The sequence below is a fragment of the Adiantum capillus-veneris genome, chromosome 25 (genome assembly GCF_014529385.1).
Source record: "Adiantum capillus-veneris isolate H3 chromosome 25, ASM1452938v2, whole genome shotgun sequence".
Classification (NCBI taxonomy): Eukaryota; Viridiplantae; Streptophyta; class Polypodiopsida; order Polypodiales; family Pteridaceae; genus Adiantum; species Adiantum capillus-veneris.
This window is the reverse complement of record NC_140955.1, coordinates 100,157,371-100,220,086: the sequence shown is the minus strand read 5'-3', so window position 1 is coordinate 100,220,086 and position 62,716 is coordinate 100,157,371. Positions and strand designations below refer to the sequence as shown.

General features: G+C 42.0%; 2 protein-coding genes across 5 annotated transcripts; both read left to right on the top strand.

The window, feature by feature from the left end:
• The first annotated feature begins 20,034 nt into the window (after nucleotides 1-20,034).
• LOC147425372 (uncharacterized) lies at nucleotides 20,035-22,145 on the top strand. 4 transcript variants are annotated; one of them, XM_086500543.1, is made up of 7 exons: nucleotides 20,035-20,476; nucleotides 20,571-20,900; nucleotides 21,083-21,325; nucleotides 21,411-21,527; nucleotides 21,694-21,837; nucleotides 21,941-22,009; nucleotides 22,102-22,145. In XM_086500543.1, the coding sequence occupies exons 1-7, from the start codon at nucleotides 20,410-20,412 to the stop codon at nucleotides 22,143-22,145; spliced, it is 1,014 nt and encodes a 337-aa protein (XP_086356669.1). In that variant the 5' UTR covers nucleotides 20,035-20,409. The 4 variants fall into 4 exon arrangements, with proteins under 4 accessions (XP_086356669.1, XP_086356667.1, XP_086356668.1 ...); XM_086500541.1 differs by lacking the exon at nucleotides 22,102-22,145 and having other exon boundaries at nucleotides 21,071-21,325; nucleotides 21,694-22,005; XM_086500542.1 differs by lacking the exon at nucleotides 22,102-22,145 and having other exon boundaries at nucleotides 20,568-20,900; nucleotides 21,694-22,005.
• Nucleotides 22,146-22,235: 90 nt separating this feature from the next.
• On the top strand, nucleotides 22,236-24,038 carry LOC147425371 (uncharacterized). Its single transcript, XM_086500545.1, has 5 exons — nucleotides 22,236-22,319; nucleotides 22,407-22,476; nucleotides 22,568-22,678; nucleotides 22,766-23,188; nucleotides 23,319-24,038. Exons 1-5 carry the CDS (start codon nucleotides 22,236-22,238, stop codon nucleotides 23,579-23,581), a joined length of 951 nt encoding a protein of 316 aa, XP_086356671.1. The 3' UTR covers nucleotides 23,582-24,038.
• The last annotated feature ends 38,678 nt before the right edge of the window (nucleotides 24,039-62,716 follow it).

Genomic DNA, 62,716 nt, shown 5'->3' with positions numbered 1-62,716 from the left:
GTCCCCACGGTGCGCGAGTGCGTGGAGTGAGGCTACAGTGTCTAGGTGGGGGGTCCCCTCCCGTGGCCGTTCTCGGGAGGCTCATACCCCTTATATACACCCCCGTTTGAAGAGAGTTCGACGACCGCGTCGAATGTGGGAAAAGAGTGCTCGGCTATGCATGAGGCCGTGGGGACAAAGGGGTGCATATAAGTGCAAGTGACAAAACTGTTCCCAAAATGCAAGTAAGTCGGCATGCTTTGTTTTTGTCATTTTTGAAAATGAGTGTGTGTGTATTTTTGGGGTTTTGGCAGAAGGCTGAAAAGATATGCTTTGAACACCCAAGTAGAATTCCCCGTACTTGAGCATTCCCCGAATAGGTAACCCGATGTGCGCGGAGCCACCTGCTGCGTTGGCCCGCGCGGAGGCTTCTTGAAAGCCGAATCTGAAAGAGCGTTCCATCGCAATGCAGCACTTGCGAGTTGGTCCCTGTTTGGACGTCATTTGGAGGGCATAGCTCGGGGCCCTGTGGTCTCTTTGTAGACTTGAATGGGTCTTCAGCTCAGCATGGGCCACAAAAGTGGCCGGGGCGCGACGAACACCGTTGGCTTGGTTCGTCGCGTTTTTGGAGTTTCTCTGTTTTTGTTATAAAGAGCCCTGTCTGGCTCGCATCTGCCTTTTCTTCATGTGGGGAGCCCTGTCTGGCTCGCATCTTTGCTTTTTGTGTTTGGGGGTGCCCGGCTCGGATCGGGGCCGGCGCGGGTCACGGGTGATGGCCCGTTGTTTGGACGCGTCACGAAGAGCCCTGTCTGGCTCGCATCTTTCCTTTTTCTCATGGAGGTGCCCGGCTCGGATCGGGGCCGGTGCGGGTCACGGGTGACGGCCCGGTGTTCAGGGAACGCGTCACGGGGCGGAGGGCATGTGGTTGCTTTCTGGAGCTCTCTTCACCAAGATTTTGACGACCCGGGCCATTGCGGTTGGAGTCGTCGTGAGGATCGTGCGCGTCGGGCACGTCGGTCTTCGGCTCGTCTTCCAGGAGCTCGTTTCTGGAGCTCTGATACCAAGTGTGACGCCCCAGAATCTGGGCGCGTCGGGGAGGGGACCTTCAAGGGCCCGGCGGGGATTTATACCCACGCGCGGCGGAGGGGACTTCTGTCTCCAAGGGCCCGGCGGGGATTTATACCCGCGCGCGGCGGAGGGGACTTCTGTCTTCAAGGGGTCCTGGCGCGGACGGCACCGGCTCAGGAGGGCCCGGCTCGGGTCGAGTTGCCTTCACGGGGGCCCGGCTCGGACGGGACCGGCTCGGGCATGGTTGCGTTCCATGGGTCGATGGCCGTTTGCGTTTCGCGGGTCTTCGCGGGTCTTGCGTTCCGGGTCCCTAGCCCCACGTAGCCTCAGGCTCCGCCGCACCGCCGGCGGGTCATAGCGTGCCCCGGGGAACCTTGCGTGGAGTCCCCACGGTGCGCGAGTGCGTGGAGTGAGGCTACAGTGTCTAGGTGGGGGGTCCCCTCCCGTGGCCGTTCTCGGGAGGCTCATACCCCTTATATACAAGTGTGACGCCCCAGAATCTGGGCGCGTCGGGGAGGGGACCTTCAAGGACCCGGCGGGGATTTATACCTGCGCGCGGCGGAGGGGACTTCTGTCTTCAAGGGGTCCTGGCGCGGACGGCACCGGCTCAGGAGGGCCCGGCTCGGACGGGACCGGCTCGGGTCGAGTTGCCTTCATGGGGGCTCGGCTCGGACGGGACCGGCTCGGGCGTGGTTGCGTTCCATGGGTCGACGGCCGTTTGCGTTTCGCGGGTCTTCGCGGGTCTTGCGTTCCGGGTCCCTAGCCCCACGTAGCCTCAGGCTCCGCCGCACCGCCGGCGGGTCATAGCGTGCCCCGGGGAACCTTGCGTGGAGTCCCCACGGTGCGCGAGTGCGTGGAGTGAGGCTACAGTGTCTAGGTGGGGGGTCCCCTCCCGTGGCCGTTCTCGGGAGGCTCATACCCCTTATAGTGGTTAAGGTGGGAAGATGGTTAACGATGAAGACAAGTGAGGCGGAGGCTTGTGAAGATTGCCCCGATGCGAGTTTTCCCTTCCTCGCTATGGTCGGGCGCCATGAACGTGACTTCGAACCTTCGCCAATTTGGAGGTAAACTAAAACATTTGTAGTTAGGATCACACTAAAGTTGGGTTTTTTCGAGGATACACAATCCTCTTTACCACAACCTTGGAAAATTTGTGTAAGGACATGGGTCCTACGGGCAAGGCCACCGGCACGGCCGAACAGTGTGTACGCTAGGGAGAGGCTATAAGATAGGACGGTTGGGTGGAGACTAGCACACGCATTACCACCACCCTTTCACTGGTATCCAAGCTAATTTTGGGAATGGAGAAACACGGGTTGCATGTGCATGCAAGACGCAGCTTCTCTCTCACGTTCCGCAGATAGCGACGTCCCCGCTGTGCAGCAAAAAAGAAGACATGCATAGTGTTTTGTGTGTAGCATGTGAAGACATACAATGGGAGCCGGTCTCGCAACCGCCCACCTACGTCCTCCACAATGCATGACTTAAGGCGGGCGACCAATGCCGTATAGAGGCTACAAAGGCTCCGTTGGTTGCACGCATAGAAAGACCCTCTTAACCCTTGAAGAAAGGAGTATTGAACCCACCCCATGAGGATAAGAGGCCAACATTTTACCATCAAGCTATTGAGCCTTGTTGTGTATAAAAAGGAAAGATAGCATACTTGTGTTGACAAGAAAGCTACAAGGAAAGGGAAAGCTTTAAACTTCAAAGAAGTAGTTTCACTCTTCCTTTTCACTTCTTGGAGGAAGGCAAGTTTTCCTCCAAAAATTCTTTTTTCCTCAGGGAGGTAACTTCAAAGTGAACAAAAGTCTTCACAAAAACAATGAGTTTTTGTGAAGAATCCACGAAAGTGTTCTTACGACGAACAATACGTGAAGCGCTATAAGTTTTGCAAGGCGAGGTTCGCATGTGACGCAAATTGTCGACCATAAAAAACACAAAGACTTCAAGCTTTACAAGGTACAAGTTAACGTTTTTTTTTTCTCTCTTTACATTAGTGTGTGTTTACCATGGCCAGTGAGGATCTCTCACCTGCGCACACTTTTGATTTTGAGCACGTAGATCAAAATCAGGGAACCACAAGTGCTGCTAACACCAATATGCATGACGATGATGATCTAGGAGATCATGGACTTGTAGATATGACTGCTTTTGGAAATCACCAAAGCGTACTTGAACGCAGTCTTTCTGCACTCAATGCAAATGTTACAAATCTTACTGAGCTACTTGTGAAATTTATGAATTCACAGACGGCTCAAGGAGCCACAAGTGGCACGATTCAAGGAAACCAAGCTCGCACGACTCAAGGAGTCCAAGAGACAAGTGCTTCAGAAGATGCAAAAGGTAGCAATGCATTGCTTAAGAATATCATCATTCTTGAGTTTCACGGAGAAGAGCGTGATCACAACAAGGATGCGATCAATACGTTCTTACACAAATGGAGTGATATTCATAGATTAAGACACACCCCGGATTAAAAGACGGTTGTGGAAACAAAACTATCTCTTAAAGGCAAGGTCTATAAGTGGTGGATAACGTTTCCAATAGATGCTCGTCCTCCGTCTTGGGCTGTGTTTCAAGCTTCTTTCTCCAAAGAGTTTTTGGACTCCAATGAAGAAGATAAGAATTGGTTAGCATGGGATGCATACCGCATGTCTCGCCTCTCTCTCACACGGTACCTTTTGAAGTATCGGGAAATCATATTAAAACTAGAAGGTCTAGATGAATTCCAAAAGATACGGGGTTTTAATAAGGGTCCTGACAAAGACTATCGTCTTCATATCAAGACCCAACATCCAATAACTTTGGAAGAAGCCATCAGTCATGCCCAAAGATATGATGATGACCAAGAGAGGAAGGGAAATATTCCCTACTCTAAGAATAATTTTGCTAAGAGCAATGTGGCTAAGAGCCAATGGCAAGGTAGATCTCCCACACGTTCCAAGAGCAATAAGAGACAATCTACCTCTCCATGCCCACAAGAGGCTAAGAAGTGTTGGGGTATAAAGCCCAATGTGGTCGCCCAGGTAAGTGGGCGGGCCGCCAGGTATGTACACATATTCTCTTGTTAAAACCTAATAAGAACTCACTATGCTCTACACATGACAGTAGAGCAAGTTCACCATATCGTCGTGCTCTTCTTCTCGCACTCTCTCTCGCGTCGCACTTCCGCTCGTACTCCTTCAACTGGTATCAGAGCTCAGATCGAGGCTCGGGGCAGCATTTGCAGGTAGCCAGAGTCACTTGCTTAGATTGGAGTGAGATTCGACAGGTGAAGACACGGTCATCTCGGCCACCGTTCGGCTTCGACAAAGCTCTGCGTGGGACATTTTCGACTACGTGGTCTTGGCGGGTGCAGATCCGACTCTGCAAATTTGGGGTTTCGGCCTACGACTGCAAGTGCTGAGGATATCTACACTTCCAGAGTGCTGATTTATGGCTGTCTACACAACGAAGGACGGCTCACAGTTCTTGAAGGCGTGTCACATACAGACTGTAGGCGACATCCACTAGTTCATCAGGTAGCTTGTGTTTGCTGCTTGATATTCCAGATTTCATCCTGACATTGCAGGTACTTCCACATGGGATGTATTGTCAGAGATGACGTATGTCTGTTGAGGGTTTGCTGGCTGTGAGTCACGCAGCAAACAACCGCCGCAGCGGTTACAGCATACAGTGGAAAATTTGTGGATGTATGACTTTGTGGGAAGTCTATGTACTGTCATATTTGCTGCAGCCTTTGTTGAGGGTCGAGTGAGGTTTTATTGAGCTGGGGGATTCTCGAATGTTGAGATTCTTTCGGTGATACAAGTCTTGGAGCGATCCCTCGAGCACCCTTAGATAGGTAGCTAGGATGTATTGACTGTGAGTTAGACAATTGGGATTGCATCTTTGCTTTACTGCCGTTCAGGCATTGTTGCAGTCTATGCTTACAGGACAGTGAGAGCCAGTACAGGTGCAGGACAGGTTTACCTGCAGCTTACAGTGTTAGAGAGACAGTGTTTTTTGAGCTGTTTCTGGTTTGGATTTGAGTACACCAGAGCCATTTTACAAAGGAGACTCTGCCGAAATTTCTGCAGAATCTGAAGCTTTCTTGGTTCATTTGACAGGTTGATATTGGTTCAGAGGTCAGTTTACAGGGGAAACACTGCCGAATTTTTCCCAGGAAAGTAAACTACAGTGAAGCGTAGCTATGGATGGATCACAGGACACTGCTCTTTACAATATCAAGAAGCTGGATGGAACCGATTTCCCATTGTGGAAGAAGCAGATTTGGCACGTGTTGGTACAAAAGAAGCAGATAAAACCTATAAAGCTCAAGGGGATAAAACCAAAAGATATGGACGAAGATGAATGGAGCGAAATGGATAAATTGGCACTTTCTACCATTATGCTGACTTTGGCAGAAAGCGTTTACTTCAATGTAGCAGACAAGATGTCGGCTTATGAAGCATGGACAAAGTTGAGTGATCTTTATGAGAAGCAGAGTGCAGCTTCACAGGTATACTGGCTTAAGAAGCTTATTGACTTGAAGATGAAAGAAGGGACACCTATGTCCAATCATCTGAATGAATTCAACACCATCTATAGTCAGTTGTCAGCTCAAGGTGTCAAGTTTGATGAACCTGTTAGAGCTATGTTCCTGTTGATCACATTGCCAGAAAGTTGGGACACTTTTCGCACAGCTTTGAGTAATTCTGCACCTCTAGATGGTTTGACCATAGCAGGTGTAGAAGGCAGTCTGCTTACTGAAGAAACCAAAAGAAAGACAATGGACAAAGGCAAAGGAACAGCCTTAGTTGTCAGGGGAAGGACCAAAGAAAAGGACAAAGGTGGAAAGAGGAATCAGTCTCGTAGCAAGTCCCGCAGTGCTAAAGGCAAGAGTGACATAGAATGCTACCATTGTGGCAAGAAGGGTCACATGAAAAGAGACTGCAGAGAATGGAAAGCAGAAAAAGGCAAAGAGAAAGCTAAAGACCATGGTGAGAAGAACAAGTCCTCAGTGAAGATTCAGAAATAAATGTGACAAACACTGTTGCAAAGGATGACAGTCTAGTGTCAGGAGACATCTACTTCTTGAAGAATACAATGGACTCAGCTCTTCTTACAGCATCTGATGGAAATGCACTGAGTGACTGGATTATAGACTCAGGGGCATCACTTCATGTGTCTCCAAACAAGGAGTGGTTTACCTCTTATGTGACAACTAAAGATCATGTTCGGCTAGGCAATGGGCAGACATGTGAGATCTTAAGTGTTGGAGATGTTCAATTGATGTTTCAGAATGGCTCTTCTTTCATCCTGAAAAATGTGAGACATGTTCTCGCAATTACAAAGAGCTTGATCAGCACAGGTTTACTTGATGATGCTGGCTACGTCACCACTTTTGGACAAAACATGTGGAAGCTATCCAAGGGTTCTATGACATTAGCACATGGAGTAAAGCCTAGGAATTCACATGATTTATGTATCAAATGTCTCTAAAAATGTAATCAATGTAACCGAGCAGCCGAACGTTTCTTTGTGGCATAGCCGGTTAGGACATATGTCCAAAAAGGGAATGGAAATCTTGTCTCCTTCTGGTTATTTGCCTGGCTTTTCATTTAATGATTTTGAATTATGTGAACATTGTCTATATGGTAAGCCAACACAGCAGCCACATAAGCATAGAAGCAGTAGAAGAGATACACAGTTGGCACTTGTTCACAGTGATTTGTGTGGACCTATGCCTAACTTATCTCTAGGGGGAGCTTCTTACTGTATGACATTTATAGATGATTACTCGAGGAAAGTATGGGTTTACTTTCTCAAGCACAAGGATGAAGCGTTTACTGTTTTCAAAACATTTGTGACACTTGTGGAGAATCAGAGTGGCAAGAAGCTTAAATGATTACGCACTGACAATGGTGGAGAGTATGTTTCAAAGGCCTTTCAGGACTTTTGTTAGTCAAAAGGTATAAAACGTGAACTTACTGCTCCTTACAATCCTCCTCAAAATGGTGTTGCTGAGAGGATGAATAGGACCATACAAGAGAAGGTCAGAAGTATGTTGTCTAATGCACAACTGCCAAATGGGTTTTGGGCTGAAGCTATATCAACAGCTGTTCATCTTATAAATAGATCTCCTAGCAAGGTTTTGCAGAAGGATTCAGTGGCAGAGATGGTATGGTCAGGCAAAATGCCCTCATACAAGCATCTCAGAGTCTTTGGCTGTGAGGCATATACTCATGTTCCAAAGGAATTTAGGAACAAATTTGAGCCAAAGAGTAGAAAGTGCATCTTTCTAAGCTATGGTAATTCTAGTGAGATGGGGTACAGACTTTGGGATCCCGAATCCAGAAAGGTTATCCGCAGCAATGATGTTCACTTTAATGAAGCCAAATATCATTCTAAACCAGAGAGGGTTGAGTATATTAGAAGAGTTGTCTTCCAAGAAGATGGACCTGCATGTGCAAGACAAAATGTCAGGGCTCAAGAGGAGCAAGGACAGGATAGACTGGAACCATAGGTTGTGGTTGAGCCTCAGCCACATATTTTGCGTAAATCGGGACGTATCTCACGACCTCCTGATCGGTTTGTTCCATCTATGAACTATGTCATGTTGACTGATTGCAATGAGCCTTCATGTTACAAGGAAGAAGTGCAAATGAAGGACTCCGAGAATTGGCAATTGGCCATGCAATCAGAGATGACAGCTCTGCATAAAAACCAAACATGGAAGCTAGTTAAATTATCACAGGGCAAAAAGGCTCTACCTTGTAAATGGGTTTATAGGTATAAGATCACCACTCATGATAGTCAGCCAAAGTACAAAGCAAGGCTTGTTGCCAAGGGCTTTAAGCAAGAACAAGGCATTGACTTTGATGAAGTGTTCTCTCCGGTTTTCAAGATGACTACATTGAGATGCTTTCTTGCATTGGTTGCCATATTAGATTTGGTGTTGCACCAAATGGATGTCAAGATAGCGTTCTTGCATGGTGATTTAGATGTGGAAATTTACATGCAGCAGCCAGAAGGGTTTGTTGAGAAAGGCAAGGAAGATTTGGTATGCCAGTTGTTAAAGAGTCTTTATGGCTTAAAACAATCACCGAGGGCATGGTACTATAAGTTCCACGAGTTTATGCTTTCTCAGGGCTACAAACGTAGTGAGTTCGATCACTGTCTATATACAAAGAAGGCTAAGGATGGCAGTTGGTTGATCCTTATTTTGTATGTGGATGACATGTTGATTGCTGGCAAGCACTTGGACGATTTCAACTTTGAAGTCAAAGATGGAAAAATTGCTTGACATGAAAGACATGGGTGACTCGGCAAGTCATATTCTTGGTATGCACATTGAGAGAGACATATCAAAAAAGTTGTTTGACATGAAAGACATGGGTGACTCGGCAAGTCATATTCTTGGTATGCGCATTGAGAGAGACATATCAAAAAAGTTGATTTGGTTATCTCAAACAGAGTATATTGACAAGGTTTTGCAACGTTTCAATATGGAGAAGGGAAAGGCATTGAGTGTTCCACTGCCACCATATGTGAAACTTAGCAAACAAGATTGTCCTGTGTCTGAGGAAGAACAGGCTGAAATGGATAAGATTCCATATGCGTCTACAGTGGGTAGTTTGATGTATGCAATGATTGCTACTCGCCTAGACATTGCATTTGCAGTGGGAGTAGTAAGTCGATACATGTCAAACCCAGGCAAGAAACATTGGGAGGCAGTGAAAGGAATATTGAGATACCTGAAAGCTACAAAGAGTATGCGTATATGCTAAGGGAGTCAGGAGCTAAGTGTAAAGGGTTTTACAGACTCAGATTATGCACGTGACTTAGACAATCGAAGGTCTATGTCAGGGTATGTCTTTACATTGGTTGGTGGAGCAGTATCACGGCGTTCTAGATTACAAGATTGTGTTACTCAGTCTACTACAGAGGCTGAATATATTGCAGCATCAGAGGCATGCAAAAAATCAATTTGGCTTAATCGACTAGTAACAGATTTGGGAATCAAAGAAGAGATGCCTGTGTTATATTGTGATAGTCAGAGTGCTACACAATTAGCTCGCAATCCAGTTTATCACTCAAAGACAAAGCATGTGGATGTGAAATATCATTTCATCAGGGAAATGATCGAGGATAAGCAAATTCAACTTGTCAAAGTTCACACCACATAAAATCCTGCTGATCTACTTACAAAAGGACTTCCCTCAGAGAGCTTTGCGCATTTTCGCAAGCGGTTAGGTGTAGGGTAGTACATCACTTCTCTACATCTCTTGTATATTAGCTTGTATAGTAGCTTCTCTCACACTTAAAGTGCCACATTGGACTTTAAGTGGGAGGTTGTTGGGGTATAAAACCCAATGTGGTCGCCCAGCTAAGTGGGCGGGCCTCCAGGTATGTACACATATTCGTTTGTTAAAACCTAATAAGAACTCACTATGCTCTACACATTACAGTAGAGCAAGTTCACCATATCGTCGTGCTCTTCTTCTCGCACTCTCTCTCGCGTCGCACTTCCACTCGTACTCCTTCAAGAAGCCTAAGAAATCACGAGATACTCCACGTGGATCTCTTGGCACTGCTGATTTTGAGCATACAAACAAACCCAATTTGTGTTTTAGATTTCTTTTGGACCAACATAACAAGAAATATTGTCCTCTTCTACAAGGCAAGAAAAGGCCATGCACATGGTGCAACGCCTCACATTAGATTTATCTCCTAAATATTGTGTTGTAGAGGTTCTTCATATGGAAGAAAATCACAAGTGTTGTGTACTTGCTTCAATGTGGCAGCCCACCTTAGGCCCACATGATTTTATTTGCATGCATGGAACTATTAACGGACAACGTGTTCGTATTTTAGTGGATGATGGTGCAACTCATAACTTCCTGAATTATAAGCTAGTCAAGAAATTGAAGCTTACACAGACTCCCCGCTCTCACAAGTATGTGGTAGAGCAGATGTCTGGGAATGATAAAGAAGTATGGGACACGGTAGTGCAAGGGGTTAAGCTTATTGTTCAAGATTATACGATGACCCTTGATTTTCAAGTTATGAACATGGACCGTGTTGATGTAGTTTTAGGACGGGAGTGACTGCATGGTTTAGGAAACACATTGCACATTAGTTAATAACACAAGTCCTTATCCTTTATGGCCAATGGTAGACATGTGCTTTTGCTTGGTGAGAAAAATATACCATCTGCACCTCTTATATGTACAACCAAGATTTCTATTTTGCAGAAAGCAGATTTAATAGATGAAGTCTTTTTGTGTTATTGCTTGTCTCCAAGTCTTGTGAATTCTCAAGAGCAAAGTACTGTGAATTCTAGTAATGGTATGCAAAGTGCAATGAATCCTAATGATAAGCAAAGTGTTCACAAATCCAATGAGCAAAGTGCTCTCAATTTTAATTCTATTGAGCAACATGCAACTGTTGTAAAACAAACATTACAAGAATTACAAGATTCTCCATCCCAGCGTAACTCTAGTTTACTTTCTCCTTTTGCACGGCAAAAGATGACTCACTTACTCACGGAGTATAGTGATGTACTATCAAGTGATTTACCATCGGGTTTATCCCCTACACATGATGTGTAGCATGGCATATATGTCTTGCCAGGCACTAAACCGGTGAGTAAACCACCTTCTCGTATGAGTGCTAAAGAAGCCAAGGAGGTTGAGAGTCAATTGGATGACTACCTCACCCATGGTTTCATTAGCCCTAGCACTTCGCCTTGGGCATCACCAATTCTATTGGTAGAATAGAAAGATGGTACTATATGCATGTGCATAGATTATCGCGCATTAAATGCCATAACCATCAAGAACAAGTATCCTCTACCTCAAGTGGATGAGTTGTTTGATCAACTCCATGGGACAAGATACTATAGAAAGATAGACCTTCGTTCAGAATACCACCAGTTGCGTATCCTTTTGCAAGATATCTCCAAAATTGCCTTTAGAACACGGTTTGAGCATTTTGAATTTTTAGTTATGCCTTTTGGTTTAACCAAAGCTCCATCTATATTTATGACACTCATAGATAGTGTCTCACGTCCCTATCTTGAAAAATTTGTTGTGGTTTTCCTTGATGACATTCTCATTTACAGTAAGATTGAAGATGAACACATAGAACACTTACGATCAGTGTTCAAACAGCTACGAGCTCACACTCTGTATGCGAAGCAAAGCAAGTGCAATTTCTTTAAAATGGAGATACATTACGTCGGTCATGTGATTTCTTATTCTAGCATCAAGATGGACACCGACAAGGTCGCTGCCATTCTTCAATGGCCACATCCCCACACGGTTGAGGAGCTTCAAATATTCTTAATCATGGCTGGATATTATTGACAGTACATCTGTGATTATGCCAAAATCAATGTTCCTATGATGGATAAACTTAAAGCAAAAGGTAAGACCTTTTCTTGGGAGGAAGCCCAAAAACATAGTTTTGAACAGCTCAAGGTAGCTATAGCCAGTGCTCCCATCCTAGCAATCGTTGACCCACTTATGCCATAATTCATGCTTTACGGAAGTGGCGACACTATTTATATGGTGCTGAGTTTGAAGTAGTTTTTTACCATGAGAGTATCAAATGGTTTACTACTCAAACGGACTTGAAGGGATGTAAAGCTAGATGGGCAGAAATCTTTCAGGATTATGATTGTAAGCTACGATATCGCAAGGGGCGATATAATGTAGTAGCATATGCACTAAGCCGGATGCCTCATATTAATTCACTTGATTTTATGAAAATAAAGAGTGAATTTTTGGAGTCATTATGTGGCAAGTGTGCACAAGATCAATCATATGGCATCATAGCCACGGTTTGTAGTAGGTAGTCCTATTACAAAATCCATAGAGATAATCTCCCACTTACCTTGTGGAATCTTCAAAGGATGTAAAAGGCCACCTACCTTGAGGCACTTTGCCTTATTAACTTGGAATTGTTCGCAGTTTAGTACGTACTCTTCAACATCATGATGTAAGCCGGGCCAATAAAATTGACGTCGAACTAAAGGCATATGTCTTACGAATACGTGGATGACCAGCACTTGGACTATCGTGACATATAAGATTTGGCGCCTAGTGTTTGAGTCCTTTGGCACACATACTCTACCCTTGTGGAGTAAGTAGCCATCATCAATGGAAAAATTCTTCCATCGCTTAAGCTCTTCCTGAGTAGGGGTGGAGCTCTGTGTGTTGGAGTTTTTATCTACGCATGCAGACATGTTGATCTGGTTGTATAGAGACATGTGAGTGTGAGGGATCCCTTTTTAAAACTGTACTCCACACTTTAGCATATAACTTATCTTTTGCACACTTGCCATGTAATGACTCCAGAAATTCACTCTTTATTTCCATGAAAGCAAGTGAATTAATCTGAGGCATCCGACTTAGTGCATCCACTACTACATTATATATCGTCCCTTGCAATATCGTAGCTTACAATCATAATCTTGAAGGATTTTTGTCCATCTAGCTTTACGGCCCTTCAAGTCCGTTTGTGTAGTAAACCATTTGATACTCTCATGGTCAAAAACTACTTCAAACTTGGCACCATATAAATCGTGTCGCCGCTTTTGTAAAGCGTGAATTATGGCATATAGCTCTCTCTCATAGACATAATAATTATGTGGAGCTCTATCTAACTTTTTACTTTCAAAGGCTATAGGTATTTCCTCCTGGAGAAGTACCGCACCAATTGCTTTATCACTAGCATCAGTCTCTACCACAAACTGCTTAAGTGCGTCAACGATTGCTAGGATGGGAGCACTGGCTACAGCTACCTTGAGCTGTTCAAAACTGCGTTTTTGGGCTTCTGAAAAGGTCTTACCCATTGATTTAAGTTGATCCGCTCATAGGAACATCGATTTTGACCCCGGGGAGGTCACCTAGTAAAAATGTAACCTATCACGTGAGTTCAACAGAAGGGTATTTAAAGTTCTTGAAACTTACAGAAATATATATACAGAAGGGCATTATTTTTCTAAATTTGAAAAAAACTTACAGATTTTAAAAGAAAAGGGTACGTTATATTCCTAACAAAATTCACAGATAAGGGGTTTTACAAACATGTCTTGAACGCATGTGATATGGTAGTTTTACACATAGTGAACCCTCCGAGATTTTGACATAATCACAAATATACTGTCGATAAAATCCAGCCATGCCTAAGAATATTTGAAGCTCCTCAACCGTGTTGGGATGTGGCCATCGAAGAATGGGAGTGACCTTGTCAGTGTCCATCTTGATGCGAGAATAAGAGATCACATGACCAAGGTAATGTGTCTCTGTTTTAAAGAAATCACACTTGCTTTGCTTAGCATATAGAGCGTGAGCTCGTAGCTGTTCGAACACTAATCGTAAGTGTTCTATGTGTTCATCTTCAGTCTTACTGTAAATGAGAATGTCATCAAGGAAAACCACAACAAATTCTCCAAGATAGGGACATAAGACACTATCCATGAGTGTCATAAATATAGCTGGAGCATTGGTTAAACCAAAAGGCATAACCAAAAATTCAAAATGCCCGAACCGTGTTCTAAAGGCAGTTTTGGAGATATCTTGCAAAAGGATACGCAGCTGGTGGTGTTCTGAACGAAGGTCTATCTTTCTATAGTATCTTGCCCCATGGAGTTGATCAAACAACTCATCCACTCGAGGTAGAGGATACTTGTTCTTGATAGTTATGGAATTTAATGCGCGATAATCTATGCACATGCGTATAGTACCATCTTTCTATTCTACCAATAGAATTGGTGATACCCAAGGCGAAGTGCTAGGGCTAATGAAACCATGGGTGAGGTAGTCATCCAATTGACTCTCAACCTCCTTGGCTTCTTTAGCACTCATACGAGAAGGTGGTTTCCTCACCGGTTTAGTGCCTGGCAAGACATATATGCCATGCTGCACATCATGTGTAGGGGATAAACCCGACAGTAAATCACTTGATAGTACATCACTATACTTCGTGAGTAAGTGAGTCATCTTTTGTTGTGCAAAAGGAGAAAGTAAACTAGAGTTATGCTGGGATGGAGAATCTTGTAATTCTTGTAATGTTTGTTTTACAACAGTTGCATGTTGCTCAATAGAATTAAAATTGAGAGCACTTTGCTCATTGGATTTGTGAACACTTTGCTTATCATTAGAATTCATTGCACTTTGCATACCATTACTAGAATTCACAGCACTTTGCTCTTGAGAATTCACAAGACTTGGAGACAAGCAATAACACAAAAAGACTTCATCTATTAAATCTGCTTTCTGCAAAATAGAAAGCTCGGTTGTACATATAAGAGGTGCAGATGGTATATTTTTCTCACCAAGCAAAAGCACATGTTTACCATTGGCCATAAAGGATAAGGACTTGTGTTATTAACTAATGTGCAATGTGTTATTAACTAATGTGCAATGTGTTTCCTAAACCATGCAGTCACTCCCGTCCTAAAACTACATCAGCACGGTCCATGTTCATAACTTGAAAGTCAAGGGTCATTGTATGATCTTGAACAACAAGTTCAACCCCTTGAACTACCGTGTCCCATACTTCCTTATCATTCCTAGACATCTGTGCGACCACATACTTATGAGAGCAAGGAGTCTGTGTAAGCTTCAATTTCTTGACTAGCTTATAGTTCAGGAAGTTATGAGTTGCACCATCATCCACTAAAATACGAACATGTTGTCCGTTAATAGTGCCATGCATGTGAATCAAATCATAGGGGCCAAAGATGGGCTGCCACATAGAAGCAGGCACACAACACTTGTGCTTTTCTTCCATATGAAGAACCTCTACAACACAAAATTTAGGAGATGAATCTAATGTGAGGTGTTGTACTATATGCATGGCCTTTTCTTTGCCTTGTAAAAGAGGACAATCCTTGTTGTTATGTTGGTCTGAAAGACATATGAAACACAAATTGTGTTTCTTTGCACGCTCAAAACTTAGTAGTGCTGAGAGACCCACATGGAGTATCTTGTGATTGCTTAGGTTTCTTAGCCTCTTGTGGGCGTGAAGAGGTAGATTGTCTCTTATTCCTCTTGGAGCATGTGGGAGAATCTACCTTGCCATTGACTCTTAGCCATGTTGCTCTTAACAAAACTATTCTTAGAGTAGGGAACATTTCCCTTCCCCTCTTTGTCATCATCATATCTTTGGACATGACTGATGGCTTCTTCAAAGTTTTTGGATGTTAGGTCTTGACATGAAGACGCTAGTGTTTGTCAAGACCCCTATTAAAACCCTGTATCTTTTGGAATTCATCTAGACCTTCTAGTTTTAATATGATTTTCCCATACTTCAAAAGGTACTATGTGAGAGAGAGGCCAGACATGCGGCATGCATTCCATGCTAACCAATTCTTATCTTCTTCATTGGAGTCAAAAAACTCTTTAGAGAAAGAAGCTTGAAACGCAACCTAAGACAGAGAATGAGCATCTATTGGAAATTTCATCCACCACTTATAGGCCTTGCCTTTAAGAGATAGACTTGTTTCCACAGCAGTATTTATATTTGGGGTGTGTCTCAATCTATGAATATCATTCCATTTGTGTAAGAATGTATTGACCGCATCCTTGTTGCGATCACGCTCTTCCCCATGAAACTCAGGAATGGTGATATTCTTAAGCAATGCATTGCTACCTTCTGCATCTTCTAAAGTACTTGTCTCTTGGACTCCTTGAGTCGTGCGAGCTTGGTTTCCTTGACCCGTGCCACTTGTAGCTCCTTGAGCCGTCTGTGAATTCATAAAATTTTACAAGTAGCTCAGTAACATTTGTAACATTTGCATTGAGTGCAGAAAGGTTGCGTTCAAGTACGCTTTGGTGATTTTCCAAAGTCTTGAAAGCAGCCATATCTACAAGACCATGATCTCCTAGATCATTGTCGTCATGCGTATTAGCGTCGACAGCATCCGTGGTGCCCTGGTTTTGATCTACGTGCTCAAAATCAAAAGGGTGTGTAGGTGGGATATCCTCATTGGCCATGATAAACACACACTAATGTAAAGAGAGAAAAAAAAAAGTCAACTTATATCTTTTAAAACTTGAAGTCTTTGTGTTTTTTATGCTCGACGATTTGCGTTGCATGCGAACCTCGCCTTGCGGAAATTGTAGTGCTTCACGTGTTGTTCGTCGTAAGAACACCTTCATGGATTCTTTATAAAAATTCGTCGTTTTTGTGAAGGCTTTTGTGCACTTTGAAGATACCTCCTTGAGAAAGAAAGAATTTTTGGAGGAAAACTTGCCCTTCTCTAAGAAGTGAAAAGGAAGGGTGAAACTACTTCCTTGAAGTTTGAAACTTTTCCTTTCCTTCTAGCTTTCTTGTCAACACAAGTATGCTATTTTTTCTTGCTATACACAACAAGGCTCAATAGCTTGATGGTAAAGTGTTGGTCTCTTATGCTCATGGGGTGGGTTCAACTCTCCTTTATGCAAGGGTTAAGCGGGCCTTCTTATGTGCATAGCCAATTGTGCCAATAGGGCCTTAGGAGCCTCGATGCTATAGAGTTGTTGATCGAGTTTGCCTTGGTCACCCACTATGGAGGGCGTAGGTGGGGCAGTTCAGTTGGCTGTCGATGTCTGCCTTCGCGCGCTGCACACAGAAACCTGTGTCTGCCTTCTTTTTGTTGCACAGCGAAGACATCGTTGTGTCTGCGGAACGTGGGAGAGAAGCAGCACGTTGCATGCACATGCAATCCACCTTCCTCCTTTCCCAAAGAAAAAAAAAACTCCTCGTTTTTGTGTGCAATGTGTTTGCTAAACCATGCAGCCACTCCCGTCCTAAAACTACATCAGCACGATCCATGTTCATAACTTGAAAGTCAAGGGTCATCGTATGATCTTGAACAATAAGCTCAACCCCTTGAACTACCGTGTCCCATACTTCTTTATCATTCCCAAACATCTGCTCTACCACATACTTGTGAGAGCAGGAAGTCTGTGTAAGCTTCAATTTCTTGACTAGCTTATAGTTCAGGAAGTTATGAGTTGCACCATCATCCACTAAAATACAAACACGTTGTCCGTTAATAGTGCCATGCATGCGAATCAATCATCATGGGGGCCAAAGGTGGTTGGGCTGCCACATTGAAGCAAGCACACAACACTTGTGCTTTTCTTCCATATGAAGAACCTCTACAATACAATATTTAGGAGATGAATCTAATGTGAGGCGTTGCACCGTGTGACCGTAGTCTTAGTGGGAATGAATCGACCCATCTTTGTGAGACGGTCTACAATTACCCATATGACATCATGGCCACGATTTGTAGTAGGTAGTCCTACTACAAAATCCATAGAGATACTCTCCCACTTATCTTGTGGAATCTCTAAAGGATGTAAGAGGCCACCTATCTTGAGGTGCTCTACCTTATTTACTTGGCACTATTGGTAGTTTAGTACGTACTCTTGAACATCATGATGTAAGCTAGGCCAATAAAATTACCATCGAACTAAGGCATACGTCTTACGAATATCTGGATGACCAGCACTTGGACTATCGTGACACTCATATAAGATTTGGCGCATAGTGTCTGAGTCCTTTGGCACACATACTCTACCCTTGTGGAGTAAGTAGCCATCATCAATGGAAAAAATATTTCATCGCTTAAGCTCTTCCCGAGTAGGGATGGAGCTCTATGTGTTGGAGTTTTTATCTGTGCGTGCAGAGACATGTTGATCTGGCTGTACATAGACATGTGTATGTGAGGGATCCCTTTTTAAAACTGCACCTACACTTTAGCATATGATTGATCTTGTGCACACTTGCCACGTAATGACTCCAAAAATCCACTCTTTGTTTCCGTGAAAGCAAGTGAATTAATTTGAGGCATCCGACTTAGTGCATCTACTACTTCATTATATCGCCCCTTGCGATATCGTAGCTTACGATCATAATCTTGAAGGATTTCTGTCCATCTAGCTTTTTGACCCTTCAAGTCCGTTTGAGTAGTAAACCATTTGATACTCTCATGGTCAAAAACTACTTCAAACTCGGCAACATATAAATAGTGTCACCACTTTCATAAAGCGTGAATTATGGCATAGAGCTCTCTCTCATAGACAGAATATATAATTCTGTTGAGCTCTATCTAACTTTTGACTTTCAAAGGCTATAGGTCTTCCCTCCTGGAGAAGTACCACACCAATTGCTTTATCACTAGCATCAGTCTCTACCACAAACAACTTAAGTGTGTCAATATTTGCTAGGATGGGAGAAGTGGCTATAGCTACCTTGAGTTGTTTAAAACTGCTTTTCTGGGCTTCTTCCCAATACCTTTTGCTTTAAATTGATCCATCATAGGAACAATAATTTTGGAGTAATCACGGATATACTGTCGATAAAATCCAGCCATGCCTAAGAATACTTAAAGCTCCCATGTGGGGATGTGGTCATTGAAGAATGGCAGCGACCTTGTCAGTGCCCATCTTGATACGAGAATAAGAGATCACATGAGGTGGTAATGCATGTGCTAATCTCCACCCAACCGTGCTATCTTATAGCCTCCCCCTAGCGTACACATTGTCCGACCGTGCTGGTGGCCTTGCCCGTAGGACCCATGTCCTTACAATGTGCATATGGGATTACTCTATATTGCTTTCTTTGTTAAGCATGCTCCTAGATAGGAGAAAATTTAGAGGTAAATTGAAGTTTTTTACAAATTTCTCTGGGCTTTGTAGATTTTCTTGCCTTCAAATTTATAATTTAGAGGTAAAACTAAAAAATTATAGTTGTGATTATACTAAACCTAGGTTTTTTAAAGCACTAACCAATACACAATCCTTTTTTCTATTCCAATCGCACAAATCCCGTGCAAATCGAATCAAATGCCCTCATGAGCGCACAGGGTCACGTGGACGCACTCAAACCCATGACCTGGTCATGGATGTTGAGTACTCAACCAACCAAGCGAGCTCCTTTGGATGACGGATACACAATTCTATTTACCACAAACTTTGAAAATCCAAAAATGAGAAGTTTTAGAGGTGAATTTCCTATCTTTGAAGGTTTTGGCACTAAATTTCTATAGGCTTTGTAGGTCTTTGTGCCTTTAAATTTAGAATTTAGACATAGGTGGAGTTAAATTTAACTTGGGTTTTATCAAGTACTTGCCGGTACACAATCCTTTGCCTTCAAATTTAGATTTTATAGGTGAATTTCAAAAATTGCAGGTGGGATTAGACTAAGCCTAGATTTTTTTCTAGCAGTCGTATACACAAATAAATCCTTTATACAAACAAAAACATTGCTATTGCATATTAATGACAATGCTCCAAAAAAAAGATTAAAGGCAATGGTACTTTAAAGAAACAAAACCCTCCTAATGCAAATTAAACGTGTTGCTCAAGAAAAACTTTTCTCCAAAACTTTAAGCCTTACTTCTTAGCCGCAGTAGCGCGCGGGTCACATACTAGTTCTATATAAGTTATAACTTAGACCTGAGTTCTGCTGGGGTAAGGAGCATCATAGGTCACACCTCCTCTCTAGCTTTCTGAGAGAGGTTGACTAAACTCAAGGTGGCAACTTTTGATTTGAAGATCACATCCTACAAACAAGGAGAGCAAAGCCCTCCGAGAATATAGTCTATCACGTACGTTTTTCGTGGCACTAGTAGGAGCAAAATTTTCATTCGAGAATGCTACCATGTTTTCTCATTTTATGAGAATAGAAGGTGAGTCACCCTCAGCCCTTATAAGGTATTGCTTTAGAGATGGGTCGGGAAACAGCAGGGGGAAGGAGCAGCGATGAACACCATCAATAGTAAACTCCTTGGAATTTTGTAGCCCTGCAAATCGTCCCACTAATCCACACAAAAATGAAGGTATTAGGCTATAATTTCGGAAGCAAAGCAAGCAGCATACGTGGCAGAAGCCTCTGGCCAATGAAACGTCCAAGCTGATTCACTTTTCAGCGCATTCTTCTCGTCAGCCGTCATTTCCAGCTCCTCCCCGTGTGAATGTGACCAAAGTTTAGGTTTATCCCCACTGCCCCTGCTCACCTTCGGTGCGACTCGGCTCTTACAAACTATATGCCTCCCGGCAAATGCGGCAATCCCAAAACTGAGAGAGGAGTTCCAGACGAACCAAAGACGGCACGTGGTGGGGAAGGTTTTGCCTCCATTCGCGTTTGAACCCGTTTGAGCGTTTCTCTTTGAAGTGCATTCAATCAGCAGTCCACCTCTTTCGAGAAGTTTCCAAGCTCCAGCTCGGCCATGGCGACTGTGTTGATGGAGCTTGGGCTTGCAGGAGGAGTATACCTACAGCAACGGTTTAAGATATGGCCAATGGTGCGATGATTAACCAGCCAACTGATCTTCAGCTGCACTGAACGACGTATCTTTAATCTTCGGAAGATATGGAGCGTCAACAAGCTTCTGCAGATCATGCAAAAAATCCTGAAGGTCTAGGCATTCAAGCTGCTAGTGAGTACCTGCTTAACATCTATTTATGTGAACTATATTGCTCTTCTCTTCATTGTTACTACTGCTTGACTTGGGACCTTGACATCCCTAGCAGTGCCGAAGGCAGTTTCAGAAGATACTAAGGCAGCAATTAACGCTGCTTTGAGAAGGGAAGACAAGAAGCTCACGGAAGCCTCGGAAGCTGCAAGGGGTCTTGATTCCTTCAAGTGCTTCCTGTCAAAGAGAACAACTACTATCGAAGTTGTTCCAGAGTTTTCTGGTTTCCAAGGCCTTGACAGTGCCATTAAGCTGGGATCTGCGGAGAACAAACATGACCTGGTTCTTCCACATAAAGTTTCTTTTGATGAACTGAGAGAATGCAGGATGCAGATGAGTGCATATGATTATCTTACAGACCCATCCACTCTAAAAGATCAAGCCAAAGGTATTCGTGTTTTGTCGTGTCTCAACTCTATTTGCAGATGCCCGTCTTGTACTTCCAGGGCTCTTCATGTTTAATTTCTCTACACGCAGATAGGAAAAGGCTGACTGCAAAATTATAATCAACATAGTGCAGCCATTGGTGTAGCTGTTTCTTCATTAATCATAAAATAGGTTTTTTGACAGGGATGGTGGTAACTTTGGAGCTAGAAAGACCCCTCGGAGAGGCTGCCACAACGACCATGTTAGAAAAAGATGTGGAACTCAAAGATGTATTAATATGTCCTCACTCTCAAGAGGCATGGAAGACATCAGCTAAGGTAGAGGGCACTGCATGTGATAATGGTGCTCTTGGCTTGGATATAGATAGCGCTAATGACAATAATGGACATGCAATGACACTCCCAGACATGTCATCAGTTCTAGCAGGTAGGAATGTGACCTGAAGACTCCATGTCTTCCAGCTGCATACTGACCTAAAGGCCTGAGCACTATAAAATTTGTTTCTTTGCAGATGCTCCTTCTGTAGAAGCAGCTGGTTGTATGGAAGAAAACAACAAAAGAATATCTGCTCATACTCAAGAGGCGATGATAACAACAACAAAGGTAGAGGGTATTGCAGATGTAGGAGGTAATTTCTTTATTCGCTATCTAATGGTTTCCTTGAGTTAACGTTGAAGGTCTAGGCATTCAAGCTGCTAGTACATACCTGCTTAATCTCTATTTATGTGTCTTCCCTTCTTTGTTACTGGTGCATGAAACAACTGTTTGACTTGGGACCTTGACACCCCTTGCAGTGCCGAAGGCAGATATGATGGTTTCAGAAGATACCAAGGCAGCAAACGCTGCTTTGAGAAGGGAAGACAAGAAGGTCACAGAAGCTGCAAAGGGTCTTGATTCCTTCAAATCTTTGCTGTCAAAGAGAACAACTACTGTTTTAGGTTGTTCGAGAGTTTTCTGGTTTCCAAGGCCTTGACAGTGCCATTAAGCTGGGAGCTGCAGAGAACAAACTTGACCTGGTTCTTCCTTTTGATGAACTGACAGAATGCAGGATGCAGATGAGTGCATATGATTGTCTTACAGATCCATCCACTCTAAAATATCAAGCCAAAGGTATTCATAATTTATCGAGTCTCAATCTATTTGCAGATGCCTCTCTTGTAGAATTTAGCTTCATCCCTGAATGATGTCTTCTCTCATCACAGGCTCCTCCAAGGCTCTCGCATTTAATTTCCCAACATGCAGATAGGAAAAGACTGACTGCAAATTATAATCAACATAGTGTAGCCATTGCTGTAGGTGTTTCTTCATTAATCGTAAAATAGCTTTTTTGACGGGAATGGTGAAAACTTTGGAGCTAGAAAGATCTCTTGGAGAGGCTGCCACAACAACCATGTCAGGCAAAGATGTGGAACTCAAAGATGTACTAATATGCCCTCACGCTCAAGAGGCATGGAAGACGTCAGCTAAGGTAGAAGGCACTGTATGTGATAATGGTGACCTTGGCTAGGATATCGAGAGTGCTATTGACAATAATGGACATGCAATGATACTCCCAGACATGTCATCAGTTCTAGCAGGTAGAAAGAAGTGTGACCTAAAGACTCGCATGTTTTCCAGCTTCATACTGACCTAAAGGCCTGAGCACTATAAATATTTGTTTCTTTGCAGATGCTCCTCCTGTAGAAGCAGCTGGCTGTATGGAAGAAAACAACAAAAGAATATCTGTTCATACTCAAGAGGTGAAGATAATAAAGGTAGAAGGTATTGCAGATGTAGGAGGTAATGTTCTTTATTGGCTATCTAATGGTGTCCTTGATGAACATAGACATGCAATGATTCTTCCTGACAAGACATTCACATTGTTAGGTGCAGATAGAAGGGAATGTAACCTTATGATGCCACGTCTTACATGTTCATCATCTCAAGACGAACCTAAACATCTTCCTAGCACCACGAACATCTGTGTCTCTGTGGAGGCTCCAAGTGTAGAAGCTGCTGTTCTAGAAAAGAATCAGTCTGCTAAAACTTCCCATGGTGAAAAAGCCATTGCAGCTGGGCCTTTTACAAGCTTTCTTAAACCAATGATGAAAACAATGGAAGAAAAGTTCAAGAAAAGTCTGGGAACTGAACGTAGGCGAGCTTTGCATGAGGCTGCAATGGTGGAATTCAGAGGCCATGGACCTGATCCTTCACCATATTGGATCCCTTGCAAGGTCTTGCAAATGCTCAGTGATCTCCAAATTTATGAAGGAAGCAGCTTCAACCCTCTTTTTGATCACCTGTGGCATGGTATGTTGCTTACAAGCTTCAAACAAAGGTCATCAGTTGAAAGCCCTAGCAAATGGTGTATTTTCATGGGCCATTCCTACACGGCCAATTCTTGAATATATGGTGGCTATGTCAAATGGCAAGATTGCAGAGATTGGGAGTGGCCGCGGATATTGGGCAGGTCTGCTGAAGAAACTCGGAGCCAACGTGGTAGCGGTTGACAATTTCACAGAAAAACACTCCTTGTCTCTTTATTTTCCTGACACTGTCCACATGGATGGGGAGGAATTTATCAAGCAGGGAGGTGCACATGGCCGTGCACTCCTCTTTTGTTGGCCCAGAAAAGATGATCCACTTCACCAGTTTAGCTCGGCAAATGCACGAGGTCATCATGCTCGGCAGAGGCATGCTTGAATGCATTTCGTGGAGACACTGTTTTTTTTGTCGGAGAGAAAGATGATGGATGCACATTCGACATGGAAGCGTGGATGCAATAAACTCCCAGGCGGAGAGGAATGTGGAGGCTGGAGAAGCAGATGAATATCCCATGTTGGCCGGGGATACATGATGTTTTTGTGTTTCGTAAAGCAAAATGGGGCAAGTGGCAAGAAGAAAAACAAGAACAAGAAGAAAGTTGCCAAGGAGGCAGAGAGTTTATTAAACTTGGTCAATGTGGATGTTAGTTTGGAAGCGGCCACAGCTGCGTATCCGGAAAGCAGCCTCTGCAATCAACAATAGATCAGAGATGATGACTAGGATTGCAGCATGCAGTGGCTTAGTCATTAAGGATTCATGACTACCTTAAGCTTAGACAGTGTCTGAGAAACTCTGATGCATACTTCCATATATACTTAACCTTTTGCTTCATAAATACATCAGTCATGAAATCTGTAATATATCTAATGTCCAAAAAGTGATAGATAGCTTTGATCTAATGCAAGAGTCACCTTTGATATAATCCTGGATTTTTCACAAGCTGAAGCTTTGTGACATTTTTCGAGACATTTTGCGAGCAAGGGGCAGGTGGAAAACATCAAATGAGAGGAGGCTCTAGACTTTTCATACATACATATCAGGGGTTCTTGTGAACATAGGTTGCACTGATTATAATAGGCTGGGGCGTGGAGAGTGAATCATCAAGGGTTGATCAATTGGCCTGCATCACCAGAACCACTATAGGAACAGGGACATCATTGTCGTGGGGTTTTCCATTGATTATCTTCTTCTTCTATTACTACTAAAGAGCTTAAGAGGCTTATCTTGTCTGTCACTCCCTTTTCTCATGGTGATTCAAAATTTCGTTGCTTCGATGAGCTGCCTGCATGCCTTTTGTAGTTGGGAGGTTGAAGCGGAAAGCAGAAAATTACTGTTACTGAAGTCTTGTATCAGTGTATGTGATATGGTGAGCAGAGAATGTGAGCTCATTCAATATAGAGTAATGGTAGTGACCATTGACTGGGGCCAAGAGATCTATAGGTGGTGAGATCCGGGTGGAGGATGGTGAGATCTGAGGGTGGAGGATGTAGAGTGATGCAGAATCACAAGCAAGCATAATGGATCTCAAAAATCAAGACATGTTGTGAAAGGAGGAAATACAGAGAGGTTGAAGGCATAACTACAAATTGGGAACCCTAAACCCTTTCCCAAAGAGGATTGATTGAAACTATGACTAAGAGGGTAAACCACGCATCGATGCTTAGAAGCTGGTTAAGCACTTGATTAGAAGCCCCATCTTAAAGTTCAAAGACGCACAAACATGGAAGTCCTTACAACAATGACGGAAACTCAGAAGGCTCACTACCAAAGTGTATTGGGCGGGGAAGATCTCATACCATTCCAAGTCATTATAGCTTGAATAAATCATGATTAAGGTCATGGAAGCACACAAAGGTATGCAAATGCCTTGAATTCATGTTCAAACTAATTAATTCTTTCTTTGTTGAATTACTAGAGCAGTTATACTCTGATAAATAGAATTTATCACTTAATATTGAAGCCAATTGTGTGTGTGTGTGTGTGTGTGAGAGAGAGAGAGAGAGAGAGAGAGAGAGGGACAATACTCGAGACTAAAAGATGGGTTTGTTCCCTCTCGTAAGAGTATCTTTATTATTGGGGAGAAGTCTTTATACAAGCGCTTGAACCGAACATATTGTCACGTTTGTTCTAGAGAACATACTTGATGGTACTAGGAAGCCTCAGCTTCCATTCTCAAGGCAAAACCCTATTCCTAAGAACCTTTGTTTCTTACTCGAAATCCTTGAAGCCAGGGCTCTCGCCTCTGGAACTCACCTTCCAGATTCTATTCCCAAAGTCCTCTTTTGTAGATATTTTAGGAGCAACTTTGTTGCCTACAACAACACTATTCATGCTTCCACTCAACAAACCCCATTGTTTGCCTATTATGGTCAAGACCCAACGATGGATGTCCACATGAATCATCAAGTGAAGAATTTGGTTGATAGCCATAAACTTAGAAAGCATTCATAAAGAATTTACAATGAATATCAAAAGAGCTCAACAGAGGTATAAAGGCAGTCCAAACAAACAACAAATGCAATATCTACCATACAAAATTGGGGATCGAGTGTGGCTTCTTTGCCATGCCCTATGTTTATTTCACCCTTTTCAAAAGTTGGATTATTAAAGATTTGGACCATTTCAAGATGATTGGCCAAGTGGATCCAATCAATTATCATCTCCAGTTCCCACAGTCTATGCAGATTCATTTAGTTTTCATGTTTTAGTGTTGGAGCCATGTCATTGGTTCAAAGTTCACGACAACATTCATTAAGTCTTGTTCCCATGCCAAGAAGCAAAACCGGTCCTCATGGAACTCATCGCTAGAGGAGGGGGTAATGTCGCGGATGCTTGAGAGTCAGTCTTCGTGAGTTTTCTACAAGAAAGCACTAAGGAGATTCTAGAAATTCCTAGAAGATTACGGAAAAAAGTTGTTTAAGATTCTGAAAGATTGAAGAAATTTCTAGAAGGTTTTAAAAGATTCTACAAGCATCTACTAGATTCTAGAAGATTTAGAAGCTTGAGGAAAAACTTAAAAGATTCTTAACCTCCTTAAGCTTGAGCAAAAACCTAGAAGGTTCTTAACCTCCTTAAACCTGAGAAAGAACCTAAAAGCTTTTTAACCTTCTTAAGCATGAGGAAGCACCAAGAAGCTTCTTAAGCTCCATAAGCTTTAGTATAGATAGAGGTTTTGGGCTACAAGCCCCTGAGTCTTTCCAACACCAATTGTGAGGCTCATGCGAGGTACGTCCTCTTCCAATTCTTGTCTTGTTATCAAGTCTTGTTCTTGTAAGACCAAGTCTTGCCTTATATCCTAGTCTTGTAATTCAAGCCTTGTATCAAGTTTTCTTAATCAAGTAACAAGTCTTGTATCAAGTTCTCTCGATCAAGTATTAAGTCTTATAGTCAATGTAACATTTAATGGCCTAATAACTTATGTGTAGCGGAAATTAGCATGAACATAGTGGGCATTTCATTAGAATAGATTCCTAATGAGAATTACAAGAGTGCTTGGGTGGAGAGAGCAACAAAAAGCATAACACCTAGTTAGATAGCATCGACAATAATTTCAAAAGAGAGAGAAATTAAGCTATTGACAACAGTTGAGGACCGGATTTGCATGGAGCCGGTCCCCCCTCCAAAAGGCTTTGTATTATGGTTTTTCCCATCAAGAGAGACATTGTACAATACAATTCTTTGTGTTCCTTCAAGACTAGCTAGTGCAATGAAGATGGAAGCTTCATGCACCAAGCAAAACACTTAATCAAACACAACTTGAATTATCCCCGTTCTCAGACCCAAGACCTCACACACCTTCGAAGATGGTGAGAGCTAGCAGGGTATGAGAGTAGATTGAGAGGAAGAAGGAGTATCTTACGAGAAAGATGTACATCTCCTCACATAATCACTCATATTAGCATAGCTTAGCTTAGTAATTAGCTTGGTAGAGGAGATGAGAATGCATTGAAGCTTGGCTCTTGGTTGGATTTGCATCCACATGCCAAGAGAGTGTTGATGTAGGCTTCTATCTCACAAGCTTGGAGTAGGTGATGAGCTCTCCATTAAAGCTTGGGAGGAGATAGAGTATTCTTCCTTCACACATGGTCAAGTGTGAGTGTGTGTGTGTCAATGCCAAGCAAAAATCAGCCCCCTCTCTCTCTTGGGCGAGCCCTTGTTGCTAATTTGGTCTGGCTTTTGCCTCATTGGACCTCCCCAAGTCAAGCCAATGGGTATTAATCAGCATAAGTGATAGCCTTCTGACATGTGTCCCCCTTTCCCCTTTTGTGAGAGCTTTAGGTAATTAAATAATTAAACTAAACTCTCATTGGACCCCTTTGCCTCCTGGCCAATAGAAATCAGGCAAGCCATGGGGCTTCTGAATGCTCATTGGACCCTTTGGGAGACTACCCAATAGTCTTCTAGGAGACTTAATTCTCATTGGTTTCTTTTATTAAATGTTTTTAAATTAATTAAACTACATTTACTCTAGCTTAATTCTCATTGGTCCACTTCAAGGGTCTTCCAATAGGAATTGGGCACACATTGTGGGCATCTGGCCTAGGGAGCTGACATGTGTCTCTCATTCCCTTTGTGTAAAGGGAGCCTGTGTGTGTGTGTGTGGATTTCTCTCTCATCCCCTACCTTTAGGGCTCGCCCCCTCCCATGTAGGGATGTGCAAAGACTTTTAGAGCACACACAAAGCATCCAATTTTCCCTAGGGTTGACCTTTGGACACAACCTTTGAATTTTGGAACCTTAGCATTTTGGAAGTCTTAATCGGCTGAACCTTAGGGTCTTTTTAGCCCATTGTTGCACATGGCTCTTTTGCAGATGCCCCCCCCTTTGGATCCCTATTTTCCCTCCTTTGGATCCCTACTGTGGCCGGTCTGCTAGCTTAACCAATATTCTAGCTTTTTCTCCCCTGGCCTTCCCCACATTAAATGATCAGTTTAATATGAGAAAATCATTTAGGAGAATTAGATATTGATTATTATGACATTACCTCTCTCTTGAAATCATAGTCGTCCTCGACTATGGTGTAGAGAAGATAAAGCATGTTCATGAGTCCTTTTCTTAGCAGGTAGAGGATCCCTATGTTACCCTACGACATCATTCCATAATGGATGACTAGTCCATTTGGCGCTTGAGAGCCTGAGGCTGCCGCAAGCATGTCTGCACATTAGTCCTATCAATCTTCCATAGTAGAGTGACAAGCTCTACTTGGTGTTTGGGAGACGTCGTCTCCGCAAACTTGATCTAAGCATGCATACTACTTCATTTTTGTGCACAAATAAAGAAAAAGAGAGTCTTATAAGACAAAAATTTTGTTCATTTTTAACATTTTGTACATTTGCTTACTCTTGGGAAGCATTGTAAGCATTGACAAGGTTTAGGTTATCCTTTAATTGTATGCCTTGCATCCATCTAGCATCTTCAAAAGGATAATTCTTAAACTTAATAAGATATCGTCGGATAGTCTTACCGCCTCTTAGTACCTTGTCTTCATGTCGGAGAATGGACTCGGGCTGCAACACCTCTTCTTGGTCCTCGATCTCCGGTGGGTCTTCAATAGTTGGTTCTTGAGGTGGCTCTCCTTTGCAAGGCTTTAATAGGCTCACATGAAAAGCATTGTGTATGAGCCAATGATTGGGCAACCTAAGTTGATAGGCCATCTCATTGATTGGCCTAAGAATCTGGAAGGGACCATAGTACCTTTTTGCTAGTTTAGCATAGTACTTTTGGTGGCCCGTAGGATTCTTGCCCGTCGTGTGCCTTAATCGAGCCTTGGGAAACTTTAACAAGACCCAATCGTTTTCTTTAAAGGCTTGGGCTCTTCTGTGCTTGTCAGCAGCAGCCTTTTGCCTTTGCTGTGAGATAGAGATAGCATCCTTAATCTTTTGGAAAGATTCTTGTAGGTCTCGGCTATATTCATCTGCAGCGAAGATCTTCCCATGTACCTTAAGTAGCAAGGGACTTTTTTATCTTCCCTCAATTACCTCGAAAGGTTCTTTTCCTGTGGAAGTATGTACAGTGTTATTGTAAGCATACTCTACTAAGGGTAAGTACTTCTCCCATTGGGATCTTTGATCTACTTCCGTTACATAGGCTTTTAGTAGATCGAGAATGGTTAGGTTAGCTATTTCACTTTGGCCATCAGTTTGTGGATGATAGGCCGAAGAGAAGTTTAGCCTTGTTCCTAAATTCTCAAAGAGACCCTTCCAGAAATTACTGGTCATTCTAGGATCTCTATCCGACACTATGGATATTGGCAAGCCATGGTATTTGAAAATTTGTGAAATGAAGAGGGTTGCCATTTGATGGGCTTTGATAGTCTTTTTGACAGGTATAAAATGAGCTTGTTTACTGAACCTGTCTACTATCGTCCATATTCCCGTATTCCCATGGATAGACTTAGGCAATCCAAAGATAAAATCCATGGATATGCTCTCCCATGGTGAATTAGGGATTGGCAAGGGTTGAAGCAATCCAGGTTACTTCCCTCTATCAAATTTTGTCTTTTGATATACCACACATTTGGAAACATACTCTTGTATGTTCACTTTCATGGTAGGCCAATAGAAATATGTTTCAATTCCCTTTAAGGTAGACTGAATCCCTTGATGCCCCGCATACGCGGGAGCATGAGATTCATACATTACTTTCTCACGTAGTGAGTTAGTAACGCATAGTCTATTGCCATAGAGAAGATAACTATCTTGTAAAGTAAATGGTTCTTCTTTCTTCCCTAATGCAAGGGCTGAAATCACATCTCTAAAATCGGGATCAATAGCATACTCATCTATCATTGAAGATAGATCATTGTGAGTTGCTATGGAAACCGCATTCACTCTCGGTCGTCTTGAGAGTGCATCGGCTACTTGATTATGCTTGCCAGCAATGTGAGCAATATGAAAATGAAATTGCGAAAGGAAATTTGCCCACCTCATTTGTTTGTCGGAGAGCTTGGTTTGTGTCATGAAGTACTTAAGACTTTGGTGATCCGTTCGTAGAATGAAAGGAGTCCCCAATAAATAGTGCTTCCATGAGTCTAAGGCATGTAGAACTGCAAGGAGTTCCTTTTCGTATATGCCTAGAGCTTGCTCAATAGGGTCGAGCCTTCGGCTCTCATAGCCTATGGCGTGCCCTTCTTGGAGCAAAATAGCTCCAAGGCAATCACCACAAGCATCGCATTGGACCTCAAATGGTTTTGAGAGATCCGGTAGTGTAAGCACAGGTTGAGAGATAAGCTTTTCGAAAGCATTGTTCTCCTTAGCAGACTATGTATACCTAACGCTTTTCTTTGTTAGGTCATGTAATGGTCCTGCAATTTGTGAGAACTTTTCTATGAAGCATCTATAGTATGCACACATACCTATGAAGCTTCTTAGTTCATGAAGATTCCTTTGTTTAGGCCATCCTTTTATTACCTCTAACTTGGATGGATCCATTTGGATGCCATCTTGAGACATAATGTGACCTAAATACTGAATCTCTTGCAAGAAAAATTCACTTTTCTTTCGATTAACATAAAGTTTATTCTCTCTTAAAACTTGAAATATTACCTGGAGGTGTTGCTTGTGTTCCTCCAATGAATTAGAGTAGATGATAATATCATCAAAGAACACTCCAGTGAAGGTTCGATGAGGCCTGAACAGCTTCTCCATCAAGCGGTTGAATGTGGCTGGTGCATTGGTCAAGCCAAAAGGCATGACAATGTATTCGTAAAGACCAAATGTAGTACGAAATGCGGTCTTTACAATTTCTTGATCAACTATCCTTATTTGATGATAGCCACTTTTTACGTCAATCCTACTGAAGTAGGTCGATCCTTGTAGCTTATCAAATACGTCTTCTACCCGTGGAACGGGAAACCTATTCTTGATAGTGATCCTATTTAGTGCTCTATAGTCGACACACATACGATATGTGTCGTCTTTCTTTTGCACTAATAGCACAGGTGAGCAAAATGGAGATGAGCTAGGCCTAACCATGCCCTTCTCAACTAACTCATGCACTTGCCGCATAATCTCCTCTTGTTGAGCTTGAGAAACTCTATAAGGAGGTTTATTAGGCGGTGAACTTCCTGGAAGAAGTTCAATTGCATGGTCATCATTACCTCGTTTAGGAGGTAGTTCACAAGGGATGTTGTCGATAAAAACATCTTGAAACCCCTTGAGAAAATTGGATAACTCTAATTCCTTTTGGTTGCTTTTATTTTCTTTTGCTAAAGCATTAGGTTCATTTTGAGAATCTTTAACAAAAATCATGTACACGGAAATAGAGCTCTTTATTGACTTGTTGAAGGCTGGTGTTTGTACAATGGGGATGGTGTTACCCATCTCCTTAGCCTCTATATACATGTCTTTTTCCCTGAACTTAAAGGAGATTCTCCTTTCAAGAAATTTAACATTGGCAGCCAGGCGGTCAAACCATGGTGCCCCTAGGATTACATCCCCATGCTTGAGAGGAGAGATAAAGAAGTCCTCTTTGTCCACATAGCCTTGGACATAAAGCCTCAATTTCCCAATTAAGGGAGTGACTGAAGCTTTTTGCCCCTTGAAGGCACTGTCTGTGGGTAGGACATCATAGGTAAGGAAAGAGATGCTCTTCCCTCCCTCTTTCAATTTCTTCAACTTGGACGACCTCTTCCATGCGGCATAGGATTTCCTATGGCCTCTTCTTTTTGATGGTTCAAAAGTTGCACCATCACTTTCTTCAGAAGGTGGAGAAGAGGGTGACCTCTTTCTCGCCTTTTTCTTGTCTTGATCTTTGTCATCTTCACCATAGTTTTCATAAGAGGAAGAGGATGAAGAAGATGGAGAAGAGGGTGTCCTCTTTCTCGCCTTTTTCTTCTCTTGATTTTTATCATCCCTCTTTGAATTGTGGTGAGGAGAAGAATACGATGGTCTTCTCTGCTTTGGTGGTAATGGAGAGCGTTTAGCCCGCCGTCTTCGTGGAGCCATCTCTGTCGAGGTGGAGGGAGACTCGCTTCTTTCTCGTTCCTTCGGTGGAGGCTCCTTTGGGAAGGAGATGCATCATCAAGAAGTAAATTCTTGAGCCCTTCATATGGATTCTCTTCTTCTTCCCGAATCGGAGAGAGACCTCTTTTGGTAGTCTCACAAGGAGGCTTCCTAGGTGTTCTCTCGTCATGGTGATGAGCTTGGAGAATCCCGTGAGCACGGAGCTGCCGTTGCACTTCACTTTGGAGAGATGGATTGCCCATGGCTTGTTGAAGCCTAGAAACAAGATAGTTAACAAGCATTGAAGCATCATTAGTAGCTTGCTCATGAGCAAAATCAAAGTTATCAACATTAATTTCACTCTCTTTACTATTGTCAGCCATTCTAACAACTTTTAGGTGTAAACTTTTTAGGTGTACTTTGGCACTTCAAGCCCTAGTTGCTACTCCTCTTTACCCCTTTAGAAAAAGCACTCAAGCTACTGTACCCGTGGCTCGAATACCATTAATTGCAAGGAATAGAAGAGAGGGTCTTTCGACACCAAAACAGCACCGGCTCCTGTCAAGCTTCTAATAGCTCAATAGTGGTTAAGCCGTAGGCAATCCCTGTAGGACTCCACTATTAAGACCATAGCTCTCGACGGTGATGCCTTGTTAACTGCACGAAGGCAGGCGCAGTGCAAGGCTGAAAAATCCCTATTCTACTTACTCACAGGCAATTAGTAATACCAACCATTTGTAGCTAGCTTGAGGACCTCCCTTCTTGAGCAAGAAAAGAGAAACCTTAGGCTCTGATACCAATGTAACATTTAATGGCCTAATAACTTACGTGTAGCGGAAATTAGCATGAACATAGTGGGCATTTCATTAGAATAGATTCCTAATGAGAATTACAAGAGTGCTTGGGTGGAGAGAGCAACAAAAAGCATAACACCTAGTTAGATAGCATCGACAATAATTTCAAAAGAGAGAGAAATTAAGCTATTGACAACAGTTGAGGACCGGATTTGCATGGAGCCGGTCCCCCCTCCAAAAGGCTTTGTATTATGGTTTCTCCCATCAAGAGAGACATTGTACAATACAATTCTTTGTGTTCCTTCAAGACTAGCTAGTGCAATGAAGATGGAAGCTTCATGCACCAAGCAAAACACTTAATCAAACACAACTTGAATTATCCCCGTTCTCAGACCCAAGACCTCACACACCTTCGAAGATGGTGAGAGCTAGCAAGGTATGAGAGTAGATTGAGAGGAAGAAGGAGTATCTTACGAGAAAGATGTACATCTCCTCACATAATCACTCATATTAGCATAGCTTAGCTTAGTAATTAGCTTGGTAGAGGAGATGAGAATGCATTGAAGCTTGGCTCTTGGTTGGATTTGCATCCACATGCCAAGAGAATGTTGATGTAGGCTTCTATCTCACAAGCTTGGAGTAGGTGATGAGCTCTCCATTAAAGCTTGGGAGGAGATAGAGTATTCTTCCTTCACACATGGTCAAGTGTGAGTGTGTGTGTGTGTCAATGCCAAGCAAAAATCAGCCCCCTCTCTCTCTTGGGCGAGCCCTTGTTGCTAATTTGGTCTGGCTTTTGCCTCATTGGACCTCCCCAAGTCAAGCCAATGGGTATTAAGCAGCATAAGTGATAGCCTTCTGACATGTGTTCCCCTTTCCCCTTTTGTGAGAGCTTTAGGTAATTAAATAATTAAACTAAACTCTCATTGGACCCCTTTGCCTCCTGGCCAATAGAAATCAGGCAAGCCATGGGGCTTCTGAATGCTCATTGGACCCTTTGGGAGACTGCCCAATAGTCTTCTAGGAGACTTAATTCTCATTGGTTTCTTTTATTAAATGTTTTTAAATTAATTAAACTACATTTACACTAGCTTAATTCTCATTGGTCCACTTCAAGGGTCTTCCAATAGGAATTGGGCACACCTTGTGGGCATCTGGCCTAGGGAGCTGACATGTGTCCCTCATTCCCTTTGAGTAAAGGGAGCCTATGTGTGTGTGTGTGTGTGTGTGTGTGTGTGTGGCTTTCTCTCTCATCCCCTACCTTTAGGGCTCGCCCCCTCCCATGTAGGGATGTGCAAAGACTTTTAGAGCACACACAAAGCATCCAATTTTCCCTAGGGTTGACCTTTGGACACAACCTTTGAATTTTGGAACCTTAGCATTTTGGAAGTCTTAATGGGCTGAACCTTAGGGTATTTTTAGCCCATTGTTGCACATGGCTCTTTTGCAGATGGCCCCCCCTTTGGATCCCTATTTTCCCTCCTTTGGATCCCTACTGTGGCCGGTCTGCTAGCTTAACCAATATTCTAGCTTTTTCTCCCCTGGCCTTCCCCACATTAAATGATCAGTTTAATATGAGAAAATCATTTAGGAGAATTAGATATTGATTATTATGACAGTCAAGATTAAGTATTAAGACCAATTTAGGAATTTTGGGAAAAATGCACATATTTGGGACAATTTTGATGTCTTGGAGCTACTTGAATAGGTCTAGTTTATGGCAAGAGAGAAGTATAAAGCTCATAAATAGAGAGAAATTATAGTAGACATGACCTCCATCTATTAAAGATGTGAAGGGGGAGTTTGGCTTGTGTTTCTACGTGAGGGTCACTCAACTTATTGAAATTAAGAGAACTTATGGTAGGCATATATAGCGGCGACTATTTTGAATGTCCTCCATTTTCTAGAGATTTGAAAGGGGAGTTTGGCTTGTGCTTCTACGTGAGGGTCACTTAAGTTATACTATGTAATTCTAGATTTCAAGTTGTGGATACCTTGAATTTGGCACAATATACTTCAAGAAAAAATGAGGTGCAAATACTCCAACTGCATAAACTTAGGCAAGAGCGACCAAACACTAGTAATACTTGAGTCGATTTAAGGTTGAACCCTTCATTGCACAGTAAGACACTCAAGTTCCATATGTGCCACCATCCCACCACAAGTTCATTCATAACAAGAGCTTGCTTTATCTTGATACACTTGACTACGATGAGACACAATACTAAAGAAACTATTGTGCTCTCACTTAAGGAGACGGACTTTTTCTCATGATTTTTTTTTATAGGTGCTAAAGATCGTGAGCTCTTTTTTGGATACACCTCACACCTAGCTAGATGCGGTTGGAGGGTAGGGGATAACTTTGCCTTCCCAATGGACCAACGATCCCCTACCCCCACAAGACCTAGTTAGGTATGTGGTGCCTTCCTCTCGTAATGTTGTGGTACATCACAATGTAAGAACTATTATGGAATACGTATGAAACCTCTTGGGAATTCCATGATAGCATCCATTCTCTTATACAATCAAACTTGAGCCATAGCCATATAGATGTATGTGCAAAGAAAAAGATTCCAAATGACTTCAACAAGAAATTGAGGCTACACAAAAGCTCTATCATCGTAACACAAAAAGAAGGTGGCTCAAGATTGGTTTGAGCCATCATAATATAGATATCTGAGCAAGGAAAAAACATTCCAAATGACTCCAACAAGAAATTGAGGCTACACCAAAGCCTCATCGTTGTAACACAAAAAGAAGGTGGCTCGAGCTTGCGTTCGAGACATCATCATATAGATGTATGAGCAAAGAGAAAAAAATTCAAACCAATCCAACAAGAAATTGAGGCTACACAAAAGCCCCATCATTATATAGCACAAAAAGAAGGTGGCTCAAGCTTGGGTTTGAGCCTGGGGTATAAAGATATCTACTTTGTAACTTATGCAAAGAAATATCGGCCCCGGGGGCAAGTCACGTTGAGAAAATGGTTTAATGTTTGGAAGATTGAAGGCTCAATCAAAGATATAGCTGTAAGGTCTAGTAACTCGCCAATTCAAATTTTGAATGTGACGGAGCGTTGTTAAGTCTACTGTCTCTCAAGGCCTGCTTGCCGTCTCTCTATCGCATGCTTACTATTGTTGCTCTCTGTCACACACACAATTTGATTGAATGCATCTTTGCATTGCACAAGCCATAGTCCACTCCAGATCATCGCCACGGTGCTTGCAACAGCATTGGAACATGTACAAAAGGTTTTGCCTAGTACTACTGACCTTAAACGGAGAGCATTCTTACTGTTATCGTTCTTTGCGCAAGTATCATCAGCCTATAGCATAGGTCTTGGTTCCTACCGATACTGATGATATAGATTCCTGGCCATACAAACCCCATTGCCACCAAATATAGCCCCAACTATTGTAACTGTTGTTCCTCTCCCTGCATGACTGAGGAGGAGCTGCACAAGTACAATTGTAGCTGCAACTCTAGTAACTACTTGTAGCATCCACATGGTGCCTGACCTAGCTCTACCTGCGTGATGCGCATAGCTACTATGTTGGAATCTCGGAGGGTGCAACTAATACATAAATAAATGGAGGCCATGGTTTGCTTTAATACTAGTGTGTTGTTCTTGAGGGCACACGCCCTAGGAGAATAGCACTAATATACATGCGTACCATGAGTGGTTTGGGATTCCCATCAGTAATAATCCTTGCTTGGGACGTGCATGAGCTCGGTATATATTGATCGTGCTTTGTTGTGATGGGCCCGTCTATAGGTATAGGCATGTGTACATGTTTTGGGGGGGAAGTGGATGGCCCTAGTACTAAAACTCTCCTAGATGCAATTTGGCATGGGTGTTCTGAAAGCCTAGGTATGCTCTATAGACAAGTGAAACTTTTGTTACATTGGGCGATCATGTATAGGACGGCATACATTTTTGAATAGAGGCATGAAGTCGGGATGGGGCTCACTAGCATGACCACTAGCCGAGGGGTGTTGCTACAAGCAAAAACCATTAGTTAGTTTATTAAAGTTGTTGATGCAGTGTGGATAATGGTAGTCAAGTTGGTTGTTGACTCATGAGCATCTAGCTTTTTCATTGATTATCTTGAACTTGTAAACTAAGGTCCATGTTTGATGCATCCTCCAACTTTTGGATTAATTGTCGTGATCTTTTGAAATAAGGTCATCTTGTAACTTGCACTTCATCATTGATTCTAGTTATGTGTAACTTATTTTTTATTCCATGCTGCATAATTACTTAACTTTCATGTCCAATTTATTATCTAGTGCATAAACAATGTGGAGGCTCGAACTTAAGTTCGAGCCTCTACCCCACCTAGGTAGGAAAAAGAAGGGTCAAACCACTAGCTAAGGGGTGTTGCTACAAGCAAGAGCCATTTGTTAGGTTGGTGATGCAGTGTGGATAATGATAGTCAAGATGGTAGTTTACTATGAAGTGCATGAGAAATGTGGAGGCTTGAACTTAAGTTCGAGCCTCCCTCCCACCTAGGTAGGAAACTGAAGACTCAAACCACTACCTGGTGGGTGTTGCTACAAGCAAGAGCCATTGATTATTCTAATTAAGGTTGTTGATGTAGTGTGGATAATGGTAGTCAAGATGGTTTTTGACTCATGAGCATCTATCTTTTTCATTGATTATCTTGAGCTAATTTTAAACTAAGGTCCATCTCTGATGCATCCTTCAAATTTTGATTAATTGTTGTGATATTTTGAAATAAGGCCCATGTCATCTTGTAATTTGCACTTCAGCATTGATTCTAGTTAAGTGTAGTTTAATTTTTATTCCATGCTACATAATTACTTCTCTTTAGTTTCTAGTTTATTATCTAGTGCATGAGCAATGTGGAGGCTTGAACTTAAGTTCGAGCCTCCATCCCACCTAGGTAGGGAACAGAAGGCTCAAATGGCACTAACTATGGGGGGTTGCTACAAGCAAGATCCATCAATTACTTAAGTTAAGGTTGTTGATGCAATGTGGATAACGATAGTCTAGATGGTTGTTGACTCATGAGCATCTAGATTTTTCATTGATTATCCTGAGCTTTTAAACTAAGGTCCATGTCTGATGCATCCTCTAGTTTTTCATTAATTGTCGCAATCTTTTGATTAAATAAGGTCCATGTCATCTTGTAATTTACACATCATCATTGATTCTAGTTATGTGTAACTTATTTTTTATTCCATGCTGCATAATTACTTATCTTTAGTGTCTAGTTTATTATCTAGTGCATGAGCAATGTGGAGGCTCGAACTTAAAGTTTGAGCCTCCACCCACCTAAGTAGGAAATAGAAGGGTCAAACCACTAGCTGAGGGATGTTTCTACAAGCAAGAGCCATTTGTTAGTTTAATTAAGGTTGTCAATGTAGTGTGGATAACAATAGTCAAGATGTTGGCTTACAATCTAGTGCATGAGAAATGTGGAGGCTCAAGCTTAAGTTCGAGCCTCCACCCCACCTAGGTACGAAACAGAAGACTCAAAACACTGGCTAATGGGTGTTGCTACAAGCAAGAGCCATCAGTTAGTTTAATTAAGGTAGTTCATGTAATGTGGATAATAGAAGTCAAGATGGTTGTTGATTCATGAGCATCTAGATTTTTGATTGATTATCTTGAGCTTTTATACTAAGTTCATCTCTGATGCATCCTCCAGCTTTTGATTCATTGTCATGATCTTTTGAAAGAAGGTCATGTCATCTTGTAATTTGTACTTCATCATTAATTCTAGTTAAGTGTAGTTTAATTTTTATTCCATGCTACATAATTACTTATCTTTAGTGTCTAGTTTATTATCTTGTGCATGAGAAATGTGGAGGCTTGAACTTAAATTCGAGCCGCCACCCCACCTAAGTAGGAAACAAAAGGCTCAAAACATTGGCTGATGGGTGTTGCTACAAGCAAGAGCCATTAGTTAGTTTAATTAAGGTTGTTGATGTAGTGTGGATAATGGTAGTCAAGATGGTTGTTGACTTATGAGCATCTAGAATTTTCATTGATTATCTTGAGCTTATAAACTAAGGTCCATGTCTCATGCATCCTCTAGATTTTGATTAATTGTCGTGATGTTTTGAAATAAGGTCCATGTCATTTTGTAATTTGCACTTCATCATTGACTCTAGTTATGTGTAGTTTATTTTTCCTTCCATGCTGCATAATTACTTATCTTTAGTGTCTAGTTTATTATCTAGTGCATTACCTTAAGCCTTAGGAAGCTGAAGGCTCAAACCTAATGCTTAAGGTTATGCATCCTATTTCACACATGTGTTGGTGGTTGGAGCCTTGAACTTAAGTTTGAGTCTCCATATTACCTAACATGTTAAATCCAAGCCTTCTTTTCTTCACTTAGGTTGGGTAGAGGCTCAAACTTACATTCGAACCTCCATCCCACCTAGAGCATGTTAAGTTTCATGTCTCCCACGTGGGTGGGGTGGATGCAGTAACTGCAGTTCAATTCTTAAGTTAAGCTTCCTCTTTCTCACTTTGTGAGGTGCAGGCTTTGGACGCTCAAATGTAAGATTGAGCCTCAAGTATGAGAAACATTATCAGACATGATGGCATTGAAACTGAAGTCTGAGCCTCTATCTCACTTATGGTAGTATAGCGTAGCCAATAGGTAGATGATCACTACAAAAGAAACAAATCCATAGGCAAGTTAAGCAGACAGTCACCAAAAAAAAAAAAAATATTGTGTATCATCTTGTGGTTATGTCAAAGGTGTTCCATTAGTAGAGCTTGAGTGTGTCAACTAATCTATAAGAAGCCTTAAAAAAACTAAATTCTCATAAAAGTATTGATTTTCTTTTTTTAAATGTCAATCTTGTTATTATCTAATTTGTTTTCTCATGAGGAATTTGATGCACTCCATAGATTTAAAAAATGACTAGCTATACAAAATTTTCCCTAAGATTACTAAATTTTTAGCGCTATATCTCTATAGTGGCTCCTCTACTCTAGGTTAAGTTTCAACTTAGCATCTTCTTTTGATTTGAAACCTATCGTTAGGTTATAGTGGTGGGATAGATGAAAAGCAAGATTTGTAGGATTAAACTAAGCAATGGTATACTCAAATTATCTCAATGTCTGAACAAAATTTTCATAGTGGATTTAGCTTAGGTAGCTTGGCTTTGGTTCTAAGAATACCTTGGTATGTTATCCCTTATAGAGTTCTATTTTCTCAATAGTCCTTAACTTTTGAGTGTCTATTTTAAAAAAAGTGGGACTTGAATGAGTCCCAAAATTCCTAAATTGGTCTTTATTTTAATCAAGTCTCAAGATCTTGTTAATTAAGAGTGTCTCCTCTCACTCTCTTCTAGCTCGAGAGGCGTCCATGTGTTTCTGAGCCATGGCTTCTCGCAACCTTGGAGATGTTCTTGTTGGCAGGCAGATGCTCCTTGGTTGTGTCTTTGGTGCACACCATGGGGTATGGTGGGAGATCACCTGTGAGAATGAGAGAAAGAACAAGTGAGTGAATCTTATATTTATAAGGACCTATTTTAGAAGGGCCCTTTTTCACTATTTTTTTTTAATCTTTTATTTTTTTAAAGGGTGCTTTCCACGCCCAAAATTTAATCGAATTGAATCTATAGACATTGAGTATTATATGCACTGAATCCACCTTGACCCTTGCTAGACCTTGTGTTGGCACCATGTTGCATGCTTGACGGGCCTTATCACATTCGCCACTTGTTGCGATACTCTTGGAGACTCAATTTGCGGAACTTTTTGCAATCTTGGATTGTTGTGCACGCTCCATAGTGAGCTTACAAGTAAATTTCATGTAGAAGAACCAATTGAACTTCTCTTCCAAATAATTAGACTGTACCACCATCACCATGTCGAGCATTTTTAAAATATACCCCCTCGCTTGATAATGGGTCTTCTCCATACCTCGAATGCTGAAAATCTCAAGCAAACCATATTTGTGCATAAAAAATGCTCCATGTGCAAATAAGATATGTTATTCACACGCAAAAATGATGCAAATTATGAAATTAAAAAAAACTCTTATAATACTTTCACTATGTGATACGGTTACCATTAATGTGTGATGTTACTCTCACCCCAAGCAAGGGTGAAGATCTTGGTGAAATCCGCCAACATCACTTGAAATGATTGGTGAAATCCGCCAACATCACTTGAAATGATTGGTGTTGCTCCTCTGTTGTGCTTGTAAGACCCATAAGCTTGACCATTCTATCAAAAGTTTCCCAAACTTACTTACACTTGTTTGCATGCTCTCCATTTGATTCATTGTCAGTAGTGGCTTTGCATAATTTCTTCCCGGCTGAAAGCAAGGGATGATGGTACAAAATTGGTTTTCCTTGACAATATCTTTGACAAATCTTTGCAATGCAATTTATCAAAGTCCAAAAGAAATCACTATCATATTGTATATCATTGGATACATCTTGGAAATAAGAACATAAAAAACAAACTTCGACAAGTTTTGACACAAGCTACAAAAGTTTTACCGGTCCCCACTTTATCATTAGTACCAATAAAGTGGAAAAAAATGGTCCTTTTTTTGTACCACCAAACCCTGTTTTCAGCCTCCACAACTGCCAATTATTAGCTGCCTTGTGGTTGGAGCTGTTTTGAGCATCATCTTGGCATAGGCTTCTTGGTGTAAATCCTTTTCTTGCAAAAATCCATTTTCAATACATGCTCTTCCTCATGAAGGGACTCTCTTCCAAGATGTTTTGAGTTTTTAATTCTCAGTACATGCACATTCGTTGTGAACACTAGTTCTGCCAGATCATGAGCTCTTACATTCATGTTTCTGGATACATGTCATATTTGAAAAGAAATAAAAGACTTCAAATACTTTCTTAGCTCTTCATGACCTCTTGATTTACCTTGTGCCCTTGAACTTGTCGTGCAATCAATATAGCATCACCTTTGATGAAAATCCTCCTTACATGCCTTTTGACACATTCTTCCATGCCCAAACAAAAGCTTACATACTCAGTCTCCTTACAGGCCTTTTGACACATTCTTCTATTCCCAAAAAAAAGCTTGCATACTCAGTATCCTTACATGCCTTTTGACACATTCTTCCATGCCCAAACAAAAGCTTGCATATCCAGCCTCATTATTGCCACATTTTTCTAGGGATAGGTGTCAGGACACGGGTCCTGTACCCTAAGAACTAGGCTAGGCACAAGGACTACGGCCACGGGCCGGGCTAGGCAGTGTGGACAGGGGATCCGTCTAGGGCAAGGGGCTAGGAGCCCACCCTATAAAGGGAGGTTGGGAGGAGGATCTATCAGAGCCTAGTTGCCTAGTTTCTTATATTGGTATCAGAGCTCGGGGAGAGGAAGGCCATGGAGGAGGGAAGGAGAAGGGGCTTGCTTCATATTCGTGCATGGCTTAGGGCATGCTTCTCTCTCTCTCTCTCTCTCTCTCTCTCTCTCTCTCTCTCTCTCTCTCTCTCTCTTTGTCTCTCTTTCTCGGTCTCTCTCTCTCTCTCTCTCTCTCTCTCTCTCTCTCTCTCTCTCTCTCTCTCTCTCTCTCTCTCTCTCTCTCTCTCTCTCTCTCTCGTCGCTTCGAGCTTGCCTGACATGGCGTGGGCAGGGTCCCTTGGAAGAAGGAAAAGGATAGGGCCGCAGGAGCAGCCCCTTCCATAGGGGCTCAAGCTTGCATGACCGAGAAGGAGTGTGGGTAAGCACCCTTACACAGGGGAGGGTCGGAATCGACCTGCGCGGAGCTGAACTTTCTTGAGCTCGTTCGGATTGCGGCGCCGTGCTGAGAAAAACTCGTCACACAAGTGGACGCCGTGGAGCAACACAGTGTTCGAATTCTCCCTCTACCTCCTGCTCGTCATCGCGGCCTCTGCCGCCATAGCCAAACTTGTTTTTTTTTTCCTCTTCCGACCATCCTAGATTTGGCCGCCCACGGTAGGGCAAGGCCCTTGCTTTAAATAGTTAAGGAGGGGTGCCACGGTTGGCCCCCATCCTTTCCTTCACTGCTCCGCCGTGCCTGTCAAGGCAAAATCGACGACATATTTCACAGATATGCAGCTAATCAGTTTTGCGCAATCATGCAAGATGACCATGGACTCCATGCATCGCAACACAAAATTGTTTGGTATATGGGAGATGCCTCATGGTGCATCCAATAGCATTTCAAGAGACTGACCACCATTACAAAGCCATGCACAGGGTTGTCACAGTAAGGGCATCACATGCACGACTTTTGGGAAATATTCCGGCACGTATGGACATGTTTCCCCTACGGTTTCCGTCGTTCGACCTGGATTTCTAAGAGTTGGTAAGCAAGTCGAATTTAATATTTTTCAATGATAACTTCTTTGAATCTCGCAGATCTATCTGCATTATATGCACAACAAGCAAAGCATGGAGCAATTTGAGGATGTTCGGGTCTACAGTTATAGCTATCCAATTCCTAGTTTTGGTTTGGAAATTTTTGATCCTCGACAATATTTGCTCCTTTGGGTCAGTCAGACATAGGTTGCAGGATCATGAAAAAGCTACCCCAAAGGCCATGCGGCTAGCAAGGCTCGTCAAAAATGCTCATGGGTATGGTATGTGGAACACCACAAGAGCATGGGGCAAGGCCCTCGGCAGTACAAGTTCAAACAGCTGTGAACCTTGATTCCAACTCCTTCGATTCTTACAACGGCCATTTCATCGGTAGGCGTACTTCATGAGGTACGCAATTGGTATTTATTTATTGCACATATAATTCAATTCTTCTAATAGATCTACAAGTCGACAAAGTCGATTTTTTCTGCATGAACGACAAGGTCGTCTCCCTTTGCTATGACATATGTCGTCAATAGCATTTGTTGGCAATGAGGCCAGACAGAGTTCTACGTAGCAAGGCTTCAATTTCTACATCTTGCATTGAACCTGGTCACGTTTGGCATATGCTACGACCATATACAATGGGGAAGGAATATGCAAGGTGTTTGCAGGTGGAGTCAATTTTGCAGGTTATGGCCTTATGTACCCGACGGGTGTATAAAACATACGAGGGCGTCTGTGCAGATATGGCTATGGGCCGTTTTGAAATGAGTTTTTCTCCCAACTTTCATGACCACTGGTTGCAGTAGCAAAGACCAGGTTAGCCAATTTTACATTCTTCATATTTTTCCATGTTTACATCTTTGATGGGAAACTATTGCTTTTGTGCAAAGCACCGTGTTTTCACCATTGTACATGAAGCAAGGCTTCTCCCTTGTGCTAAGGTACTGCACAATGACTTGGAATCACTAGCAGTGGCACACAAGATTGACAAACTGGCAACATAGGGAATACCACCTCACACAATCCCAACCCGTTTAAACTGTGCAAGGCACTAATGGTTTTGGCTCTCACGTTTGAGGACATCACTCTCGCCAAGGGCTTCACACTCTGAATGCACGGCATGCTAATCAGGTGGCATAAATTCCATCGCTTCAGAGATTACGATTTTGCTATGACACCAGGCACTCGGTCACACAGACATACTAAGTTCTGATAGTTTAAATTTATGGTTGCTGTCAATGCACACTATCACTAAATGGAACCTAAATCGACGACATATTTTACAAGCAACGTGCCATTTTAAAGTCGTTTTTCTAACGTCACGACCCCATACATGGTAAGAGGGTCAAGCTGTGGCTTGTGTTTTTTGTCTCCTCTCTCCATGAGAGCGTTGTACAGGCAAAGGGTTGCATTTTCATAGGATAAGCTGCATATTAGGCATAAGATGCCTAAGAGCACACATTCTGGGCACAGACTCTAGAAATTGAAGGAAAGTTCCCCAGCCCAGCATGTTCTTCTTCTTCTCTCTCTCTCTCTCTCTCTCTCTTTAAGGGAATAATATAACAAAATTTTGATACATATTTTGCTCGTGAGTCAGCTTGAGCCAAGGCGCTCTAACTCACAGCTAACACATGCTTCAGATGCTACTCAAATTATTCTTCATCGGTTCGTCGATTGAACACTATTTTGCAGAAGGGCTATGAGCTAAACAGGCTAAGTGCCGATGTCCGGAAAAGGGTAAGACCCACATACTAGCACTCTTGGGGTGATTGTTTTCAAGATATACCCACGGAAGTACACATCGACGTTAATGGACAAGCAAGAGTCTTGTCATTATGGATGTTTAGGGTGTCATTTTTGCACTACATGTTTTCAGTGCGACACACAAGTTGAGTTTTTGATAATCTTAAACTCACACCAGCTGCTCTCTACCACGGAGTATAGACACAACAATCATTTGTGACAGCATGGCTGTCCATAAGAGATCGGTAGTTCACTTGTGTGGGTCTCCTGCTCTCTCTATAGCACTACGGAGTGTCTATGGACATACTGTTTTGGGGTAAGACCCGACAGGTGATTGCTACATCACCCCATAGGCACTAAGGATCACAGTTTGATCTGCATTGAGGATCATAGTTGATATCTCCCAGTTATACTTTCAAGGAAATAATTCCGCAATCTACCACGCGGTAGCAGACGAACACACTTTTCAAGTTGATTCCACTCAATCTGTACACGGTTAACTATGTTGGTTACCGTTATCTGCTAGTTGAGCAGTTTCTACAAAAGAGTCTTATCAAGGGGTTTGACTACGTAGATTCTAATCCAAGAGCTTGGATTGCAAAGGCAACAACCAGGATGCTGTTTGTTTTTTCAGGTAGGGGACGTGCTCCTCCCCATTTGAATACGAGTTAGTGAACATTACGTTCGAATCTCCAGGTATGCATCTATTGATTTGGTGTTATTCCATTTTTAGTATGCTTTGCTTGGTTTTTCAAGACGTATAAGTACGCTTGAATGTTACAGAGTCATGCCAAGGGCATGTCGGCACAAAGTATTTTTGGCCAAGTATCCAATCTATCTTTCTGCCCTATGTTGTTACGAACCTACTTGTAGGGTTCAATTTGGCACATGTTGTCACATGGGATACAACATGGTCTAGGAACTCATTTCGGTTTAGCCAGTGTGGAGCAATGAATGAGGGTCCCTCCCACTCTTGTCGTAAAGTGTTTAGAGCTACCTCCACACACAAGTACATCTTGTACTTGTAGGATGTTCTTTTTCAGACATCCTTAGTTGAGACATATTCCACATGTGGCGAATATGAGTCTCTGGGACTGACACTGGCGCCCCTATCTCAAATATGGGTCACGACAAAGTCCCTAAGTGCTGTTCACATCTGTTTTCTAGACCATTTTTTGCACGACGTATTAGGAGCAATTTCGTGGCCAGAAATTGTAGGATACTTAGAATGACTTGTTAAGGTACAAGTATTACTAAACAACATTACAGATGGTTGTTTATACATATAGCAAATGAAAAAGTTTCATTGTTTGTATCTAGAAGTGATCACTATTCACCTTCTATTATGTTTAAGCACAGTTGCAAAAGATTGAGTTTCTTTTCAGAACTATTTACATTCGTGTTAATGTGTGCTAGGCGTATCACATTTGCCATAAGTATTGGCAAGAATTACCATGGAAATACAAGTTCGGATCTGTTTTTGCTAAATGCATGCACACTAGGTGTTATGGGCCTTAGTGTTTAGCAAAGGCTGATTTGGAACGGCATGCATATTCCTCAACTTGTTGCTTATGAAGCATTTTGCACTTTATGTGCACTATCTCTATGAGATTACCTTTGAGTCTATAAATCACCAATAGATCACCAATAGAGGTCATGGCTCGGTTTGGGCGTTTGTGGATTTTTTCAAGTTAACCACGATGGTTATTTTGGACATTGTTGATTCTTCACCAATGTTAAACACTACTGTGATTTCCCGTTCACCAGTCATCTGTGACGACTGTCTGTAAACCGTGAGGAAAACACACCTCAGTACTGTCAGTTATCCAAGGGGATAGGCAAATTACAAAGATTACAAAGAGTAATCTTGGGCTAAAGGATCTGCTAAGAGCATACGTTAACACAACGCATTTCTAAATAGATGAGTTTCTCCCTATTCTAGAATTTTCTTAAGTACGATTTTCGACTTTGAACACCTCTTGTGGTGGGGTTGGAGATTGTGTCAATACTTTCATACGTCAAGGACTTACCAGGTGTGCTGACAGAACATGTTGGCAAGTAACCTTCATTAGGGATGCACATGTAACGGACTGTTCAAGATACTCAGGCGAGTAGGAAATTTGGCTCACAACTGCATGGAAAGTTACGCCAAGGTTTCCTTACATTATTCCAGTCCCTTCAGAAGATCTGAAAACTGGTTATGCCTTTGGACAACTCGTAGTTGTGGTTACTCCTTTACAGTACTCAAGTGAGTTATAAATGGAGTTACCATTTAGACCCAAGTGGTTGCAAACGGACAACAATGTTGAAAATCAAGATATTCATCTTGGTTTCATTGAACCTCCTCACTGCACCAATTATCGGTCATACAGACAATTGGCTCACTTATGGGACGTCAATAAAGAGAACACTATTATTCTTAAGAAGATGTTACTACTTGTGTTTTTGAGGACGAAAACTCCTCCTTAAGGGGGAAGTAATGTCAGGACACGGGTCCTGTACCCTAAGAACTAGGCTAGGCACAAGGACTACGGCCATGGGCCAGGCTAGGCAGTGTGGATATGGGATCCGTCTAGGGCAAGGGGCTAGGAGCCCACCCTATAAAGGGAGGTTGGGAGGAGGATCTATTAGAGCCTAGTTGCCTAGTTTCTTATAACAGGCAAGTGCTAAAGTAATCAATGTGGGCGATGCCGTGGTGACTTGGCCCTATTGCAATTGTCACATGTGTGTATATATGCTTTGACAAGCTTCCACATTTGAGGCCACCAAAAATCCCATCATTAGGAGAAATATGGACCTTGCATGGGCCTTGTAAGGAATCCTAATTTCTAGGGATTAAGGCTAATGTTGTGTGGGGTTAAGGGGGCAAGGGCATTGAAGAAGGTAGTTTTGAGTAGGCTTTTTTAGCTTTTTTTTGAAGACAAATGTAGGATGTGGACCTAAGGGGTTACTTTCTCTCTCTAGCTTTTTTAAAGTGAAGGAAGCATAGGGGTGTGACCACATCAACAAAAACGTGGGTCATCCAGAACATTTTAATGATTTGGGAGAATAAGTATCGACGGATGAAGCATTTCCAAGCACCACAATGATAAACCCATGTTGGCAGGCAGATGCTCTTTTGCGGTTTGTTTGGTGTGCGCCATTTGGTATGGTAAGAGCTCACCTGTTCTTAAGAAATGAGTGGTTTATGAGAGCATGCAATATTTATAAGGGCCCATTTAAAAAGGACCCTGTTCACACTAATTTGGAAAAAAACTATTATTTTTTAAATGAACATATTGCTAAGAGTTGGACCCTGCGTTCACGTGTAGTGACTCGCACAGAATCCACTTTGACCCTTGTCTCACTCTGCAAGCTCACGTAATACGGTCAAAGCGGTAGCATAGTTCGCAAGCCTGGCAAGCATCAAGGCTTTGTCGCAGTTGAGTATGGTGCCAAGTGCAACAATTTCCTAACGATTTGGTAAAAACTCACTATTTTAAGTTTATTGCGTGTGAAGTGGCCCTTATTTTTAAGTGGTTTATAAATAAGGGCTGTAAGCTCATTTTGTGAGTTTAGTTTCAAGAGAGAGCAATGGCACACACCAAAAACATTGCAAAGAAAACCTACCCGGCCGGAAGAGGAGGATCAACAAGCACAACTGTTCGAGGGGGAGTTAAGCCACCGCCAAGAGGGCATGAACGAGCGCCAACAAGAAGTGCAAGGAGAGGTCATCAAAAAGTGGGGAAAACACTGCCTACGATGCCACAAGAGCATGTCTCTAAGAGCAAGGAGACACACTCTAGTGACAACAATGACACGGTGTTCGATTAGTCTCAAGAGAGAGACCTTCTACGCCACTAAATGTGCCCCATGGGAAGGAGACTTTATCCCATGTTTTGAGGAGCACCCTACAGTGGGTGGAAAATCAATTCCACGCATGGCCGAGCTACACCAAGCACAACAAGATGATGCAGAACATGCAGTGGGGGAGCAGGAGCAAGAAGAAGCCCTAGAAGTAGATGAGGAGCAACAAGAAGCCACATATGTGGAAGAGGAGCCCCTGCAGCATAAGCGACGCAAGGTTGCTATAGGTTTTTACAAGCACCGCAAGAAAACTGCTCCTTGAAGGGATGCTCCACATGTGCGTCGAACTCAGACGATTCGGAAGAAGAGCAAAGCCTTTGCAGAGATTTGACATTATCACAAAGCACCAAGCTACTCATTCAAAAAGCCCCTTTTGCAAGAACATGTAGAGAAGTTTTGCAAAGCTACAAAACGGATTATCGAATGCAAGCAATGGCATTGGAAGCTATCCAAGAGGTTGTCAAGGTGTACATTGTTTCACTTTTTGAAGATGCCAACCTTTGTGCTATCCATGCCAAGAGGGTCACCATCATGAACAAAGATATGATGTTGGCTCGTCATCTACGTAGTGAGTGAGCCTTTAGAATAGCTTCTGATCTGAGGTGGTTTTCCTTCATTGTATGATTAATTTTGTATAGCTGGCCTGCTGGTGTATCCCTTGTAATCATTTTGAAAGCTGACAATGCTGTACTTGAAGCAATATTATATATTTTTTAACATCTTGTATGGTCTAGTTGTTTAAAACGTGTTGTTTCAGGTTGATAAATTGTTTTAACATCCATTAAAGTCACTAAATGCAGTTGAATTGTTTTGTTGAAGTCATGGTTAGTGACCTTTTAGGTTAGTGGAGAAGTTAAATGGTGTCATGGAGGAGTACTTGTTTTTTGTCATAATTTGTTCTTTAGGTGTTGCTTTAATTATGTAACTTATACCATGTGGATTGTCAAATTTAGTACTGTGGTGTTGACTTGCTAGCTGTCGAATGACCAGTATTGAATATACACGGTGTAGTATAAAAGTTGCAACCGTTATGTATTGTGGCATTGGTTCACATGCGGTGTAGTATAAGGTTGTACTACAATAAATATAAATGTTTAGGCTCAATTGAGTCACGTTGCTAAATGCTTAGGCCCATACGAGTGCCACAAGTCTATAGTATATATTCCATGTTTAAATTCACTTTGTGCATGATTTTCTAAGCCTCAAACAAGCAAAGAAGTGCTTAAAAGCCCTTTGGGAGACTGGCCGCAAGGACGTGCAAAATGCCTGGACAAGGACCCCTGTCTTGCTCATTTGCGCTCCCTTGCGGCCAGCCTCCTAGAGGGCTTATAAGCTCATTTAGGTATGTTTCACAAGCATTCAAGTGATGTACACATAAGAAAAACAATGTTATCAACCTTGAATTACTTAAGGAAATTTCACAGTCGTACACAAGACAGAGAGCGTGTATTTAGCCTTGAAGTACTTGAAAGAATAAAAAAACTGAAACTACAGATTGAGCAGCATCAATTGTACATAAAAACCACATGTGGACAAGTTTCAAGTCAAAAATGTACATCCAAAACTTGTTTATATCATAAGTGTTTACAAAATAGCAATCTTCTAATGTCGCTTTGTGGATTTTAAAATTCTTTTTACAAGGGTCTTCCTGCTCTCTGGCACCTCCTTCAGTAGAAGCGATTGGGTCATGTCCTCAAGGTTCTGTGATCCAAGGGATTGATGGATTGCAACATGTGCAATCACTCTCCCTGTGAACCCAAAAGAAAAGGCTCACATAGCAAAATTTTTCTTTACAAGCACGATCATGTGAGTTGTCTTGGCTGTTGTGCTTAAACAAAGCTGCTTTGACATTGCTTTCAAAGCAAGAAACAGGAAGTGGCTGTTGGGGGTGAAGTCCTTATGCACAAAACACACCTCCTCTGGTGGAAGCTTGCCGAGGTAGTGCGCAACTGCCACATCCACACCGAATGTGTTTCTTTTACCTGCAAAGCGCACTGAAAATTCATCCATGTCCAAAACATCGTACACAAGCAACAATTCATAGTCAAAATCCATACAGCTGTAATTACACCTTTTAAAAGTGGTAGCCATTACCTCTTGCCTTGTGTCCTTCTCCTCCCCTTCACCTTGCACCTTTAAGTCGATGGAGGACCTCCTTTCATCAAGTATCGTGGATGGACCGACCATGTCATTAGGCAAAGGGGTCTGATTGATTGGCCACAAGTTCCTCCTGTATCACTTGAAATTCCTCTTTCGACACGTTTGCTTGTGCAGCTTGGTGCACTTCAATATTTGTGATTGCCACCGTCTCAAAGACGGTATCACCAAGCGGCAGGGTCATCTCTTCAACCTGACAGGACATCGTATCCAATGGAAACTCACCACGAACCTTGAGCAAGCTCAAACAATCATCCATTCTAAGCTTGGTTGCCTTCTCAAGGTTGTGCAAGAAAATAAACTCATCGGGCCATCCACCACCACATATGAAAATTGAGAAATCTCAACTTTAGGGTTAGCTTCAGAGGTGGCGTGCTCTGGAGGCATGTCCACAAGTTGTTCCTTGGGACCAACATAGGACACACCCGGAGCTGCAGGCCACACCCACCGCTTAAAGGAGGTTCTGACGCGTGGCAGGGGGGGGAACTGGAATTCCCTCCCCCTTTATCCTTAGTATAGATCAACTAGCAAAATGGTGTATGCTTTGAGAAAAGTATGGACACACAACTTGCGATGTTTAAGTTTGAAACTTGAATCTTGAACATCCTCTACATCCGTAATTGGTCGTCTACGTGTGGTGGAAGTGGACATGGTGATAGCTTTTGGTTCTCTAGAAATGAGAAGTAAGTGGGAGTGTGTGGTATGGTGCAATGATGAGAGAAATAGGAATTTGGGAGGGAAAAAAAGTATTTTTGATGTTAGAGTAGGTTGGGGGGGAGTTTTTGAGAGAAAAGGGTCACTTTTGAGACTTAAAAAAAATAATTCTATTTTCGGGGTATTTTGACCCACGGATTTTCTTTTGGGGGTCCAACTGCATCTCTGCTCAAGTTTAGGTCCCGCCCTTTCTCTCTAGGGACAAGATTTTAAATAGGGGGACATAGAGGGTCCCCCTTACTTTTTTCTAGGGGTGGCTAGATATCACTACCTTCTTCCCATTGGTCCATTCTTAAGCTTCCCTTAATCAAAAGGGCCTCTGAAGGGTCCAAAATTTTTCTAATGATTGACGCTACTGCTTTCAGTCTTGTCTCTTCCAGTTTTTCAAGGATATGTATTTGGTCAGATAACTCATGATCTGTTCATTCCCCGGGGTGGTCACTTATCAAAAGATTCCTATATCACGTGTGTTCAAGAGGTTATTAATAATACCTCAATATACATACTATATTTACACTATGTGCCTATTTAAAAAATCCCCACACCCCTCTGTATGTATACATTTTGATATATTTTGATCTTTTAATAACCCTCTCCGGTTAACTCACGTGATAGCATACACATTCTAAAAAGTGACCGCCCCGGGGTTCATTCTAGCTCCTTAGTTACACGTAGGGTAAAAAAAAAGAAACTCAAGTGGTAAAATCAATTCAATTCCATACACCATACTGAACGGCGTCGTCCCATTAGATGTTTTAAAAGCTACTCGATATGCCCATAAAGCTGAATGTACCTTTTGATCCCAATCCGCTCTCAATCACTAACAATTTCTGTGAGAATTGTCACCAGAATCTTATTCGTGCTTTCAGCTCGCCCGTTAGCTTGTGGGTGATAGGGAGCTGACTTTTTATGAATTACCATGAATTCATCCAATAAAAATTCAATGACCTCATTAATGAAATGAGTTCCCCGGTCGCTCACAATTTCAATCGATAACTCGTATTTGGTGAAATATTCTCATACAAAATTTGCGCTATTGTTTTTGCATCATTTTTAACTGTAGCTTCAGCTTCAACCCATTTGGTAAGATAATCCGTTGCTAGAAGTATGTACTGCGCATGTGTTCAATATGCAGGAGGTGCAATTGGTCCCACAAAATCTATTCCCCATTTCATGAATGCTCTTGTCCCCATCATTGGTCTCAGTGGCATGTCATCACGCCCTCTAGGAGTTTTAGTTCTTTCATAGTCATCGCATATTCTTTTTACATACTCTTTCGCGTCCATGAACAACGTTGGCCACTAGATGCCTGCAATAAAAATTGCCTTGGCAGTTTTATCTACTAAAAAGTGTTCGCCAGCTTGTCCAAAACGTGATTATTCTAAGATGGGGACGTACTCTTCCTAATTAGCGCACATTCTCAATTGGTCATCTTTCCCTCTTTTGTAAAGATTATCTTCAATCAATACATAGTTTTCCGCTTCTTTGCCGATTGTTTTGATCCTTGATTTGCTCATTCCTCAAGCAACGTTCCTTTAGTGAGATAATCTACAATGTATTTACTCCACTTAGGTGCTAATGAAATCTTGAATAGAGTTGTGTGTTCTATTGACATCTCATTTTTGCAAATAACACATGACTTGATGTAATTATTTACACAGTGCTGCATTTTTGGCCACGCATTCTCATCAGTCTTTGATATGTTTGTGCATGTCCATTGTGAATTCCTGTGGTTTGCACATGAGATTGTTTCAAATACAGTCCCATTCACTCGGTTCAATGCAAAGCCTTAGAATTTGATCTGACCCTTGTTTGTATAGCCTTTTAACTAACATCATCAGCGTCTTGGTAGCTGCGATATTTGATGGTTGCGGTGTCATATACAATGATCCAATCATCCAGAGGGGAATTACATTCTCACTCCATCTTGGAACCATGTCTATGTTAAACAAATAAGCATCTGGCAAGTCATCATCAACTCCCACTGGAGCTTCCCCATGCATCATTTGTGATAGATCGTCAGACTTTGGTGTGTAGTTCCTTTTTTAACTACCACAATGAAATCAAAATCAAGAATTATAATGAACCATCTTACAATTCTCCCTGTACTGCAAGGTTTGTTCACTAAATACAACAGTGATTGATGATCAACACTTGTTGGAAAGTAGGTAATATCTAAACTTTTTAACGGCATAGATCATTCCCCAAACCCTCTCTCTCTCTCTCTCTCTCTCTCTCTCTCTCTCTCTCTCTCTCTCTCTCTCTCTCTCTCTGTTGTGTAATTCTTCTCAGCACCATTTAATTGTCGATTGGAGTAACTTATGGGAAATCCATGATATTTTCTCCAAGTTGTGCGAGTGTGCAACCTATCGTATACACTGAAGCATCAATTTGGATATGGAATATTTTATCCCAATCCAGAGCTTTTAAAATTGGAACATATATTAACCGTTGCTTCAAAATTTGAAAAGATTCTTTGCATTCTTTTGTCCACTCAAATTTTGTGATCAAAGCATAAACTAGTTTTGCAATTATAGCATACATGTAGATAAATTTCCGATAATATGATCCAGAATGGCGCATAAAGGCTTGTACCTCCTTTATCCTTAATGGTCTAGGTAATTTAACAATCACAAGGATTTTCTCCATATATGTTGAGATACCATTTTTGGACATAATATGTCCCAATATTTTCCCTTGCCTTACCATGAAGACACATTTCTCTGGATTTAAACAGATCCGATACAATGTGCACTTTTCAAACACCTTTTTCAAGTGTTCCATATGCTCCAACCTAATGAGTGAGTGTACGCACATGTCATCCATGTAAATTTTTAAGAATTGTCTTAGATATTCTTTGAAAGCATGACTCATTAACCTTTGAAATGTAGCTGGTGCATTGGTTAAGCCAAAAGGCATAACTTTATATGAAAATATGCCCCATTCCGTAACAAATGCTGTCTTGTGTTGGTCCTCTAGCTTAATGGCCAACTGATTGTAGCCCAAAAATCCATCTAAGAAGCTGTAAGCTTCTCTGCCTGCCACTCTCTCTATTACATGATGGGCGGGGAATATAACTGTCTCAAATGGTAGCAGCATTTACCTTCTTGAGATTAACACATACTCTAAGTTTACCGTTTTTCTTAGGTGCCACCACAATAGGTGAGACCCGTTCAATATTCTCAATTCTATAGATAAACTCTGCTTCCTTTAGTTTGTCTATCTTCTCCTTGATTTCTTGGCAAAAGTATTGTTGTAAGCATAAGGACGTTGTCTGCTAGGCTTGGCATCACTCTTAAGGGGTATATCACATTAAAAAATTTACCTTTATACTTAGGTCTTTTACAAAGGCTTTGGCCGGCCAAAAAGATAACTTCTAAATTAAGACTGAAGTGTACAATTCAAAAGTTATGGCTTATTTACTAGAACCTTGACGAGCTATTTTTGGGGGCTCTAGCCAAGTTTGTGGCTCATTACAAAACTGTTTAACGTGCAACGAAACAAATCCAAAGATTTTTCAATCAATTCTTTTGGTATATGTCCCTAGGTTAATGCATCTTAGAACATTGCTTCAAGTCATATGGAGATAATTCATGGAAAACGATGGAAATAAATGAGAACAAGTCAAAATTTTCTTATCTTTCTCACAAGAGGCATATCCTTCTGGCCATTATCTCCCAAAACACCATTGATGAGATGCAAGATAGTTGATTGTACCTAGAGAGATGATGTATAGAAAAAATTGCATTCAATAAAATCACTAAGGATTCTCTTCTCTCTTTCTTTCTCTTTGACACAGATCCAATGAGTGCTCTTGTAAGGGCAGTACACAGTACCAGCAGTGGGAGCAACCTCTTACAAAGCGGCGGTAACAGCGTGCCAGGCATGGCAGTAACAGTGCACAATCGGGCCAGTCAGAACCCAGTAAAGGCCTATAAAATGGGACCCACTACTTTTGTACAGACTGATTGTCTACATGCTACACATTAGTTTTATCCTAGTTTAAGCCTTGTAACCTTTGTAACCTTTTGTAATACTTTGAGCAGTGTTCTCTTTCTTATCATACCTATGGTACTGATGAACCTTGTACAAACCCATTACATAATGGTAATCTCTAGTTGTACCATTAAGTCTATTGTTAACGCAATACCAAGTTTTGCCCATTATCTATTGACTACTGATTAACTACTGTCTATTGTCACTGTGGTGATCATTACTAGTACTATAATTCCATTGTCATTTGTCTGTTCTACTGTTAATGATTCTACATTAACACTACTGGTTGCAACGCTGTTTGTCAATAACGTTAATCCTAACTTTTTGAAAGTAGCCTAAGTTATTCCATTTTGGCAATCACGATGGCTTAAGCTAAGACATAACAACATCTCCATAGTTGAAATAAGAGTTATGGCATCAAAACGAGGCAACAAAGGTAATGAAGGGACAAAGACAGAGAGGGAGCAACAATATCAAAATGAAGAGACAGATTTGGATTCAGGACGCACGGACAAAGAAGCTGCTATTTCAAATGCATTTGCAAGGTCCTCAAGGAGGAGAGCAGCAGAGAGAGCTCAGAGGAGAGCTCACAGATTGGAAAAAGGCAGGAGAGATGAGGAAGACTTTATTGATGCAAGCAAAAGATCAAGGAGATATGGGTCAACAAGAAAGAAGCACAATTACCACAAAGATAGGGTGACATAATCAGATTCTGACACTGGTACTGATGAGAGTAACCAGTCCAGGTGGAAGATGAGAATTGGTAAGGCAAGCAAGAAGGAGAGAGCATTAGGAAAAATATGAACCCCAAGAGGGCCTTGTAAGAGCAACCAATCAAATTTTAGTCAACAACATGACATAAAAAGGGGGGAATGGATAGCCCATATCTACGTACCTCAAAACTATATATCTATGGAAAGAGCTCGGCAATACAATCCAAATGAACTATTGTCCGACAAATTTGGATTTAAATTGTTCAAGTTATGGCCATTTGAAAAATGAAAATTTTGGTGGGACCGTGGCCACACCCCCATTCTCATTGGTTTAGAGAGTATATTCCAAAAGCATCTTTGACTTTAAAGGGCCCCTTTGGGGTTCATATTTCTCCTAATGGTAGAGGACACAGGAGCAGAAGTCCTGATGGCCATTAGAAAAAGGACAAGGGTCCTGATCTAAAGATAGCATGTCCTATTTTCAAGGGCAAGAAGCATGATGATCCAGATGTGCATATAGAGGTGTTTGAGCAATATGCTGAGTTAAAGCACATACTAGAGGAGGAGTGGGGAGAGTACTTTCCTCAGAAACTAAAGGAGGCTGCCAGGAAATGGTACTACCATTACCCAGCTTCAAAGATTCAGACATATAGAAAGCTGAAGAAAGCCTTTATTCTGGAATACACAGATGATCGAGGTGATGAAGACATACTATGTGAACTGGACAGGATTAAATAAGGCAAGCTTTCAGTAAAAAAGTATGTTCAAAAGATGAAAAGAGCTTACCAGAAGGTTGAATGAACCACCATCTGAGAAAAGGATGAGGGCATGGTTTCTCAATGGGTTCAAAAGTAGAAAGCTCAAAAAACAAGAAGTGCCAGCACCAACTAAGATGTTTACTGAACTTGTGCAGAGGGCAGTGAAATTGGAATGACAGGCCAAGAAGGAGAAATCTAGGCATCAAAGCAGTCCAGATTCGAGTACCAGTGCATCTTTTGAGACAGAAAAATCTAGTAGTAGTTCTTCAGAATCAGAAGAGGATGAAAGGAAGAAGAAGAAGAAAGGAAGCTGGTCAAGGAAAATTGATGAGATGTCTAGGAAGATTTTTGAGATCTCTGGCTTTAGAGGACCTACGGGGAAAGCTTTGAGCATGTATGGAGCAATTGTAAAATTAGAGTCCACCATTTGAAACAAGAAAAGATTTATCCATGATAGCATTTGCTAGCATGGAACCAGTACCAGTAGGTATTGAACATCAACAGAATGCTGCCAGTACCAATGGGTATACAAGTAGAGGCAGAGGAAGAAGAAGAGGTAGCAATGGAGACTTTAAAAGAAATTTTACCTACTACAAATGTGTAAAATATGAACACTTTGTAGCATAGTGTCCAGATCTTGACAAACCTGCTGCACCAAAGGCAAAAGAAGAATTACCAGAGGCTCTAGTACCATCAAAGCTAAATTCCAAGACCAAGGAATGGGAGCAACAAAGAAGCACCTGGAAAGAGAAGGGTAAAGCCAAAGAGTTTGATGACTGGAAAGATCAAAGAGAATTGGCCGCAAAGATTACAGAGAATTCTAGCTGCAGTAACAAAAACATTACTACTAGAAACCCAAGATGCAGGCACTAATGCAGTACTAGTAGGATCTTCTGATATCAGTAGCAACTCTGACAATGAACAAGATGAAGTAGAGATAAAGATGTGTCAGAGGATACAACGGTTGACCATTGAGCTGGAAGACATAAGGTAGAGTTTATCAGCTATGGCCAAATTCATCAAGATCAAGAGGAAGCAAACAGAGGCAATGACAGTAGAGGTGCCTCTAATCAAAGATGATGAAGTTCCAGTAATCCAATTGGATTACAAGAACAAAAAGCAATGGGAACCACTATCAGGTGTGATACTGGATCGTGGAACTATTGGAATTAGGGTTGCAGAGAAACACACACAGCTTGGAGAAGACGAAGGAAGCTCAAGGCACACAATAGAGAGTGTGTTACTTAGTGTGAAATGGAAAGATAGATAGCCCTAGAGTGATGGGCGTATATACAATGCACGGGGGAAAAAACCTCCTAAAGAGGGAAAAAATGCCCCGGCGGTCCTAGTGTGTTCACACACATCACTACCACATGTATATGGTAACAAATTCCCCCTGGAGTGATGCGGTGAACGAGAGCTGGCAGATGAGTAAAGGGAAGTGCCATGCCTTGAGGACAGGAACGGTCCACAAAGGGGAGTAAGCCCAAAGCTTTGCGGAAAGCTTCAAGCTTCTCACGAGACAATGCCTTTGTGAAAAGATATGCAAGGTTGTCCTGTGTTGGCACATAAGCCAAGTTGATCTCTCCTGCTAAGAGCCTCTCCCTGACATAGTGGTAATGCACCTCAATGTGCTTTGTGCGAGCATGAAAAACTGGGTTCCTCGCAACTGCCAATGCGCTCTGACTGTCAGTGTAGATAGTGTTGGTAGTGTCCTGTCCAACACCCAAATCAGCCATAAGACGTCTGAGCCATACACACTCAACCGTACCTGTGAAGACTGCCCTGTACTTAGCCTCACAACTCGAAGTGGCCACAGTAGGTTGATTCTTGCTCAACCATGATATACATGAACTGCCAAGCATGAAACAAAAACCACTTGTGGACACTCACGTGTCAAAAAAACCAGCCCAATCTAGGTCCGAAAAAGCATGTAAGTCTGGCGGCAATGATCCCCCCTTGGGATAAAACAAGCCAAGATGTAAAGTGCCACTAAGGTAGCGGAAAATCCTCTTGACAGCCTGCCAATGCTTAGACCCTGGGCTATGCATAAATCTGTTGACCTGTGAGACTGCAAACTGAATATCCGGCCTCGTGTTGCATACATAAATGAGGCAGCCAACAGCAGTTTGGTAAAGAGTGACATCAGCAGGATCACCAACATCATGTAGACTCAACTTCAAACCTGTTTCCATGGGAGTGGAAATAGGTTTGCAATCCTCAAGTCCAAACTTACATAGCAATGTCTCTATGTAACTTTTTTGACACAAGGCAATACCACCATCACAGTGCTTAAATGTATACCCAAGTAATGATGCAACAGCCCCAAATCTTTCATCTTGAAAGTAGCATTCAAATCAGCCTTAAATTCAGCAATATGTCTCTCATTTGGTCCAGTGATCAACAAATCATCAACATAAAGAACCACAATGAGAAGTACACCACCCTCACGCTTTACATACAATGTGCTTTCTGTTGGACTGTTAAGAAAGCCTTGTTTGACCAAATGAGTGTCAGCTTTCTCATACCAAGCACGAGTAGATTTCTTCAACCCATACAAAGCCTTGTTACATTTGCACACTTTGTCCTCTTGTCCTTTTATGACAAAACCGCGAGGCTGCTTTACATAAACTTCCTCAAATATGTCACCATTCAAGAAAGGAATAACAATGTCTGATTGATGTACATCCCAACCAAAATGAGCTGCCAATGCACATAGAAAATGCACAGTAGTCATACGACAAGTGGGAGCAAAAGTCTCTTCATAGTCTATGCCTTTTTGCTATGCATAACCTTTTGCAACAAGTCGAGCCTTATGGCGATCGATCTCACCATCCGGTTTGCGTTTCAACTTGTAAACCCACTTCGCACCAATGGCCTTTTTGCCAGGAGGCAAATCACATAAAGTCCATGTGTCATTCTCTATAAGTGCATCATATTCTGACTGCATGGCAGCCATCCAATTTTCTGAATTTTGTGCTTCATCAAAAGTCAGAGGCTCCTCAACATCATGTAAGCTAGACACAGCCAAAGCATAACAATCTGATGCATAAGATGCATGGCGAGAGCTTGAACGAGTACGACTAGACAAAGGTGCATCCAATTTACTGTCACGCAAAGTGTGCACCAGCCGTTTTGGCAAACCTCTAGCCTGCTCATTTTCAGCCCTTTCCTCATCAAGTACATCATGTACATCTGCATCAGTAATAGGCTGATCTAAAACATTTTCAGAAACCCCCATAGCTTGTACATTTGCCTCATTGGAACTTACATTCGTATTTCCACCACTGAAAAGAGGCAACAAAGTGTCATAAATGTCCTGTGAGCTTACATTACTGTCTCTAGTACATGACAGCAAGGGCTGAACAGAATCTTCCACAAACACTACATCCTGTGAAACCAGAATACATTTTGTTTGCTGATGATACAACCTGTAACCTTTGCTTTCAGCACTATAACCAACAAAAATACATTTGACAGCCTTATCATCCAATTTTCTGCGCTGCACTTGTGGCACCAAAGCATATGCCAAACAGCCAAAAACACGCATATGCTCAATAGAAGGCTTTCTATCATGCCATGCTTCATATGGAGTAATAGATTGCAAAGCTTTCGTAGGACACCTGTTAAGTACATAAGTGGCACACATAATGGCCTCAAGCCAAAAAGAATGCGGCAAAGCTTGACTTTTGACCATACATCGTGCCATTTTCGTCAGCTACCTGTTTTTCCTCTCAGCAACACCATTTTGCTAAGGTGTATAAGGCACTGTACATTGGTGTTTTATCCCACGACTAGCCAGAAATGCATCAAATTCATGAGACATATACTCCCCCCCTCGATCAGAACGGAGGGTGCCCATAGTACATTTCGAGACATTTTCAGCCATAGCCAGAAATTGTTTGAAGCACATAAAAACTTTGGACTTCGCTTTAAGCGGAAATACCCATGCATGCCTGGAGTAATCATCAATGAAAGTCATGATGAAGTACAGGTAATTGCCCAAGGACGGAGTTTGCATGGGCCCACAAACATCACTATGCACAAGCTGCAACCTGCATGTGGCCCGAACTGAACCATCCTTTGGAAATTTAGAACGTTGCATCTTACCCAAAATACAGCCTTCACAAACATGTTTGACAGGTGCTTCAAGAGACGGCAAAGAAGCAACCATATCAGATTTCTGCAAACGCAGCAAACTGGCAAAATTCAGATGACCAAAACGTGCATGCCAAAGTTTTGCATCTGAAATAGCCCTTGAATCTGCAACAGCATTTGCAAAATTTTGTCCACACTTGTCATACAAAGTGAGCTTATACAGCCCACGGCACAAAAGCCCAGATGCAACAATTTCATCACCAAAACTGAGATCATGAACTGTACATCTGTCATCCACAAATTTGACTACGAGTCCAAGCCTAGCAAGTGCGGATACAGACAAGAGATTCTTCTTGATCCCAGGTACATAAAGTGCATCAACAAGTGTGAAGGAACTGCCATTAACAGCAGTGAGCACAATCTTTCCAACTCCTTGAACTAGATAGGAGGCATTGTTGGCACAAGTGACTGAATTCCCATGAGGGACAGACTCGAGAGAGGTAAACAATTCATGATGTGAGGTAATGTGCTTTGTAGCACCACTGTCGAAATACCACACATGTGAATCTGCAGCAACTGACAAGCATGCATCATGGACAGCAGGATTGTAAGTGCACTCTGCGCTAAAAGCCCATTCTGCATCAACATCAGCAACACAGTCTCCTTTCACAGAAGACTCAACAATGGCTGCATTTGTAGTGGAACCAGCATTTGCAGTGGAACCACCCTCTTTCTTCTTAGCCTCTTTGGCCTTCAACTTAGGACACGACTTGATCAAGTGATCATTGGCTTTACAATAATGGCAACACATCTTCTTTTTTCCCTTATCACCAGAATTGCCAGATGAAGTGCTGCCAGCAGAAGCATTAGGAACAAAATTTTTGCCACTCGCAGCAGAACCATAAGAAGTGGCTGCATTATTGTTACCACCCTTTCTTTGAGAGGCAATAAAAGCCTGTTTAACTGCACGCTGCCTAGTCCTGTTTTTTCTGGAAAGTGACTCTTGCAACAGCAATGTGCATAATGCATCAAACTTGACAACTTCAAGATTTCCTTGGGTCATAAGTCTCCAAGTACTAGCAAAAGTCTGGTAGGAATCTGGTAAGGCATCAAGAACAGTCTACACAAGGGAACTATCTGAAATGACTTCACCTGCAGAAATAAGCTGCTCATTAATATCCTTGACACTAGCAAGGAAAGTGTCCATATCATCTTTCTCATGCATAATCTTCGACTCCAGCTCTTTACGCAGCAAAGCAATTTTAGCCTCATTGCAGCTTGCATAAAGACCTGCTAAAATATCTCAAGCCTGTTTTGCAGATTTTGCTGAACGGATGTGAGGAACAAAGATGCGCTTCATAGACAACGCAATCAATGCATGAGCCTGCGCATCCTTAACATTCCAACAAGCTTGTTCTGCCATAGGCAAAACAACTCTAACAACTGCAATCCTTGCAGCAAGACC

Coding starts and splice junctions, on each gene's coding strand:
- LOC147425371 (XM_086500545.1), top strand. CDS start 22,236: ATGGTGAAAACTTTGGAGCTAGAAAGATCTCTTGGAGAGGCTGCCACA. Junction 22,320..22,406: donor AAGATGTGGAACTCAAAGAT/GTACTAATATGC, acceptor GACCTTGGCTAG/GATATCGAGAGTGCTATTGA. Junction 22,679..22,765: donor AGGTATTGCAGATGTAGGAG/GTAATGTTCTTT, acceptor TCACATTGTTAG/GTGCAGATAGAAGGGAATGT.
- LOC147425372 (XM_086500543.1), top strand. CDS start 20,410: ATGGAGCGTCAACAAGCTTCTGCAGATCATGCAAAAAATCCTGAAGGT. Junction 20,477..20,570: donor TCTAGGCATTCAAGCTGCTA/GTGAGTACCTGC, acceptor CATCCCTAGCAG/TGCCGAAGGCAGTTTCAGAA. Junction 20,901..21,082: donor TCTAAAAGATCAAGCCAAAG/GTATTCGTGTTT, acceptor GTTTTTTGACAG/GGATGGTGGTAACTTTGGAG.